The sequence below is a fragment of the Cryptomeria japonica genome, chromosome 9 (assembly GCF_030272615.1).
Source record: "Cryptomeria japonica chromosome 9, Sugi_1.0, whole genome shotgun sequence".
NCBI classification, from domain to species: domain Eukaryota; kingdom Viridiplantae; phylum Streptophyta; class Pinopsida; order Cupressales; family Cupressaceae; genus Cryptomeria; species Cryptomeria japonica.
In genome coordinates this window covers 698,110,813-698,182,901 of record NC_081413.1, presented here as the reverse complement: position 1 = coordinate 698,182,901, position 72,089 = coordinate 698,110,813, and positions in this window count along the sequence as shown.

The window sequence follows — 72,089 nt, the reverse complement described above, 5'->3', positions numbered from 1 at the left end:
CACCCCAAAACAAGGATATTCAAGTAGCCAGAAACACAATGAACCTCTTGGCAATACCACACCAAAAGCTATAATTAACCATCAATGAAAAGCATCATAAATATCATAAAATCCTTTTAATTGAAATCTGATTTAAATCTGAGATAAAACTGATAACAAAACAACAACCAAACTCATATTCATAAAGCCTTATGACAAGGAAACTTGACATAGTCAAAGCTACAACAACATTAAAAAAATGAGCCTCTTGGCCAACAATAAACATAGGCATATCAAGCCATAAAATTTGTTGTCATTAATGAGAGTAAAACCATAGCAAGTCCAACTCACTTGCTGCCCCAAAATAGCAACACTTCCAACTCACCAACCATAGCACATCAATATGGATGAAAGCACAATTCTTTCCCCAATAACATAGGAAGGTAAATATACTTGAAACCAACAAAATGCATCAAATAAAATTAGATATAAAAATAGAATTCATCAACACCCTCAACAATGCCTCTGGTACATGAATTAATCTGGAAAGTACCACACAAGCAAGCAACTAGCAAATTAACCTACAGGAAACCATTTCTCACATTATAACTTGATTTCTCTAAAATAAGAAGAATAAAATAATCCCTTCCAAATCTGATTTCTGAAAATAAGAATCAATTTAAAATTCTTTTCTAAATCCCCAAACAATCTTTTAGATGCCTTGCAGACAATCTTTTAAAAAAAACAATGCGAAGTGCCGATAAAACCACCAACCTGGAAAATGCAAAAATTGGAAGAGAATCTGATGTAGAATCCAAAAATATGATCCAATCCTTTAAACCAATTCTAATCCAACCACCAACAACCTCCAAATCAATCTCATAAATTCATTCACCAAAGATGCCAACCCCTTGTGAATGCACATGAAGGCCTATTTATCAAAAATAAAAAAAATAAAACAAAACCAAGCAAAACCATCCTCCAATCAAAATATTCAAAAAATATTATATTCCATACCTACCTTCCCAAAGTTCAAGAAAATAAAATCTATTTTCTACCTACCATAAACTTCCAGCCAATCAAATTCAAGGGTCGGTAAAATAAATTAAACCATTGACCTGGGGCAAAATACAAATTACCCCCTTTTAATTTCTTAATGGGTAAAATAATATTACTCAATAAATAAACTTCACTTCAACATTAAATAAATAATTTCCCACCATAGGCATTTATAAATAAATATTAATAATAATAGAAAATCAATAAATAAAATTAAATAAATAAAACTGCAATAAATAATAACTCAATTGAACCCAATAAATAAAAGCTAATAAATTAAATATCAATTACTCAACATTAAATTAAATAGATCAAATAATAAATAAATCTTTATTAAATAAATAAATAAAAGATCAAGCCAATTAGATTAAATACATTATTCACTTAAATAAATTCCTTATAAGGAGACATCCAATTACACAATGAGAAATTCATACCTCAAAACTCACACAAAAGAAGTTAGAGGGATTTGATCCCTAGACCTCCAACTCATGACGAAGAGACTTAACCAATACACCACAATACTTACTTGACCAACAAAAAGGAAAATAAAAATAACATAAGACATCAACAAATCAACTAACATCAAGATAACCTGACAAGGTGAACATCTTAGACCTAGAGTACGTGAGGGGAACTTGTGCCAACTCTAAACCACATGCCATTGGGATTTAAAGACATGCTCAGACCTATGGAGCCAGGTGGAGTCGGTGTCTGGTACCTACAAATCCTGCATCCACAAAGAAACGATACAACATATGCATATATATTATAATAGACAAGGGTTAGAGAATCACAACAACACATCCCACTTGCAATGAGTGATGTCGCATTGTCTCTATCTAGAAGACAGTCAAACAACAATGAAACACACCATACGATCAACTCATCATAGATAATAATTAAATATGGCCAGTACATAAAAACATCATCAAGTGCATGATTAGTATAATTCATGATTATATTAAGGCATGTAAAATCCATCAACACTTATGCTCATCAAATCACATGATCAATATAATATTTCGATAATGAATCACATAATAAGTATATATATATTCTAATAAATCACGTGATCAATAATGATAGTATCAACATCATATAAATCATTTGAAATAGCCTATGCCTAATAATGCCTATCATGCATGAATTAAAAGTCAACTCCAATCAAAACAAGTCAAGTCAAGGGTGGACACTACATATAAGCTCCTTACAACCCCAAGTAAAAAGCTAGAAAAACTCCTAAAATATTTCAATCTCTTAGACCAATTAGACATATGTATCATATATGCCTTTGCCAATATGGATGTAATACTCTCGTAATAGAGAAAATTAAATTCATAATAACTGTTCAAAAAATAGGAAACCAACACAATAATCATCTTATAAGATGATCATAATAAATGTCACAATATCGAACCATTTGCATAAGGAGATAACCAATGACAAATATCTCTCAAAATAAATCCTTAAGAACTAACCATATATCCATATCTAAAGATGCATATTATTGAAATATAAAGAATAAATATAATTCACGTAAAAGGAACAATAGGAAATACCTTTCTTGTAACTTAAACCATAAAGTAGACCAAGATTGGTCAATGATAATGTTTATCTAGGATAGTCATGTCTCTATGAATCATACAAGAACAATCTCCTCGTATTTCTATACTAGATGAAATCACCTTGATCTTCTTGTCAGATTATCATCAAGCATCTCAACACATGTTTCTATTTACAAGAAAACTCTAGCCTCACCTATGTCTCCATGTATACAATAGCACCTGTAATCGATCAATGCATACCAAACTTGAAATGCAATATAGAATCATCATGAAGCAATCAAGAAAATAATCATGTAATTAATACAAATAGAACCAACCAAGATAGATTTTAAAGTTTTAACTATCAAATCATAAATCTAAACATGAAATCATGATCTAACCATCTCCTCCTAAGATTTCATATGCTCCAAATAAGCATATCATGGTCTCAAGAACAATGTGTCATGATAAAAATCTAATCTAGAATCAAGAGTGCACCATGAAATAACTATGTATATACTCTAAAGCAAACATCATATGTCAAGATAATGAAGCATAAATATCACCTGAACCAAATACTCCATGAGTCCTCCATAGCTCCAAGATGTCAACATCTACAATCATCGCGAAGATAAATATATCATACCACTAAATTCGCAAATGTGAAAGACCCTTTTACAACAATAAGATTTAAGATCTCCTCCAAACATCTACAACACTAAAGAAGATCACCCACCTTTAAATGGTGAATCCATGTCACCACCAACAACTCCCATTGAGCCATGATACTAGGTTACAGATTTCTCTATGATAACCATCTAATAAATGAAGATAATCTATGTCTACACACACATAACTAAAATATCACTAATCAAGTTAAACCAATATCTCCAAGGCATTAAGATACAACAATAAAAAATCAATCCTACAGTACTAACAAGCAAACAAGAAACAATCCTATAGTATCCAAAAAAAAAATTCAAAAGCTCCCATTGAAATTTGTAGTAAAGATATATTAAAAAATATGGTCAAATCATCGTGATAGAAATCTTAAAATTGACTATCCAATTACTATAATGATCATCCATCTTCTCATCTCAAAGAAAAATACCAAAGTATAAATGACCATAGGAAATGCCAAGTGGCCAACCAACAAAATACATACATCAAGATTGAGTCAGACCTAGTGGATATAGAAAATCTACATCCAAGTAATCTCAATAAAATCAATAGATTATGCACACCTACAAATCACATAAAATGTAGATCGAAACACTGAAACATGCACACTATGATATAAAATAGAATAATCTTGTTGACAAAATGACTCAAACACAAAATCAACCTCTAAAATCATTTTCCAACATGTCACATCCAAGTACCATAGTCAAGGAACCAATCAAGAATCTAGAAAATAAGAAACAACCTCCTAACATCAAACCAAATCACCACCAAACCACATCAAACCTAATTATGTCATGCCAATGCAAACATGTACAAATATAATCATTACAACAAAATCAACACCAATGTTGTACCTACACTCAACTATCACCACACTATACTCCAAGTCTCAAACCATGTCCTATCGGAGTAAAGATTGAGCTCTAATCACTTGTAGGAGTTGATTATAGAGCCACATGAAGCCAAGAGTCATCTGTAGGAAAAATAAATATACCACACAAATGAGATTAGACAAAGATAATATTCTCTATAATAACTTAATTGTTGGAGTAATCTTTTATTAGCTAATTATTATTTATTTAATTATTAGTCTATTATACTCTATGCTTAAGATAAACTAAGGAATCTTATAATTCTTTAGGGTTTTTGTCCTTTACGGTTCTGAGTATCCTCTTATAAGGATTCTCTCTTTGTATTTTCATAACAATTGTAATTATTAAATTGCATTCTTGTTGCACAATCAATATGACTCCTCTTTTTTGGATCTTTGAACTTTGATCTCCATAGCCTTTTTGCTTCTCTCTTTCTGTGAGAGGTTTGCATGTAGGTGATCTTTGGGAGTTGTAGAGTTGATTTTTCCTCAAATCCAATATGGTATCAGATCTCCAGATCTGCATCCCCTTGTTCTCTTTATGAGATATGTTGGGCCTTGTTCTTCAGATATGTGTATTCAGGAGTTTCTGCAGCTGCTTTTTTCCATTTCCGAGGGTAGCTAATTTTTTGGTACATTTTGGTGCCCAAAGGACATCACAGTTGAATTCAGAAGGCTGATTCCATGAATTTTGATATATAGTTTGCCTATTTTCGGTGACAGGGGTATCTAGGGCATGATTTTTTATTGGCACATTTTTTGAGGCATAGAAATCCATACGATTGTACCTACAAATGTGTCAGAAAGTTTTCGTCAAAAAAAAACCCGTAACCTGGTCATACGGAGCTTCTTTTTCAAAAACCTTATATCATCAGAAAGCTCTTTCTAAGCTCTATCCAGATCTAGAGGTTTGAACTTTTGATTTTGCTTTTTTAATGGCATTTTTTTGCTGTCAAAGCTAGAGATTCCTTTTTGCACTTTGGGAGACATCACTTGAGCATCCAAACTCCATTTTTTGAAAAAATTATATTGTTGGAAAACTTGTTCTGTGTACTTTCTATTCATATGAGTGTTCTTTCCAGATTCTACTCTAGTTATATTTTATTTAGTTTTTTATTTTTTCAGCACTCTGGTGAATATCTTAGATGTTTTAGGTCCTGGGATCTCTTTCTTTGAGTAAGATGTCTCATCTTTGGCTTTATGTTTTCAGTCTTTTGTCTCATCTTATCATTGTAGCATTTTATTTATGTAAATTCACTAAGATAAAGTGCCGCCATGCATTGTATACTTGGGATATTGCACATCTTGTGCCCTATTGTACATGAACTACTTATAAAGTGAAATGGGGGGGTTGATGTTTGGCTTTTGTTTGTCATCTACCTTTGTCACGTGAGTGTTCCTTCCATGAAATTAGCCTCATGATGTGTGTCAAGTGAGTGTTCCTTCCAGATCACTATGTACTTTATCTGCACCTTTGATGCTCCTGGTTCTTCATCATGCAGTTCTTGTTGGTTGTTATTTTTAGTCTACCTATCCCTCCCTCTTTTCAGCATTATGGGGAGGTTTGTCCTATTGGTTCTAATGATTCCTTGGTTTGATTGATCAACTCTTTAGGTTTTGGTGTTTCATGCCATCTGTATCTTCGAGTTCAGTTGTTTGCCTTTTTTGCCATCTGATTTGAGTAGTGTCATTTGAGGGCACTCATGCAGATTACAGTCTTCTCTACCTCATCATGTTCTATTTCAATGGAGGTTCTTCAGATCAACAGTTATTCTTCGATAGTGTTTTGAGTTATTTCATGCTTCAGTGGTGTTCTTCATTCTCTTCTTTTTGTTCCTATCTTCTGGAACACTCTTGTTTTGAGGCTTCTTAGTTGTTCACTTAAGCTTTCATCTCTTCTTGGAGAGGATTTTTGTTCCCACATGGTTTTATCCTTTTTCTCCACTTTATAGAGATTTTATTGTACTTGGGTACCTCATCAGGCCTAGTTGTCGGGACCCATTGTTGATTTCCTGCATTTTTTTACATTTTTTTAGTCATTAGTTGTTTTTTAGCTACTCCCTAAGTTAATCTTAAAGGGGGGTGTTAGAGTAATCTTTTATTAGCTAATAATTATTTATTTAATTATTAGTCTATTATACTCTATGCTTAAGCTAAACTTAGGAATCTTATAATTCTTTAGAGTTTTTCTCCTTTAGGGTTTTGAGTGTCCTCTTATAAGGATTCTCTCTTTGTATTTTCATAACAAATTTAATTATTGAATTGCATTCTTCTTGCACAATCAATATGACTCCTCTTTTCTAGATCTCTGAATTCTGGTCTCCATAGCTTTTTTCCTTCTCTCTTTCTATGATAGGTTTGCATGTAGGTAATCTTTGGGAGTTGTAGAGTTGATTTTTCCTCAACTCCAATATAAAGAAACCCTAAAGGGATAAAGAGTATCTAATAATTAGAATAATTATTAAATACCTACAATATTATTAAATGCCTAAGTTTAGCTTAAGCATAGAGTATAATAGGCTAATAATTATTAGCTAATACAAGATAACTCTAACACCCCCCCTTAAGATGAACTTAGGGAGAAGCTAAAAACACTAAATGTAGGAAAGCAAAAATGCAACTACAAGAAGAAGGTAAATTTGGGTCCTGGCAACAAGGCCTGATGAGGTACCCAATCACAAGCAAATCTCTATGAAATGGAGAAATAGAGAAAACCACATGGCAAAAAACTCTACTCCAAAAAGAGATGGGAAAAGCATGCTAAAAGAAACATGAAAGAAGGCCTCAATGAGACCCTCCAAGGACAACTTCCTTCACCCCAAGCAGAGAGTGCAACTGAAGATAGCACGGAGATGCAAAAGTTTTAGTGAAGATGTCAGCAACCTGCTCCTTTGTAGGAATGTACTCCAAGATGAGAAAGCCATCTTGAGTCAACTATCGGATGAAGTGCATGTGAAGCTCAATGTGTTTAGACTGTTGGTGGTCCACTAGGTTGTGGGAAAGGTGAATGACACTCTAATTGTCACACCAAATAATAGTGGGACTATCAGGAGGGAACCCAAACTAAGTCATCAACTATTGAAGCCATAAAACCTCCTAACTGGCTGACACCGTTGCTCGGTACTCAGCCTCTGTAGATGATAATGAAATAGCAAATTGGTTCTTGCAAGACCATGTTATAGGACCAGAACTAAGGGAAAAAACAAAGCCAGAAGTAGACTTCTGATCTTGAGCATCACCAACCCAATCTGAGTCAGTGAAGCCAACAATGTGAGGGGATCCTGAAGTATAGTGAATGCCAAACTCTATAGTGCCTTGAATGTACTGCAAAATATGTTTGGATGCTTATCAATGGCTCTCGTGAGGATCATAGGAGAACCAAGAGACAATACCAATCGTAAAAGAAAGATCTGGGTGTGTATGTGTCTGGTACAACAAACTACCAACCAACTGCTGATATAAGGTAGAATCCATAGAAGGTGTAGAATAAGTGGGAGACAAAAAAACACCTGACTGAAATGGTGTGGGTCCAGGCTTGCAAGTAAGCATGTCAAATCTATGAAGCATATCAAGAGCATACTTTTGCTGAAGTATGGAAATCCCATCAGAAGACTGAATAACATGGAGGCCCAAAAAATAGTGCAGAAGGCCAAGATCTATCATCTCAAACTGCTCCATCAAGGCACACTGAATATCCTGAATCAAGGAGGATGAGCTATGGATAATGATAAGATCATCAACATAGAGCACAAGAATAACTATATCGACCCCTTGACATTGAATGTAAATTGCAGGATTGAAATGACAATGTGTAAAGAGTGTGGAAAGCAAGAAAGAGTCCATCTTCTCATACCATGCCCAAGAATCCTATTTGAGACCATACAAAGAACGTCGAAGTCTAAAAACCAAAGAGGAATCCTACAAAAATCCCTAAGGCTTCTCTATATAGATCTCTTAATGAAGGTCTCCATGAAAGAAAGCACTCTTCACATCCATCTGAAAAACTATCCATCCCCGTGAAGCTTCCAGAGAAAGGACAAAGCAAATAGAATTCATCTTGGCAACAGGAGAAAAAGTATCAGAGTAATCAATACCCTCCACCTGAGAAAACCCCTTTTGCAACAAGACGAGCCTTATACTTATTAATAGAACCATCTAGAGCATACTTGGTATGATACACCCACTTGCACCAAACTAACTTCCTACCCTTCAGAAGAGTACAAAGATCCCTAGTATGATTCTTCATCAAAGAATAATACTCCTCATCCATGGCCCTATCCCACTTTGGGTGACCTGTCACCTCTAAACATTTCTAAGGATCATCTGAAATGGCATGACTCAAAAGACTAGAACCAGATGTTTGTGCACAAGTACGATGAGTGTCATTAGGATCACCTGCCATAGAACCAACAACATCAACTATAAACCAGGCCCACTTGGGCAAAGGCTAAGAAATGGGTGGTGGTGGTGGTGATGGTGGTGGTGAAGGTGGACCTTCATCTACATCATCCTCAAGGAAGAAGGAATATTCAGAAGATGAAGAGGGAGGAGGAGGTAGTGAGGGAGAAGTTGTTGATGGAGAATCCATTTGAGGAAGGTTCTCATCAAACTATACATCCCACCTAAACAAGACCTCTCGGGAATTAGAATCAAACAACCTATATGCCTTAACATCCTCACAATAGCCAAAAAAAATGAGTGGTTAGCTCTTCCTCTCCATGGCTTTCCTCTAAGCATCACTACGAGAAACTCAAAATGAAGAAACATCAGGCTTGACATGGGACCAAGCCTCCTCAGGAGTTAGCTGGTGCAATGCCTTATGAGGCATCTTATTATGAATATAAGTGACATAATTAACTATCTCAGCCAAAAAGAAGGTTGCATAGAATGTGACTGAAGCATATGATTGGCCATCTCCCTTAGTGATCTATTCTTTCTCTCAGCAACACCATTCTACTGAGGAGTGTGAGGAATTGATAACTGATGTTGCAAACCATGCTTTGTGCAGAAATTTGTAAAAGATTGATTCACATATTCTCTCCCATTATCTGTGGGTATCCTCTTTATAGAAAGACTAGACTTCTTCTCTACAAATTTCTTAAAGACTCGAAATGAATCAAAGACATTAGACTTTTATTTAAGAAAGTACACCCATGTGTGTCTGGAGAAGTCATCAATGAAAGCGAGCACATACTTGGACCTTGAAAAAGAGGGAGTTGCAAATGACAAAAGATCACTGTGGATCAAATCCAAGGGTGCCTTAGCATGAGTGGCTCTGCCTATAGGAAAAGGATCATGGTGATGCTTTCCAAGTGCACAACCTCAACATACACCATTAGTATAGGATATCTGAGGGAGCCCAATAACAAGTGCCTATGTGCTCATCTATTGTAAGTATCTGTAGTTGACATGGCCAAAATGCTCATGCCATAGTCTTCTCACTGAATCCGTATGTGCTATAAGACAAACACCTGAACCATTTGGACTCTCAAAGCCATCAAACTGATATAACTGAGAATTAGGATCAAAACTACTAGTAACCACAACCAAATTAGGATCATGGAGCTCTCAAATAACCACATCATGTGGTGAGAACTCAACCATTTTACCAGAGCCAAAATCACAAATCAAATAAATAGAGAGGAGGTTCATAGAAATGTCAGGAACCAAAAGAACATCTTGAAAACAACCACTTGTCAATGGAATAGAACTTGAAACTGAAAGTTGTGCTAAGTCACCAACTGCAATCTGTAAAGTATTACTATGAGCAAGTGAGGTAACAAGATGCGGTGAGTGTGTCATGTGGTGAGAAGCCCAGAATCAATAATCCAAGTGGATGCAGAAGGAATAGCTCATGCAGAAAGAGAATGTCCTTTCCTAGTAGAAGACAAAGATGGAGGCTGAGGAGTAGAAATATGATGTTGTTGCATGGTTTCCTCCAAAGCCTCTAATCATTTCCAACAATGAGAAACTAGATGACCTTCTTTGCCAAAGAAACTGCAAAGTTCATCTGACTTCTACTTAGTCTTGGAGGAAGACTCACCAGACTTAGAAGAGTTTTCTTGTTTGGGATAGGAATTTGGTTTGTAATAAGACTTAGGTGGTGGCTTGGAGGAACGCTCACTACCAATTGAATCCTCCTTAGGCTTCAGTCTTGGATTCTTGTTCTCTCTAGATGTTTGGGCAACCAATGCTTTCAGCTTTGGTCCTATGAGAGTGTCCAACTGAGAGAGGTGAGCCTTCTCACAAGTCAAGCGATCACATAACACATCAAAAGTAGGTATGGTGAAGTGTGTACCCAATGCATCCATAGTAGAATAAAAGGAGGAATCAATTATCTGATAAGGACCTTGAAGCTTAGAGAGAATCAAGTAGATACACTTTGGGTCTGCCTTATTTTTACAACAACTGTGTAGGATAGATCTGGTGGATTTGAACTTGTTTAGAAAGTCCTCAATGTGAGGAAAATACTTAGGTAATAAGGAGGAGATCTTTGCCTCAATCTATAATGCTCTAAACTAATTGATAGTACCAAAGAGAATTTCAAATTTGGACCACATAGGTTGAGGAGTGAGAAAACCATCAAGGTGAAAAAGCAAGCTATTTGAAACATGTAAGGAAATGACACCCATAGCCTCATCCATCTTATTCCAGTGATGAAGAATCTCATATTAGGATGATGCAACAATGACTAATCCACATCCAAATAGGATCACAACCCCCTTGATTTAAGAAGCCTTGTCATACGAGCTTTCCAGAGGTGATAGTTCTAGGATGTAAGAAGCTCAACTGAAGAACCTGCCATGTGTACCTATATCTGAACCTGGACTTGCTTTTTGTTTTTTTAACTTAAGTGATCTTTCAGACTAGATAGAAGATGCAGTAGGGGTTTTTTTTGCCTTTTTTGAGTTTAGGTTTTCTGATTTTCTGAAGTAATATAGAAAATAGCAAAAAAAATAATAACCCCCACAATATGTAAAACAAAAAACCAGTACAATCTGAGAGCCAGAAAAGAAGACAAGAAAACAAAATGCATCAGACACTATCTTGTGTACTTGGTGATCTGGAAAAAATAACTCCAAATCTAAGAATATTTCTCCAAGACCTTTCTAATGCCTATTTGTGCTCCAAAAATGAAGTCCATTTGCCCAAGATATGGCTTCCGAAGTGCATAAAAGAGCACTGACCTAGATGGCAAAAAATAGGTACTAGATGAAACAATCAACATATCTCACCTCTAGATCTAAGTAGAGCTTGAAACAATGTTTCCGACACCTATTCATTTTATAAAATCCAACTCTGTTTGCCCAAGTTATGGAAAAAACACAATATGTTGTAAAAAACTTTCAAGGAAAAAAATAAGGGCACCCCTGCTGGTGGCAGGGAGGTGGTGCACTGGCTGGGTGGCAGTGGAGGTCATGGTTGAGCGGCCGTGGGGTTTGCAAGTGGCCATAGGTTTGTGAGTGGTGGTGGTAGGGTTTCCAGGTGGCGGCTAGTAGCTCGCGGTGGGCGTCGGGAGCTGTGAGTGGCAATAGCGGTGGGTCCCGGGCTGGTGGCTGGCACTGGGTGCCAAGAGCTAGGAGCAGCGGCAGGGTGGTTTAATAAACTGCCTATGGGAACTACCGACTGCAATGCTAGACGTGAAGGTTAAAAACCACCAGCAGCTGGCAAAAGTGGTCACAACTTGGGCACACCATAAAAAGGCCCAAAAAAATGCTCTTTATTTATTTTTTCAATTTTTACCTCAGAAAATGTGCCTATAAAGGGCAAACTCAAAAAAGATTTTCCCAGAGCTAAAGTTGTCCAAACTAGACAAATTTTATATGAAAATAGGTTTTTTTGGGTGTTCTGATCCAAACAAAAAATATACCCTAGATCCAAACTAAAACCTCTAAAAAAGAACTAAAACCCTTGCCTCTAGAGAAAATCTTTTGAAAAGAAATCAGGAACAAGCAGCACTAGATGATGGCTCTGATACCATGAAGAAGTTGAGAAAGTACAACTTTTGAGATCCCAAGAGCATCTACAAGAAAAATACCTATCACAAGAAAGTATTGGAGACAGAACACAAAAAAGTCTCTGAAGAAAAGATTATCATTTAGAGAGGGAATGAAAAAGAAAAGTTACAATACAATCTTTTTGAAAGGAAAATAGAAACCCTAAAGAAACCCTAAAGGGATAAAAAGTATTTAATAATTAGAATAATTATTAAATACCTACAATATTAATAAATGCCTAAGTTTAGCTTAAGCGTAGAGTATAATAGACAAATAATTAAATAAATAATTATTAGCTAATACAAGATAACTCTAACAAATGTGCTTTTTCAAAAACCTTATATCGTCGGAAATCTCTTTCCGAGCTCTATCTAGATCTGGAGGTTTGAATTTTTTATTTTTCCTTTTTGATAGTGTTTTTTGCTGTCAAAGCCAGAGGTTCACTTGAGCATTTGAACTCCATTCTTTGAAAAAATTATATTGTTGGAAAGCTTATTCTGTGTACTTTCTAGTCATATGAGTGTTCTTTTTAGATTATGCTCTAGGTATATTTTATACATTTTTTTACTTTTCAGCACTTTGGTGAATATCTTGGATGTTTCAAGTCTGGGGATCTCTTTCTTTGAGTAGGACGTCTTGTGTTTGGCTTTATGTTTCCATTCTTTTGTCTCTTCTTATCATTGTAGCATTTTATTTATGCAAACACACTAGAATAAAGTGCCACCATGCATTGTATACTTAGGATCTTGCATATCTTATGCCTTATTATACATGCACTACTTATAAAGTGCCATGAGGGGGGTTGATGTTTGCCTTTGTTTTCCATCTACCTTTGTCATGTGAGTGTTCCTTCCATGACACTGTGTACTTTCTCTACACCTTCGATGTTCCTGGTTCTTCGTCATGCAGTTATTATTGGTCATTCTTTTTCAATGTACCTGTTCCTCTCCCTTTTCAACTTATTCTCTACAATAACTTAATAATTACATATTATTGCACCCAATAATATTGGATATTTAATTATAGTAAACAAATAAATCCTTATGAAAGGATGAATGAAACCCGAGATGAAAACCCTGGTGCAATATTAAATTAGTTAGTTCCAAGTGTCACAATTGTAATGGATGAGATAAATTAACCTAGTTAAATAAAGGGAAAAAGAACCTATTTTTAGCTTAAGTTGAAAATCAATTAAAGGACCTAGTTAATACATAATTAAATAGCGCACTTTACTCCAACATGCCCCCATAATATTAGCTTAGGGATAAGATAAAGAGCTAATATGAATGCATGCATCAATGAGTCCTAGCAAGAAAGGCCTAATCAGGTACATATGTATAAATCAATGCAACTCTTGTTACTAGAGAAAATGAGAAAAACCTAAAGGAGAAAATTGCTTTTCAAAAGGGAGAATTAGAAACAAAAAGGAAAAGTACATGTGACAAGCATGAAGGGATCAAGATGTCAGCCCAAGTACTTAGTTAGTCACATTAGTAAAATCAAGATTCCTATCATACTATTTGATGGTTTCATGTTGTGGAGGAGGAAATTTGACACCCTCAAGCTGATGAAAATTCAGAGCAACAAATAGAAGTACTCCACCTCACTAAACTAGCACTATGGTGATCTAGGAGATACATACTACTACCTAATCAAACCTATAAGTGAAGTTTACTAGATAGAATGTCTATCAAAATATTGAATTTGAAAGGGTAGTTCATAGAGATTCTCTAGTAACATCTACATAGTCTCTGCTTGAGAAGGTGTGCACAGGTCAAAGATGACAATATGACACACTAATGTACCATATAGACATAGTACAGAGGCATACACAAAATTTATAGAGTGACATATATGTATCGCAGATGAACTTTAAACTAAGTAAATAAGTGATAGAAAGATAAAATAATTATAATATTGAATAATAAAAGAAGAGAAGAGGTAAGGAATATATCACAATAGGTCCATAAATGAAGCCTCTAGAAAAGAAATCCTTTCTCTAGTGAAACCTACACACATAATAGAAAGAAAACTTGGGGGCAACGTATAGAGATCTGCCACAGTCAAACCCTCACTTTGGTCTTTCCACCTCTACAGAAAACCAAGATAGGTAGATAGATAAATATACAAAAAAATTAGACATGAAAGAAATTTAATAATAGATACGCTATGGAGAATAAAATGATAAAATGCAAGAGGAAAGACACTCCTCTTTCACCCCCATAGTGAAGATATTTTCAAATGGAGAAGAAGAAAAGGGATGTTCTACTCAGAGCACCAAGATAATGCGAGGCCAAAGTGAGTGAGAGAACAAAGATGCATGCAAGAGAGCCAAGAAAGTTGGAGATTATGAATAGAGAATTGATACAACTTTCTTCAAGATAGTAGAGTGCTTAGAGAGATCATTTAGCCAAAAACCGGAGCTCAAAAGTGAAGATAAAGAGCCTAAGCACAAAACTAATATTGATGGGCACAAAAAGAGACATTATGGTTCCTACCAGTCATGGGAATAATATTCAAATGACCACCTTCAATTTTTTGATTCATAGAATACTAGTATGATGTGTGGATGTCTTTGTGGTGTACTAGTGTCCATGAGTCAAATGGTTAATGAGGTCAAGAAAAGGCCAAGGAAAAAGATGACTAGGCAAATCTGTTGGCATTATGTGAACCGGTATGTGGACATAATGATATTGTATGTTGTCATTGATGTCAATATGCTGAAGAAGTGAGAACTGACATATGAGAGAATTGGTAGAACACTATGAACCGACATTAGTGCCAAAGTGAAGAGATTTTCTTGTTCAAGGTGAATCAACATATGGTTATGGGAACCAGCACATGGAAGCATTGTATGACTATTAGTTGGTAGTCTCAACTTTAGGGTTTCCGATTTAAGTTCTTCAAGCCTGTGTGGCTCAACCGGTGACATTGTGTAATGAGTTGGTATTGTAATGAAGAACAGATCATGTTGCCATGTCAGCCTTGTGCGTGTGAAGGATCTTGTATGAAGGAGATTGTTCCTATCTACCTTGGGAATGTGTGAAGTTTGTAAAACGGTGATAACATTTGATGGGTTATTGGCCACCATGAAATCAGTGAAAATGGATGATGGAGGATGTCTTGAGATTGGATCAAAACTGTTGCAATTAATGGAGTGTTCTCAAGGGTCAGGATTGAACCGTTTGAATTCCTTAACCTAACAGGTTTAGGGTTTAGGGTTTATGCTATTGACCTATTTTTTTATCTATAAGGTTGATGTTGTGTCTCTTTCTGAGGTTTTTGGCAAAAGTTGTGTGTGTGTATCCAAGAGAAGGGATACGTGATTCTTGCTAGACCAAAACAAGAGAAGTGATACCTGCAGAGTGTAAGTGCAGAAGGTGAAGAGGATCTTAAGTAGATCTGCATTGCCATTGAGTGTTGTTACCAGATCATTGTAATACTTGTTGATCTCTAACCACCTCAACAGTTGGAAAATCCCTTAACAGGGTAGCCTTAACCGACTTGTTGTAAATCCTTTAACAGGGTAATTCAAAGCTACTGAGTTAAAAATCCTTTAGCTATTGAGTTCTTGAAATCCTCTAACAAGGTAACCTTTAATAGGGTTTAACACTTAACTGGGTATTGTAGCCATCCCTTAATCGGGTGATCTCTAACAGGATTGGTTCCTAGAAAAACCTTTTGTAATGTCTCTAACCAGACAAGGCTCCTAATAGAGTGAACTTTTAAAGAGTTCAAAAATAGCTTGTGGGTATTCATCCCCACCGTGGTTTTTCCCAGTTGGGTTTCCACGTGAAAAATATGTGTTTCATGTGTGATGCTTTTATCTTGTGATGCTTTGCTATTGTCTGTCAAGCATATAATGGTTCTGTGTTTTATGCCTATCAATAAAACATGTTGAACTAGCTGTTATTATGATTTGATGGTAGATTACCTGTTTATGCATAAGGGAGAATTGGTGAGGTAGTCTTGAGTTGAGTGAAAAGCTAAGTAAGTAACCGGTTAATGCTTGTCTCTCAGTCAGTCCTAGCTTTACCGGTTACACTCTATTTCAAACCAGTGTCATTGTTTGCTAGTCATTTGAAGCATCTACTGTCAAACTGGTTTAGGACTGTATTTTTGTCTGTACTGATTTACCCCCCCTCTTAGTACCGGGTTAGTACTATCAGTTCATCATTGAGTTATCAAAATCATGCAGACAAAAGGACAAAAAAGTGAAGAATTTCTCCCATCGGCATAAAGAAAAGTTACTTATGTAGCATAGAATCAAATGGGGTGCAACTTGCAATACTAGATTTTTCCCCCACTTTATTAAGCATATCACTTGTCAGAACATGCTAAGATAAAGTAGAGATAAATCTTAGAAGGGTTTTATTGAGAAACAAAAGGTAAGCAGATTGTTGTTACTGAAGTTGCCCCTATGGAAGTTTCTAAAACCTTCATAATATCTTTCTAGGATATTCCTTGATAAACATGTTAGCCATAGACAAACATGTCAGATGAAAAAGCAAAAAAAAATGGTATGATTAGGCACTAAGATAAAAAGATAGTTATTAAAATATATGCGCTAGTATGAGTAGAAAGTTGTATTATGGTAGATAGTCATATGATATGAAAATTTACATAGATTGATGATTGATTAGATAATGGTTTGGCCTCCACAAAGTTGAAAGATAAAAATATCAATTAGTTTGGCCCCCAAAAAAGGGAAAGACAAAAGATATTAGGTGTTCTGACCTCCACAAATATGAAAGTTAAAAGATCATTAGATAAACAAGATGTAGATATAATCATGATGCAAGATACATAAATTCAAAATACAAAAGTGAAAAAATGCAAAGATACAGAGATACGAGAGCCTCCCCTTAGAATAGTATGTGTGGAATAAATGTCATTCTAAGGGGAAGAGATGTGTCACATAAACATAATGAGATGTTTCCATGGAATGCCACCTTATAATGGATGACACATAACAACCATAACATCAAGAAAAACACAAAGGCATAGGGGGATCCACTAATTCAATGTCAGAACCCATAGAGGTGAAATGAGATGATGTATATAGATACATATGAGTATTTCATAATGGTATTGAACTTTATAAATCATGTGAGGAAGGCACATGAAGACAAAGAGAAAAGAAAAAATAGATCAACATGGAAGAGAACCTAAATGCCCCCAATTCTTTGCACCATTCCTAATATCAAAAGGTATTACAAATAGAAGAAGAGATATGAAGAGAGAGAATAAGATTCACAATAAAAAATCCCTTGTTTCTAAGTATTGACAAAGTAACTCGATTCCTCCAAGAGACCACAACATAAAGACATTAAACCTCCCATTTCTAAGAACGAATAGAGTAACTTGGGTCCTCCAAGAGGGAACAAACATATAAAGAAAGAATGAGGAAACATAAATATAGGCACACCCTAATCTAAAAGATAACGAAAAGGAGGTATTGTTGTATAGGTCATCTGTAAATAGGTCATCATCCTCCTAATCTTGATCATATGGGGAGAGGGAATGATCCTAAACAGGAACAACAACAAGGCCAACAATAGTGGCAAGAGAAAAGGATGATTTAGCTTTCACATTCTCATCCAAGATCTCTTGAGAGGTGAGGATCAATGATCATGTGCAGATCGTAGACAATGTTGAGACATCTTTTATGGAGTTAAACAAATACCCCTCAATAAAAGAGGTAGGTGACTTAGTGTGAGGTGGGAAAATAGGGGTTGTACCACCAACTTTTGGAAGAGGGACAAAGGAAAACTCCAAAAAAGGTGAAACCTCCTCAACAAAATCAATAAAAAAAAAATATAAATAGGAACTAAAGTAGACAATGGAATAGATGAAGTTACGAGAGCTAATTTCCAATGAAAACAATCTAGAATACGACCCTTCTCAAACTTGCACTTAGGCTATACCATAGACACAAGCCTTTGGTGAACTGTAGTAGACTGAAGGACCCTAAGAATGTTGAATATTCCAAATACTAAGAGAGGAGGGCTGAATTATTATTCCCTTGAACTTATTAAAACTTCTAACTAACCAATCACATAGCATAATTTAAATGTGGTAGAGGAAATTAACACAAAATACATAACACCAAATTTGTACGTGGAAAAGCCACTATGGGAAAAACCACAGAAAGAGCGTTCTCTCAAGAATGATGCAATATGTAATTGATTACATAGTACAAAGGGGTGGATCACTGTTGATTTAGGCTAACTTCCAAAATACAAGAAGGATCACTGCCAGATAATAAAGTATACAAAATTTGAATTGTTAGAGTTTTATCTAACATATGCATGGGTTACAATTTCTTTAAAGTGCACAAACTGACTTATACATCCACTGTACATATACCGCATAATAATATTTATATCGACATACTTTTTCGCATATATACACATATAATAATAGTTGTTTTTCAACAACCATACTTGTAACATGCAAAAAAGATGGCTATATATATCCGCATCAATTGTTCTAACAATTCAGCTCAACTGGACTATCCACAAGCTACAACAAACAAAATATCTTTATGTGGTGTCAACTTCCAACTTGAATCATAAGAAACTTTGAAGAATGTGTCTTTAACGTATCCGGATAGGACTAGAATCAAAAGACACCTTGAAGAATCTTCTCTCATCACATGTGGATGGGAAAAACCCAAAATACCTTTTGGTTAGAGTAAATACCAAACCTCAAAGATGCATGAAAAAAATACATATATAGTTTTCAAGATATCTTATACTGAAGAAAACTTCCAAACTAAATTAAATACATACATGCCAGACCAAAATACATCCATGACATCAATGACAATAGGCCAACAATCTCCCCCTTTGTCATTGATGGTAATAAAAGACAATACATTATAAGTTTGCTGAAATAACAACTGTCTAAGAGTTTTCATGAAATAACATAAAGATCTTGCTTGCACTTAACACTACTCCCCCTTTGACAACAATGACGAAGGGCCAAAAAGATTAGAAATAGTGTAGAAATAAAAAATTGAAACTCCTGCTAAGGGATACAACTGTTGTCATTAGGAGAACTTCTTTAGATTTTGAGCATGCACAATCTAGGAGTCCTTGTTCTTATCCCAGTGAGATATGGCTTCTGACAGGAACTTAATATGTACCTGCATAGATGCGTGCATTTTCTTTGCCTCTTGAATAGAGTCAGGTACAGAGTATGTGAATTTGGTGGTTCTAGAGAGGGCTCGGTTTATGATGGAAATGCTTTCATTTCTCAAATACCACAACTTACCTAAGGGAAGAATAATGTTATCCCTCTACTGCAACTAAAAATATTTTTCATGAATTTCTTCAATTTTGGATCTACTAGAACCAGATAAGTCTTTAGACAGTTTGAAGTTTTTATAAGCTTGTCAGATCTTATCCTCAATGATGTTCACCTTCTCCTTGATGCTCTTGGTGACATTTGGCCAATGAAGGATGTAAGAGAAGAGTATGTCACTATTTTACAAATAGGATTGGCCTTGAGAAGTAAGTTTTGTGAGTTGATGATGTGTAGACTCACACTTAAGCTTGAATTCATACAACTTCTCTTGGTCATGTGCTTTGCCTTTTTCATATTTTTCTTTCAGTTTCTTAGTGTGACTACTCAATGAACTGATTAGCCTTTTGTATTTATCCACATTAGGAGTGTTCGGATCTATCTGACACTCAATAATTGGAACATGGAGTTTTGCCAACAAATACTTAATAATTCTATCCTTTTTTCACAAATCTTGTCTTGCAGATGAAAAAAATACTTCTCCAATTTTGAGCTTCTGAACCAGATCAACATTAGAGAAATAAAAATATTGTATAGATGAAGTAATAGGCTGAATGATTAGAGGTGCAATAAATAGTTTCTTCCAAGTATCTTCAACAGTACCAGAACTATTACCAACCACTTGATAACTCAATGATGAACCACTAGTACCAAACCGATACTGAGAGGGGGGGTGAATCAGTACAAACACAAATACAGTCCAAAACCAGTTTGACAACAAATACTCTAAATGACTGGCAAATAGGGATACTGGTTAAAACAGAGTGCCGTGGGTAACGCCCAAAACAGCTCAAACAATCATGAACCGGTCACTCACTGAGCTTTCCTCTTAGCTCAATACTTTAGTACCATTACACTCTCATGCATGAATAGGTAAACTAACATCAAAACTTCATAACAGTGAGTTCAATATGTTTTATAGATAGGCATAAAACATAGAACCATCATATGCTCAACAGGTAAAAACAAAGCATCACAAGATAAAAGCATTACTCATGACACACATATTTTTCATGTGGAAACCCAACTGGGAAAAACCACGGTGGGGATGAATACCCAAAAGTTTCTTTTGAACTCTTTAGAAGTCCACTTTGTTAGGAGCCTTGTCCGGTTAAAGACATTACAATAGGTTTTGCTAGGAACCGATCCTGTTAGGGATCACCTGGTTAAGGGATGGCTATAATACTCGGTTAAGGGTTAAACCTGGTTAGGGTTACCTTGTTAGAGGATTTCAAGAACTCAATAGCTAAAGGATCTCTAGAGCTCTATAGCTTCTCAGAACTCATTAACCTCGAGTTACCCTGTTAAGGGATTTGAATCAGGCCGGTTAAGACTACCCTATTAAGGGTTTTTGCATCAAGCCCAGTTAAGGCTACCATGTTAAGGGATTTTACAACTGTTGAAGTGGTTAAAGATCAATAGGAATTACAATGATCTGGTAATAACACTCAATGCTAATGCAGATCCATTTTGGCTCCTTTTCACCCTCTGCACATTCACTTTGCAGGTATCTCTTCTTTCCTTTGGTCTGGCAAGAATCACGTATCACTTCCCTTGGATACACACAAATAAATTTTTGACCGCATTTTCGACCGCATTTGGGTCTTCACGATGGCGATGCAACACGGAACCTGAATGGAGACCCCGAAACTTGTTCATGACATCAAAAACTGCATTTTTCAGCACCCTGGCCTGATCCTCCTTGCACCCTGTTGTCCCTAGAGGTGGGACCATGGCGCCCAGCGCCCTGGTCCTTCAGGACTAGGATGCCTAGCCCCTTGGTCCCCCAGGACCATGGCGCCCAGCGCCCTGGTCCTTGGCCCTATTTTGGGCCTGGTCTCCTATGGGGCTTCGGGTCTTTATGTTTGCAATTTGGAAAATAGCACTTCTTGGTCGCTCAAGGTCGGAAAAATCAGTCTTTTAACCCTAATTGACAAGTATATAAACTACATTTCCTCTCCCATTTTAAGGGAGGAAGGACATATGGGTACAAGAGGCGGAAGCGATACTCAAACATTCAAGCATTCAAGCATTCAAGCATTCCTTCAAGCAATTGATAATTCTAAGTCTCCATTCAAGGCTAAGTGTTGCATTCAAGACAAGGATTCAACCATTGAAGAGGAGATCACATATCACATACAACATACAATATACAACAACATCTACACCTTCGCATGTAAGAATACAAACATTCTTACAACAAGGTACTAGTACTTGTTTTACATTACAATCATTTACATTTACAACAATTTCTCATTTCTTGGTTAATTCCAAAACTGGGGTTTGACCTAAAGGCAAACCCCTCATCCCTAACCCCCCAATCATCCTCTCTTTTCTGTGTGTAGGTTGCAGGTACGCGGCTGTAATTGAAGATCTGGAATCCTTGTGTAGAGACGAACAGATCCCCCTTCGTTTCGCGGATTTTTCGGAGGACCGTGTGCACGTCGGGTGCCATCGTCCCGTCAACTTTCGCTCAAATTTGCAGAATAGCACCGTCTCGACATTTTACTACTAATTCCAGGTTCACGGCTGCATATCATAATCCTATCTCTATTTATAAGTGAATCTTTCCTACTTTCTATGCATTCCTAGTTCAATCTTTCTATCTACATTTCTTTACAAAAGAGGGTATCCTTGCTATCACAACCCTTGAAACTCATATAGAATCCAATCTTGCATTGTGTGGGATTGGATCTTGTGGGTTTCAACCCCTCTTTTGAATGTAAAGTCTCCCCTAAGTGAAAACCATCAACCCTAGTGACTCTCCTTTCTCTCTCCTTGGAGTTGGGGAGGGGAGAACAACTAGGGTTCAATTTTTCCGCTTTACATTTTGGTGAACCCAACGTGAACATCCTTTCTGATTATTCATGGTTAGATTTGAAAATTGGATTCCTTGATTACATTTCCATGTTTGATCTTTTGCAAAATTTTAGAGGTTAATTGCATAAAAACCCTAAATTTTATTGTTAGTAATTGAGCTTGTGAAATGTTTAATTGTTAATGCTTGTTTTAGATCTGCCCTTCTACTGCAAATTGTCAATTCATACCTGTGCTTTAATTTTGAAAATTAAGTGGTTAAGTGTCAAAACCCTAATTTTTAAAACCCTCTTGATTCAACCTTTGTCCGACAATTTCACTGATCAAAACATCTCCAAATCGGCTGTAACTTTGGATTCCGCAATAAAATCACAATATCTTTCATCCCTGAAAATTTGGAAAAAAGTTGCGAGGACGGTGTGCACCCCGAGCGCCATCGTCCCCGACATTTTTTCTAAAATTTCGGGAGCTAGATCTTATTGTATTTTTCTGCTAAAATCCAAAATTTTGGCTGATTTTATCAATTTTAACACTTTCAAAATTAAAGTCAAAGTTGGTCTAGTGATTGCTTGGATTGAGGCTTTTAATCATCAAAAATCATTGAAATTAAAATTCATGTCAAAATTGTGTTTCTTACAGTCCTAAATCTGAAAAGTGTGTTGGCATTCATTCGAAATTTCAGTGCTTTATTCAAATTCTTGCAATTTGTGACTTTTGAAATTAAGTGCTTAATTACAACAACTTTGATTTCCGCTTTCAAAATTGAATTTTGTGTGAAATTGAGTCAACTTCTAAATTTCAGAACTTGCATTGCTCTTAACATTCCCTCTAAAATCATAAAATTCAAAATTTTAGTTTCCCTCTCTTTTTCAAAATTCAAATTTTGCATTTTTTCGACAATCTGGGTAGGGTTCAATTTTGAGATTGCAACTTTAATTTGGCCTATCTACAGATCGTAAAATCACTCAATTTTTTCAAGTTAGCTGTAAAATCATCATAACTTTCATCCCTGCAAATTTCGAAAAAAGTTGCGAGGACCGTGTGCACCCCGAGCGCCACGGTCCCGGACATTTTTTCTGAAATTTCGGGAGATTGTCCTGATTGTATTTAACAACTTAAATCTAGAAGATTGGCTGATTTTACTGAAATTTGCTACCTCTAAAATTCAAAATCTTCTCTCTTTCTTTAGTGCATGAGTTTTACAACAATAAGCCCTACTTACACTATTCCCATTAGACGAAGCCTTAGAATTAAGTCCTTCCAAGGTTTAATTACTGAGGAGATGGAACCTAATTTGAATGGCCTTTTTAACGAGGACATGGGTAATTCCTCTAATCCTCTTAATGATGAAGAAGATCTCCATGAGGTTTTTGTAGAACAACTTTAAAAATTGGATAACCAATTTGATGATTTTCGATAATGGATGTCTCAAGAATACCCTGATAGTCAAGCTCTTCCTTTAATTGAGGGTCTAAAACGTATGCTTCAAAGTGATAAGAATGGAATTGATATTTTGCATGGTATTGCACACATTGTGGATTCAAATGTGATGCCTATGAAGAGTTGTGCTGAAACTTTGGGTTATACACAACCTCCTACTCAAGACAATCATTCTATTCCTTTGATGACTTCTATTGCTAGTATACCTACTTTTACATCAAACATAATGACTACTTCAATACAAGACATTCCTCCTATGATCACTAGTCATGGGGGCAATCCCTCTTCCTTCATTCAATCCGACTTCTTCATTCATTCCTTCAATAAGTGTTCCTATTATATCACCACAAATGAACATGACACAAGGGGGCAATTCGTTTTCCATTCCTCCTTGTAGTGTTCCTCCTATCCAATCATCTCCTATGACTAACTATCATAGTGTCCCACCACCTTACTCTCTACCTTCTTTCAATAACATAACACCTCCATCACAATCTAACACATCTAATATGAACTCTTCAACTGAAGCGACCATTAACAATCTTGCACAAACTGTCTCTTCTTTACAGTAACAAATTGCCTCTATGAATCAATCTAAGTTTAGTGTGCCCACTTTCTCTTGACATTGTCCGAGCTATTCCCCCTAAACATGTTGAAATTCCACATTTGAAGCTTTATAATGGTAAGGGTGATCCTCTAACACATGTTAAGACTTTTCAAACAATATGTACTGATTTTGCTTATGACCAAAGGTTGCTTGCAAAACTGTTTACTAGAACATTAAGAGATAAAGCTCTACAATGGTATTGCTCATTGCCTTCCTATTCTATTACTTCTTTCGAACAACTTGCAAATGCTTTCATTCAACAATTTCAAAACAATATAAGTCCTAAAGTTACTTTGATCGATTTAATGCATTGTAAACAAGGTGTTAAAGAAAAAGTGACTGATTTCATTGGTAGATATAAGCATTTGTATGCTCAAATTTCTTTTCCAGTGCCTGACAATGATATTCAAAGAATCTTCATTTCTAATTTACAAAAAGATATTAGAGATAAACTTTTGTTTTCTGAGTTTACTTCTTTCCAACAGTTGTGCACAACTCTTCACATTTATCAACTGACTGTGAGTCAAATGGAACAATCACATCCTATGACTCCGAGTGATAAGAGTGATAGTAGTCAACAACCATTTGGGAAGTTTAAACTGAATAGAGAGTCCATTGAATTCAATGAAAACATCATCAACAACAATGTGAATGTAGCATCAGGTGTGCCTCCTATTTCTAAGTTTTTCAAGAAAGAAAGAAAGTTTACTCCTTTGAATGAATCATTGCATAGTATTATGAATAAGTTATTGGAACAAAATGTGCTTACTCTTCCTCCTATAAAGCAAATAGATCCTGCAAAGATTAACTCACCCTATTTTGACAACAAATCTTTTTGTCAATTTCATCGTCATCCTGGGCATGATACTGAAAAATGTTTTGCTTTAAAGGGAAAAATTCAAGATTTGATTGATAATAATACTATCTCTATTTCTGGTGTGAATGATAAAGGCAACACATCTGTAGCTCCTCCTAACCAAAATCTTCAGATTTTTACTAATCCATTGCCTTCTCATACCTCTAATGCGATTGATACTACTGATTCCTCTGTCTCACCTGATGATCTTGTGTCTATGACTCCAAATGTAATTAACTTTGTGGAGCAGCAGAAAATCCCTAAAGAACTTTCCATCACCTTTGATTCTAGTGAAACTATCAGGGCACCTGATGGTCCTTTATATATAGTTGCAAAAGTCAAAAATACACCTTGCCGTGGAGTGCTTATTGATCCTTCTTGCATGGTTAATGTCATTACTGAAGAATTCCTTTTTACTTTGCAATTGAATCAAGTGATCTATGATGAAACAAATGTGGTTGTGAAACTATTTGATGCATTTTCTTCTCCTGCAATTGGTTCTATTACATTACCTATTGAGGTCCATAACAAATCCCTTGATGTGGACTTTTCTATTATTCCATCATCCGAACAATTTCGTGTGAAGCTAGGCTATCCTTAGCTATCTTCCATGAAAGCTATTGCTTCTCCTATTCACAAGTGTTTGAAATTTCCCCATAATGGTGAAGTTGTTACTGTTAATCATAGTCTCTTTAAACCAGCTGAAAGAACTTCTAGCGTTCCTCTTGATTATTTTTGGCCTAAACAATTCCAATCCCTTCCTCCACGAAGTGATCATCTTTTCAAATCTTATCAAAGGTGGAAAAAAGATATGATCCTATCTCTAAGTGAACCTAGAACACCCAAACTTGACATTCCTATCGTTCTTGAGAAGGAAGTTCTTCCTTTGAAAGATAAAACTAATGTCATTCCTCAAGAAGATTCCCAACCCATCCCTATGGATGAGACTATGCCTATGATTAATAAACTTCCCAAAAGTAGACCTATACCTCCTCGTCATGATGGACTTGGTCTCCTTCCTAAACCAAATATTCCTCCCTTATATGGAGCAGTTCCTCCTCCTTCCTCTTATGGAGAGAAGATACCTTCCTCTTCTCCTATTGTTCAACCTAAGAGACCACAACCTAAACACCCAAGTGATAAGGATGAGAACATTCCTCCTCCTCAATCTTCTCAACTTCCTACTAAGACTAGACGAAATCGTTCTGCACGTGAACGCCGACGAAAGCATCGTCTTAGAGCTCAAACTTTGCAATCCCCAAAAACACCTTCAACTAATATTATTCCATTTTCTCCTCAGCCGACGATTGAGCCGAAATCTCCTAAACATAAGATGCATGATGGTCTTGATCCTGTGTGAGTTAAAGACCCTATTTTTATAAATCTTGATGATGATATAGATGAAAATGTTACTTCTCTTGCTTCTGATAGTGAATATGAACTTGTTGATGTTGATAACCATTTATCTAATGAATTTTCTAAAGCACTTATCCTAGCTCCTAGACAAGAACAACGTGGTTTGGAACATGAACATAGCCCTTGTTTGGATCTTGTGATAGCTCCATCTGCTGTGTTGGATGTTCCTCCTCTAGCGTGTTCCCTACCTTCCCAAAACATTGATCAGCAAGATTGGGGGTTAGATGACGTGCTAGACTAGTTTCATTAGCATAGCAGATTCTCTCCTCCTTTCTTTCTTTTGTTACTTCTTCTATGTGTTATTCTCATTCTTCTATTTGTTGTCCTTAGTGTTGTCTACTTGAGGATGATGCAAAACATTGAGATCTCTTTTGGTCTCTCTCATGTTGACTCAAAAGACACATGTGTTCCCTTCTTCTAGGTGACCTTCCTTGATTGGGGAATGAAGAACAATTATACATACATATGATATACATGAATTATTATACAGCATACTGACCCCGAGGAAAGCGAAGTCACCTTGTGCTTTGTGTTTTGTGTCTATTATCCTTGGGCTTATCTCACACTTGGGGGCTAAATCCTTGCGATAACGTGCTCCTTTCTCATTTCTTATATGTATCACTACCTTAAAGCAATCACCCCCGATGAGGCATGTGCGATCGCTTTAACGTAGGGGGGCATACATCCCGTTCATATCTTTTCAAGATACTTGAAAATTTCTTGACAAATTTAGCTTTGCCTTGAAATTTTTTGATATCTTTCTTACATGACTCATAGTGAGGGAACCTTACTACTGACAGTCATGGTTCTCCCTCATGATCTTCCCTTTTACTTTTTCAATCGAAGTTGTAAGATCCTTAGTCCACTGGGGGCTTGGTGTATCTTGCCTCCTTGACATGGTGAAAGTTTTTCAATGTTGTTTCCTTGTACTTTACCAGAAGTATGAGCGTACGCTTATACTCCCGCTAAAGTGGGCGCTAAATGTAGCATCCTAAAATTGTGACACTTTCAATTTTGACCGCATTTGGGTCTTCATGATGGCGATGCAACACAGAACCTGAATGGAGACCCCGAAACTTGTTCATCACATCAAAAAATGCATTTTTCAGCACCCTGGCCTGATCCTCCTTGCACCCTGCTGTCCCTGGAGGTGGGACCATGGCACCCAGTGCCCTGGTACTTCAAGACTAGGGTGCCCAGTGCCTTGGTCCCCCAGGACCATGGCGCCCAACACCCTGGTCCCTGGCCCTATTTTGGGCCCGGTCTCCTATGGGGCTTCGGGTCTTTATGTTTGCAATTTGGAAAATAGCACTTCCTGGTCGGCTCAAGGTCAGAAAAATTAGTCTTTTAACCCTAATTGACAAGTATATAAACTACATTTCCTCTCCCATTTTAAGGGAGGAAGGACATATGGGTACAAGAGGCGGAAGCGATACTCAAACATTCAAGCATTCAAGCATTCCTTCAAGCAATTGATAATTCTAAGTCTCCATTCAAGGCTAAGTGTTTCATTCAAGACAAGGATTCAACCATTGAAGAGGAGATCACTTATCACATACAACATACAACATACAACAACATCTACACCTTCGCATGTAAGAATACAAACATTCTTACAACAAGGTACTAGTACTTGTTTTACATTACAATCATTTACATTTGTAGCAATTTCTTATTTCTTGGTTAATTCCAAAACCGGGGTTTGACCTAAAGGCAAACCCCTCATCCCTAATCCCCCAATCATCCTCTCTTTTCTGTGTGTAGGTTGCAGGTACGTGGCTGTAATTGAAGATCTGGAATCCTTGTGCAGAGACGAACAGATCCCCCTTCGTTTCGCGGATTTTTCGGAGGACCGTGTGCATGCCGAGCACCATCGTCCCCTCAACTTCCGCTCAAATTTGCAGAACAGCACCGTCTCGACATTTTACTACTAATTCCAGGTCCGCAGCTGCATATCATATTCCTATCTCTGTTTATAAGTGAATCTTTCCTACTTTCTATGCATTCCTAGTTCAATCTTTCTATCTACATTTCTTTACAAAAGAGGGTATCCTTGCTATCACAACCCTTGAAACTCATATAGAATCCAATCTTGCATTGCGTGGGATTGGATCTTGTGGGTTTCAACCCCTCTTTTGAATGTAAAGTTTCCCCTAAGTGAAAACCATCAACCCTAGTGACTCTCCCTTCTCTCTCCTTGGAGTTGGGGAGGGGAGAACAACTAGGGTTCAATTTTTTCGCTTTACACTTAGAAAGAATCACAACATAGACCTTATAGAAAATAGATAGGTTGGTAGCAAAAACCCTAAACCCTAAACCTATTAGGTTAAGCAATTCAAGCGGTTCAATCCTGACCGTTGAATCATACTGCATTAAATGCAACAATCTTGAATCGATCTCAAGACATTCTCCATCATCCATTATCCACTGATTTCATGGCGATTGATAACCCATCACATGTTATCACCATTTGACAGACTTCGTACATTCCCGAGGTAGATAGGAATAGTCTTCTTCATGCAAGATCCTTCACGCGCACAGAGCTTATGTGGCAACATGATCTATTCTCCATTATACTGCTAACTCATCACACAAAGATCACTGATTAAGTCACACAAGGTTGAGGTACTCCAACCAGAAATCCTAAAGTGAAAACTACCTACCAACCAATAGTCACACAATGCTTCCATGTGCCAGTTCCCATAACTACATGCCGGTTCATCTTGAACAAATATGCAGCTTCACTTTGGCATATAATTCAGTTCATACATATGTCGGTTCTCTCTTCTCACCTATCACTCTTATATCACATGTGTCAGTTCACATCATGTAACATATTGACATCAATGACAACATACAATATCATTATGTCTTCATGCCGGTTCACATAATGCCAACACCACTGTCACTAACCCAAATACATTCATACTAGATTACTTTACCAAATTAGTAGCCTTATCTTCTGATAGAACCTTGAGCTCAATTTCATTTCTTTTAGGATTAGAAGACACCTATTCATAGTCACTTTTATCAACAAAACCTTCAATTTCCTTGCCTTTACTAGATTCAGAATTAACCGAAGGAACATTAGTGTAAGGAAAGTAGAGTGCAGAAAATGCCTTCCAAATGTTAATTTCTTAGAGGAGAAAAGTAGATATGTGTTTCAATTAAAATTAAAGCAACTTAAGATACACAACACAAGATAAACATAGAAACATAAACCACAATCACAAAGTAGTACACCATAATTCATGTGTGAAAACCCTTACGGGTGAAAAACCAACACACCAAAGAAATCTCTTGTATTATAGTAAAAATAATTTACATAATTTTTTACAGATTTTCAAGCTTTGATCTAGTCTATGTTCAAGAAGCAGGAGTTCAGAAGATTATGTTCAAAATCAACTTTTCAATTCAACATTACAGAATTACCAATCATCCAACATGACTAACCAGGCTACTCTTCAACCCATTTCTAGACATTTATATGTCTCTACCAAAATATGGTTCGATTCAGTTACCACATCTCCAACTCTTGAACTTCCTCAGATTGTCAATAACACGTTGTGTTATCTCTACCACTTCATTTTCCTCTAATTCATTCTAGTTTCCACCAATCATCTATACACAACTCAACAAGTTGCTTGACATTCATCTATGGTCCCCACCTCTATCATGTTTGGCTCAACTTGTCACCAAAATCACTTTTGTCATCATTGCAAGATGGAGAGAAGAGCATGTCTCATGCTTCCCTACTTGGTACACATTGCTTCATGGGAACCCTCATACTATCTATGGGGTGGCAGGGAAATCAAATCTCCTTAGTTTCATGTTAGCCTGCAACATCTTCATCCCACCATTGTTCATTATGCCGGGTGGCGGGGAGAACATTCCCTATGCATTTTTCTTTACCTTGCATTCCATCTTTGTTAGACAACCCTCACAGGGTAATGAGAAAGAGGCACATCATCTTTCTCCTGCTATCCCATAAGCTTCCTTGTCTGGTTTTTAACACCATGCAGGGTGGCAGAAAAACACTAAAGTTGTCCACTGTTTGCTACCCTACAATCCCTCTTGCTTTATCAATAGAGTCATGCAAGGTGGCAGGGGGAGACTAAGTCTCCTTCCTTCCCGTTATCTCACTCCCTTATTCAATGTGCCTTATTGATTTGCGGGGTTAAATAGAGAGGAATTAGTTACCTTTCCTCACTATCCCACAACACTCTACACACTACTTCACATGTGGGTATATATAACATGAAGGTTATTCAACAACTTTATCAATAACACAAAGGTTATTTAGTTCCATTCAAAGATGATCAATAACACAAAAGTTAACCACATTGAACTGCTCATTTCAGAGACCAAGTGACATGTGTTTGAGATTTCAACCAGTAAGTTTGAGACACCCATTCTCAACAATTAGAATTCCTAATAATATCCATAATATTTTCAATAGAAAATGTATCATCAACTAGTTTATTATCAGGATCATTAACAAGAGTGTTAACAAGATTATTTTACATATTTTTCAGGTATAGCAGTAGATGTACCTGAGTGAACAAGAGGGAATAGATCAAGATTCTTATAAATAATCATTATAGTCATTATAGTCTCTATGATTTAATTTTTAAGCTTCTCTTTTGGCATTAACCTCTCCTAACATGAGACTACCTGGACTCTTCTTGGTTCTCAATTCAATTTTGCAAGCTTCAACTAGAATAGCTTTATTATCTTTGGGAAGTGTTGAACCAACCAATTCAACAACTTGATCCTTAATAAACCGTTCCTCTTCTCTAGCTATTTGTCTAATTCTAATTAATTCATCATACAACTCTTTTGGAATGTAATTTCTAAATTTATCATCCATAGCTTTAAACTTGACATAATTTAGCAAAAAAACTTTAATTATACTATTTTGATCCTCAACATTAGCCTCAGTATAAAGACCACCTATCTCTGTTGGGATTTTACCCTAAGAAAAAGACTCATACAGTCTCATAGAATCAAGTGGCTTCTTGATTTTATTTTCTTTAGACTTCTATACATGTATCCATTATTTCTCTACATCTTCCTCTTCTTTGAACTCTAGAATTATAGTCTTCCTCCTGGCTTACACTGGCTTCTTTAGGGAACTAGAATACATAAGCTCCTTTTGAATGACTTTAAATTCTTTGGATGCACTGGCAAGCCTTCTGGAATTTCTAATCTTAGTAATATCTTCCTTAATGAGTTTAGCCTTTTCCATGAATTCTTAAATTACTTTCTTCATAGTCTTTTCATGATCCATCTTAGTAAGATCAGTGTGGACTTTAGAGACTTCTCATCTGTAGTTCCAATATGTTCTTGTGATTCATCTACTAGATGCTATAATGGAACTTGAGTCATACCTTTAAGCATCTCCTAGGTAGCTTCATATCTGAATGGAAGGATCCAAACCTTCCTTGGCACAAGTACCTCCAAGTAGCATTTATCATTTGTAAGTACAAAAGTGATGTCATTCTTGTACTTGACAACTACCTTGTTAGGGATTCTATCTCTTCTCTGCATCTTCAACTGGAAAATGGAGAAGAAGCTCTAAACACATCTTCTCTTGCATTGTCATTCATGAATTTTTTTTACCTATCTATGATCTGATGCACTATAGGGGTATCTAGAGAGCAGGAAACCCTACCTCAACTAGGTAACTCTTGTAAGAAGTAAAATAGAATACATAGGGCTAGGGTTTTGAATTTGAAAGAGTGCTTCTTCTTCCTACATTATGCAGGATTCTCTAGGAACAACTGGCACAAGATCTCATAGAGATCGAAATCCTTGTTCAACTCTACCATTTCATATGCCATATTCACTGCCATGGCCAAAATGGAGTTTTCCCTATTGATGAAATATATCTTGTTTCTGACCATTATTGATAAATACTTAACTGCTAGATTCCAGACAGAGTCAACTGCTAGAGAATGTTTGTCAAATGTTGCACTAATTAAATCCATGAGATCCTTGTTCTTGGTGGATTTCAGACCTGAAATCTCTTTGGAATCGCTCAAACCAATGATAACTTTCATTACATCTTTGGTAATGTGGCAAGTTTCATCTAAACAAATAAGTTCATCATGGACCCTACTCATAGCTATTCTAATCCACCTTTCATCATAATAGAAATTGGGAAAATCATTCCATGTGTCTAGTTTCTTCTAGGATAGGTTTCCAAATTCAGGTCTTACTTGACCATGCTCACTAATCATTTTATTTTTCCACAACTCCAACATTTGATAAAGGACTGGGTGTCCTTTGCCAAAACCACACCAATGGGTATATTTGAAAAATCCCTAGTCGTATCAACTTTCATTGCCTTGTACGGAGTCTTCTCAAATACAGGGCAAGGCTTGGATTCAACATTGACTATAATCATGCTAGCCATGATTTCTCATTCAATCAAATTTTAACCGTGATCAATTTTGTCGGAGAAACCCTAAACACTCTGATAAGCTTGATTATGTTGGTATTATGTTATCATCGATGTCAACCAGTATGGAATGGTCACCGATAAGTAGGTAGTGGTAACTGGTATGAAGGGTGAAGTGTGTAAGTAGATAGAAAATTTATGTTATCGGTACATATGAAGTGCAACATCTACCAGTAAAACTAGACCACCAAAAAGCAAGCAAAGAAAAAAAGAAGACCAGAGGGATGTGATCACTGATAGATAAAGAGAATTATAATGCAATTGGTAAATGGATTTAGTGGATGGACAAGCATGTTTGATGGAAGGCCAAGTTGATCCACTAACAGAGAAATGGTCAACAGGTATGTAGGGCCACTAGTGAAGTTAGGTTATATCGGTAAGGCATGTTGAACCAATAGTGAGCCTTGGTCAGTGAAGGATGTGAAACCGACTTTGCAGACTAATCAGAGGTGGATGTCAACAAGGATGATAGGTGGACACCAAGTGGAGAGCATGCAAAGGTCAGTGAAGTATTCATTGGTGTAGTAGTTTGACATGTAGGATGACATTAATATAGAACCCGCATATCATGGGACGATGGTAGAATATTGTGGCTCGAGGGAGACAAGGTGGAAAGGTGATTCATCCTTATCTTCAACTTTTTCTTCTAGGGGCCTTTTCTTCAGTCATGATAGCCGGTTCCAGTTCATCTTCCTTTAAAGCATAAAACACCCATTCCTTTCCATTTTCAGATCCACTAGCATAGTCTACTATTGGTTCATCCTTAGAGTCATCAATTACTCCTTCCTCATCCACTATGTAGCATTGTTTACTTTTGTTGAATCTATATTTGTTCTAGTTAGGCTTAAATGATTTCTTAACTCTTTCTTCAAATCTTTCATTCCTTTCAGGACATCTAGATGCAAAATGACCAATCTTATTATATGCAAAACATTTAAAATGTATTTTTCTTTCATACTTACTTCATGCTGGTCCTTTAGGTACTCTTCTAGAAAATAAGGTTTCAAGTTACTCAAATTCTTCATCCTCTTTCCTCATATCTTCCAATTCTTTCGCATATAAGGCTTTCTAATCAATTTTGCCAGTAGATAATGATGCATGAAAAGTAGGTTCAGACTTTTATAGCTCCAGAAGATCCAAATTCTTCAAGCTCAAAAGCAGATAATTTCCCAATCAGAATGTCTCTGTTAACTAAAGTATTTGCCATTGTTCTCAGCTCATTAATTGCAATTGTCGTCATCTTGTAAGCCGATGGAAGGGCTCTCAAGACTTTGGAAACTATTTAATCTTCACTCAAATATCCTCCACAACATTGAATGTCCATAACAATATCATTTACTCTTTCCATAAATACAACAATTCTTTCATTATCTTCCATCTTCAAGTTTTCTTATCTTACTCGGTAACCATCAAGTTTAGTAATTTTGATAGTAGGATTACCATATTCATATCTCACATAACCTTTGCCGATGATTTATTAGTCAATCCCATGATTTGCTGATCAGTAAGTGCACACAAGAGGGATTCTCTAGCTCTGCAATCATTTTCAATATTCTTGTCGAGGTCTGTAGGAGCAGTATTCCTAGATATCAAATCATAATGTGTGTATCCTTTCTTAGTGATCTCCCAAATATCCTTGCCAAGACATCTAAGATGAGTCTCCATTCGGATTTTCCATATCACATAATTTGTTCCATCAAGCTTAGGGATTTCTCTTATGAAAATAGGTGCCGGTCGATTTGAAGTGTAAGCTGCCATAGGATCTACCTCAAGCGGTTAAACTTCTTCAAAAGAGGACCAAATCTCTTATACCAATTTTTAGGATAGCCGGTGAACAATTGAGAGGGGGGGGGTGAATCAATTGTTAACAGATTATATCAATTAATCCACTTAATAACCTTTGACTGGATCACATAAGAATTAAGTACCGGAATAGTAGAAATAGATACCGGCAAATAATACTATATACACATAAAAATGGCTATGAGCAATTAAATAAATATTTAATATTTATTTAATGATTATTCTTCTATTAAATAGTTATTTTGAAAAGTTTAATTTATTTAATTCATTTTTTGTGTCTTTTTATTAATTAATAGTTTATTAATTAATTCATCTATCATATTCTTCTAATTAATTAAATATCTAATATTTAATTATTTCTCTAACCAAGTTAATTAAATATCTAATGTTTAATTATCTCCTCCAATCAATTAAATATCTAATATTTAATAGTTATTCTTCTATCCTATAGTCTCAAATATAAAATAATTTCTTAAATTATTTAATCTTTCTTATCCAACTCACCTTCCATCTCCACTTCATCTTACCTTTGCCAACTCATCACACGTGGCTAAGGAAATTAATATTTCTTAAATATTAATTCATCATTTATCTTCAACCTCCAAATTCAATGAATATTGTGTACATGCACATATTTCATAACCATCTTCTATATTCTTTCCAACACCCCCTACATCTTAGGAAGGACTTGAGTCCACTTGTCCTCTCATGCCTAAATTTTCTCCAACTATCGCTAGATTCCCTATGTCAGGAACCCACTTGTCCTCTCATGCCTAAATTTTCTCCAACTATCGCTAGATTCCCTGAGTCAAGAACCCAATCAAGGTGAGATGAGTGACACTTGTCTTCTCCTTCCCCCTTTCTCTCAACCTTCACCCTTTCTCATAGCCATCCAAATCTATAGATCTAGCCATGACCGTTGATCTAAGCCACATAATCTTATCCTCTGAAAGTCTATAAAATCAAGAGCTTCAGTTGAGAGAGAGTTAGTCTTCAAGTGCATTTTTGAGCAAATCATTTGTAAAACTTATGCATCCATGAGTTTTAATCTTGAAGCAAAATAGCATTATCATTTTAGCATAATCATATAGTATTGCATATCATAGTATCAGTTAACTATCAATTATCAGTTCATTCTTCATATGCCATCTTGGAAGCCATCAATGCCTTGTCTGAGAGCACACCATCTGCAACCAGGAATAGTGGAGTTAGGACACAATGAGACATAAACCATGAAAGTAATATTAGTATTTTTATTTCATATGTATTTCATGTCGTTTCATTGGTTGAGTTTGGATTTCCTGTAGCATTTCCATTTGTATTTTGTGAAACTAACTTGTTGCAGGTAGCATTCTGAGGATGAAATTAAAGTCGACACAAATATAACTTAACAATAAAGAAGTTAATCAACACAATGCAACCATACCACATAACACCATTATTCATACGTGGAAAACTTGGAAGGGAAAAACCACAGTGGGAAGCCTACCGACAGTCAGATGATACTTCTACAGAAAGTATGTGATAAAATGAGGGGCCTGCACATGTAGGAAGGCACACTACCTAGAGCGTACTTCTCATTAAAAAAGGGTCTCACTGACTACAAAGAGGTTATAACCAGCTCAAGATAAATGGACTAAAATCTAAAATAATGTGATGAATACTAAGAGGGGGTGGGTGAATTTGTATACCCAAAAACTTAAACAAACTCTTAAGTAGTTTAACTGCAGACCGATGTAGTAGATTAAACAATAAACTGGTTAAAGTACAAACAAGCCAAATAGAAAATAAAGCATTCACCCACAGAAGCACAATCACCATAACACAAGATGTTTTGATGTGGACACCCAAATGGAAAAAACCACGGTGAGTAAAACTCACAATTCAACTATTAGCAGAATAGTAACTAGACCGGTTAAGGTCAGACCAGTTAAGACCTTACAACGTTCTTCATCATAATAGATCCTATTAAGAATCCAAATCTCTATTAGGAGATAAGTCCTGCTAAAGACTACCCTATTAGAGGATTTTAGATCCACAACTGTGAACCACCTTGTTAGAGGTTTTTCAATAGGCTTGCCTGGGCCTACCCGATTAAGAGTTTCAGACTTGTCGAAGATATTAGTAATCAACAATTGAATGATCTAGATAGTAGCACAGAAAGCTTGATTAGATCCTTCACATCTCCTTGTTAATGCATTCCAAGATTCCTTCAGTCTTCTATACTTTTTAGTCTCTATCTTTGTTGTGAGATACCTTTTCTCGCACAGACCTAATCTTCTATCCAGCATTTGTGCACAACAACTACAATATAACTCTATATGGGAAAAATGGATAACAATAATAATGATATTGAAAGGCTAAATGAATTCAACCACAAAACCCTAGCCTAACAACAACAAAGATCCATCATAACATATGAAGATTACCTAAGACAATGCAAATCAAACGAAATCACAAAGATTATAACATCACATGTCCAATAGGGTTTTGATCTCCATTCTTCCTATCTCCATTGATCTTGCTTCATATATTGGCTCTCAGATTTTATGTGCACAAGAGCTCAACAAAGAACGGAATGTGGTTGCAAGTAGGATCGTAGTGTAATCAATTGCATAAAAGATGATTCATTAGGATGCATAGAATTATTAGGGTTTGATAATGAAGGAAGCATCTCCTTATAGAGAAGACACTATATGAAATGGAGGGATAAGATTGAGAGGTGTAAAAGGAGGTCAGCTATGATTAGAGGGTAGGTAAAAGAAATAATAAAATAATGAAAGGGGTAGGTAGTGTAGGAATTAAGAGATGAATGACATGTGTCATGGGTAGAAAAGGTTAATGAATTAATTAAATAAATAAAGATTTATTTAATTAATAGAAGAAGTGGGATCAATTAAATAAATAAGATATTTATTTAATTTAGGAAAAGGATAATTTAAATAAATAAATGTATTTATTTAAATGAGAAATAAGGATAGAAGAGGATAAATGAATTAATTAAATAAATAAAGATTTATTTAATTAATAGAAGAATTAGGATTAGATAATTAAATAAATAAAATATTTATTTAATTAATCATGACAATTTTGGGTGTCTACATTTTGCCCCTCTTTGAGACAATGCGGCTTGTCGCGTTGTTTCAAAGAAAATAATATGAACTGATACAAAGTTGCCCCAAGATGGGAATGATATGCCCCCTCAAGAGATTGGATGAAAATGTTTAAAAAAAATCGCAGACAATCTCTCGATAAGAAAGAAAGGCTAGAATGGACTAACCGGATAAAGTGACAGAGTCATGGGATTATGAAGACTGACACAGGAGACTGGGGCTAGGGTAGTCTATAAGATAGACCACAAGGGGAAAACATCCTCATTGTCATCCACACATCCAAGAGATCAAAGTGCGGAGCGAGATAGAGCAGCAGCAGTCAGCAGTGATAGCTTTCGTTCACAGATTCAACCGCATTTGCTGATTTCAGAGGCCAATAGAGGCAGGAGAGCTGGTAAGTACCACCAAACCTCCTCATGCTTTGACGCATTTATTATTGTCACTAATGCATGGTAGATAGGGCAATAAATGTGCTTAGAATAGGGTCCAAAAAATGTCCAAAAAACATTCAGGCGCGTCTGCGTTGGTGCCAGGCATGTCTATGCTCGCGAGGCGTGTCTGTGTTTGTGCCAGAAACGTCTATGAGGGAAACCGCATCTGTACCAAATGTGGCCGTGTTTGTGATGTGCAGGCACGTCTGTGCCAAGAAGGCACGTCTATGTCGCCCAAGCATGTCTGTGTAGAGCATAGGCATGTCTTTGTTTGTTAGGCACATCTATGCAGAGCATAGGCACGTCTGTGTTTGTTAGGCGCATCTATGTTTTTTAGGCGCGTCTATGTAGTCTTTAAGCGCATTTATGTCAAGAAAGCACATTTGTGTCCAAAAAAATGTGAATTTGTGTCTTCTAGGTCAAATCGGCAGTTCTGTGATGAACATACGCTGTCGATTGGATAAGTTGCTGAGAGGATACACTCAAGCAAGTCCTCTAGGGAAGACTAGGATAGATCAAGGCACTTTGTGATGAACAGTGAGTACCAAGATATAGTACTTTGTGATGAACAGTGAGTACTAAAATATGAGCAGCACTTTGTGATGAATAGGGAGTGCAAATGTAAGCAACACTTTGTGATGAACAAGGAGTGCCACACACGTAGTACTTTGTGATGAACAGGGAGTACCACTAGGATAGAAGCAACACTTTGTGATGAACAGTGAGTGTCACTAGGATAGATAGCCATATGCATTTAGATAAAAAGTAGCATTTGTGATGAACAGTGAATGCCACTATGACTGACATGATTGATTTGCTTGACTGTAGGAGTATTTGCCTATGCTGGAGTCCCGGGAGAGATTCCCATCGACTCAGAGATTGCGACCTGAGCTGACAGCTAAGGAGCAAGTTGCTATCGAGGCTATGGGATTGAGACATGTGTTGTATGTGCCTAAGTTTTGGGTGAACATGGGACTGTTGACTGCACTGGCGGAGAGATGGCACTCCGATACATGTAATTTTCATTTGTCGATGGGGGAGATGACAGTCACCCTAGAGGATACCAATCGATGGGGAGCTGATCCCATATGATCGAGATGGAGACAGGGAGGCCCTGAGATGAGTGTTCTAGGACCCAGGACTAGAGATGAGGGTAGGACATGTGGCTTGGGATACAATGACAGCTACAGGGCTAGCACTGCCAGCAATGATAGGAGGAGCGATCAGTGGGTTCCTGTGTTTGGATAGAGCGACATGGGGGTTGGCTGTGGGCTAGGGAGGTGCACTGGAGACACTGGTGACACAGCACACCAGATATGCTTGGGGACCGTGTGTGCTAGCACACCTGTACTATGAGCTACATCAGTTTGTATACCACAGATTAGTGGGATTGGGCTGCGGGGTGACATTACTGCAGGTGTGGGCTTATGAGCATCTGCCAGTGACGAGGCCGATACACTTTAGAGGCAGAGGTCACAGATGCAGTTTTGTACATTTGTATGACATGACCACGTCATAGCCACGGATTGGCAGGTTAGAGTATTGGTGGTGGGTGATAGATGACATCGATATGGTCATATGGAGGCCATACCTGGGATGCAAGTAGTGGGAGGATGATGCATTTGAGCTCCCCTACACCTTCCGGAGTAGGTACCTGATTGGGCAGATGCCCTATGTGCTGGAGAGGCAGCTAGTGGACAGGGTTGGCAGGTAGTTTGGCAGGATTTAGTAGATGCCACGGGGCTCAGGTATGTATGCACGGACAGTGAGAGATTAGGCACAGTTTGGACCCCTGTTATCATATAATCAGGTTGTTACATAGCTGGTAGAGATGATGCCCCTACCCTAGGACATGTGACCAGAGATTGAGGATGTTGGTGTGGATACCGAGTACACAGCATACTAGGCGGAGCATCCATTCCCATGCTTGACGGATCCGAGAGAGCCATTAGATGGAGATGGTGGTGGGGATGATGATGATGGTGGAGCTGATGGGGGTAGAGGTCGACGGAGGAGGAGGGGAGTAGTTGGAGAGAGGAGAGTTGCACCACGGAGGGAGGGTGGAGAGGAGAGGTAGGCTTAGGTGGTGAGGGGTCACGGTGGATTGTCGCTATAGGTGCCAGTAGCACAGGGTCCCAAATAGGTGCAGGTACAGGGACAAGGATAGATATAGGGATAGGTACAAGTATAGGCATAGTACAGGTACCAGTATAGGCATAGGCACAGGGGCAGGCACCCGTACAGGGGGAGCCACAGGCAGAGCCATAGGGGGCTGATGTAGAGGAGGATGAGCTGATGGAGCCGAGGGAGATCTGCCAGGGACAGGCAGATGAGATCCAGGAGTTGGAGAGGGAGAGGGATAGGCTCAGGAGGTGGCTCTGAGATACTAAGGAGGAGTGAGACCAGGCCATTCTGCGCTACACAGAGGCTGAGACAGCACTAAGGTCTGGGAGACAGGCAACAAAGAACACAGGGGCCAGTTATGCCTATGTTCTACGGGTAGGGGAGGAGATTGCCTACTGGCGGGATCTCTATTATGGTGCAGTGCTAGTGGATCAGTAAGCGAGGAGCTTCCATAGAACATCACGGACAGCGACAGCTACGGGAGGGAGTTGGAGGAGACAAGCGTCAAGTGGTGGGGTTATGGGTCCTCCACCACCACCAGATAGAGGGGATAGGAGGGATGATCCTAGGGCGGGTCCTTCAGGGGCTCAGATTCCATCAAGGCCAGGTGGCTCTAAGGGAGGGAGTTCATCATAGCCATAGAGGGCTCCCTATGTATCAGTATTGTACCATTTTTGTATGATGATGTAGACACCTGTGGGTGCTTTGTAGCCATATGATTTTGACATCATTGTATCATGACACTTTATGATTATATCTATGAGATGATTCATCTTTGCGGTAGCTATATGCATGTGTACCTATGTGATGTATGTTTCGATGTTATGGATGCAAATATGTATATGATGCAATGCAATATTTTTGTTCTTTTATGTTTTTATATGTGTATGCATGATGCAAATGTGAATGTATGAAATGCAGATGAATATGATACTGCAAATGTAAATTGTGCTAACAGGTGTTGTGTGCAGGATGTGATGCAGTTGTGATATCTATATGTATGTATGAAATGCTTATATGTGGTAATCCAGGTGCAACTACATGAAATGCAAATATTTTTTTGGTGTGTCATTATACTCAGTGATGTGATAGCAGGCTACGCGGACTCGAGAAGGATGATGGAAGTCAATCAAGAAAGGGGGATGAAAGATAGAAGATATGAAAGTGAAAGAGCTTCTTGTGTCTTATCATCATTAAGCTTTATTATGGCAAGTAGGTTATGACAATCGAGGCATATGTTTGACCCAGAAAGTCATTGTACCTATTTGCATGGAGATAAGACAGTCACAAACAAAGAATGCCCCAGTTCACACTAGATTCACAGTGTCCTCATATCCTTGGACAAGTCATAGCATTACTAAAAGACAATCCATAGATAGTAAATAAAAATAGGTGACAATACCCCATCCTCGCCTTTCTAGTCAAAGACATCCTGGAGATAGAATCTCTAGTCAGAGACATCCTGGAAAAGCTAAAAGACATGTCCCCAATAGATAAAATCAAAAGAAAACCAAGACTTGACACCAACATCCACTGTAGTCCTCAAGTTTAGTGTCTCTTGTCACTTGTATAAGTCTTATTTGATTGTGATCACAATGTTTACTTTCATAGAAAGGATAGATAGCACTAAACCATATGTTGTCTGAGTCTGTTGAAAGATTTGATTTGTTGAAGCCCATTGTTGCTGCTGTCTCATCTGAAACTGACTGAATCCATGAAACTGATACTTTATTAAGGAGAAGATGAAACTTTATTATGGATTGGTGATGTAGATGTTGCTTTATTTTGGATTGTGCGCGGATAGACTAAAGGAAGCTAGAAGAAACTGTACTCCTCAAAACATGTGATGTTCTCAGTTCCACACCCATCACTAGACGTAGGATTTGCCTTAGCCACAGATAGGAGCTGATTTATTATGGATGGAAAGGGAGGTTTATTATGAATGGCTAACCAATCTTGGGTAGATCAATAACAAGCCATGATGGGAATGGGTAAGTTTATTATGAATGAATAGGTTGTGAGTGTGTGCAAAGTGAAAGGATGAAAGTGAATCCTGAAGGAGGGAGGAGCAATGTCTCTATGCATGGCGTTGGTGACCCAGTTTTCACCATGGTACTTGTCCAAGGCACCACCGAAGTGGTTTTCACCATTGGATGAAATTATTTCTCTTTACTTTTTTTTATTTTTCAATGTTTTTTGTGTCACAAGGTGCCTGTTTGCCAGGTTTTCACCAAGTAATGCTTTTTTTTTGTTTTATGAATTTTTTTGTATTTTTGAATTTTTTGATTTTTTTTGTATTTTTTGAATTAGGATACTCTGAAGAGCTATGTGTAGAACCTGCGAAGGTGCATGTTGTTGATAGGATCCTCCAAAGGTTCACCTTCTGTAGTTGAGAGCTGATATGCCCCAGATCCATATGGTGTTGTAATGATGTAAGGAGCAAGCCAATTTGGTTCAAACTTGCCCTTCTTCTCTCTGTCTTGCTGATTTTTGGGATTTTCTTTGAGAACCAAATCACCTACCTCAAATGTGCGAGGCTTGACCTTGTGATTGTAGTTGTGACTCATTCATTATTGGTAAGCCTTGAGATGATTAAAAGTAGTTTTTCTTTGTTCATCCAATAGTTCTAGTTCTTGTAAGCTAGAGACCCTATAGTCTTCATCACTGATGATGTTTTGCAAAGAGACCCGTAAGGAGGGTAGCTCGACCTCAATAGGCAAGATGGCTTAAGTGCCATTGACAAGTGAATAGGGTGTAGCTCCTATAAGTGTGCGGACACTTGTGCAATAAGCCCAAAGTGCAGGATTAAGTTGGATATGCCAATTATGGCCAGCATCGTCGACTGTCTTCTTTAGGATTTTAAGGATTGTTTTATTAGATGCCTCAACTTGTCCATTACCTTGGGGGTAATATGGTGTAGAGAAATGATGGGAAATATGGAAGCGGTCACAGAGTTCACAAACACCTTGATTTTTGAAGGGACGCCCGTTATTAGTGATAATGGAAACAGGAATACTGTATCGACAAATGATATAGTTGAGGATGAATGTAGCAATCTGTTTTCCTATGACTTGCATGAGAGGCACGACTTCAATCCATTTTGTAAAATACTCTGTGGTAGTGATAATGAATTTATGACCATTGGAAGGAGGGTGAATCTTGCCTATGAGATCGAGTCCCCATTGACAAAAGGGCCAAGGAGACGCAATTGGTTGAAGTTCTTGTGCTGGTGCATGTATGAGGTCTCCATGAATCTGACATTACTTACATTTCTTGACAAACTAGTACGAGTCTTTTTCCATATTGGGCCAGTAATATGTAGTCCTGATGAGTTTCTTGGCCAAGGTAGGACCACTAGCATGCGGACCACATATCCCTTCATGCACTTCACATAACGCAATCTGAGCTTCGTCACTTTCTAAACGTCTAAGAAGAGTGCCATCTAGATCTCACCGGTATAGGATATTAGCTAAAATGACATATCAAGAGGATTGGTGAATGAAAGTGCGACGTTGGTTATTTGATAGATCAGGAGGCAGGATATTGTCACGAAGGTATGTGCAAATGGAACCATATAACTGAGACTCGGGACCGACAACACATATCATCTCAATAGACATGATCTCATATGAAGGAACCAAAAGGTTATCCACCAAGAACTCAAAGCGAGTCTCATTTGGAGGTAGATCAATCAGTGAAGCAATTGTAGCCATAGCATTTGCGGTGCGATTCTGCTCTCTTGGTATCTGCTCAAAGTCTATCTGTGTGAAGTGTTGTTTCAGGTCATCCACCATTTGTTTATAAGGCATTAATTTTTCATCTTTCATTTGGTAATCATCAGTTGCTTGATGGATGACAAGTTGAGAGTCCCCAACAACACGAAGTTCCTAGATCTTCCACTGAACTGCAATTCATAATCCTATTGTTAATGCCTCATATTCCGCTATATTGTTAATGCAAGGAAATGATAAGCGGTATGATTTTGGTATAGAATCCCCTTGAGGAGTTATAAAGAGGATGCCAGCTCCTGCCCCATGTTGTGTGTATGAGCTATCAAAGTACAGTTGCCATGGCTTTGCATGTGACATTGTTAAAATAGATTCATCTGAAAATTCTAAACTTAGAGGAACATCATCAATCATGGGAGCATCTGCTAATTGATCTGTGATGGCTTGTCCTTTTATTGTTTTTCTATCCACATACTCGATGTCAAATTCACTCAAGATCAATACCCATTTGGCCAGTCGCCCAGTAAGTGTTGCTTTATTGAGAAGATATTTCAATGGGTCGATCCTTGCAACTAACTTAGTCTTATGAGTGAGCATGTAATGTTGTAATTTCTGCGAAGCAAAGACCACAGTGAGAGATGCACGCTCAATTGGGGCGTACTTTAGCTCATATCCCACCAATGTGCGACTGATATAGTATACTGCTTTTTCTTTGCCCTCAGCAATTTGTTGTGCTAAGAGTGTGCCCAGTGTTGTTGAAGTAGCTGGTATGTATAGTAATAGAGGTTGATCTGGAACTGGTGGCATTAGAACTAGCGGATTTAGAAGATAATCTTTGAGCGTTTGGAAAGCCTATTGATAGTTATCATCCCATTTGAATTTGATGTTTTTATGTAGCAGGTGCTAAAAAGGATTACACTTATCTACAAGTTGTGCTATGAATCTTCGTATGGACTGGAGTCTGCCTTGTAAGGATCGAAGTTGATTGATATTTCTTGGTGGTTGCATCTCCAAGATAGCTTTGACTTTTGTTGGATCAGCTTTGATTCCTCTTTTGGATACAATGAATCCTAGGAGCTTCCTGGAGGTTACTCTAAAGACACATTTCTTGGGGTTTAATCTTACTTTGTATTTTTCCAACCGATCAAAGATGACTGAAAGTATGTCCAAATGTGTATTTCTATCAATTGATTTGCCCAAGAGGTCGTCGACATAATCTTCCACGGTGACGTGCATGAGATCATGAAAGATAGTAGTCATGGCTCTTTGATATGTAGCACCTGCATTCTTTAGCTTGAAGGGCATGACATTCCAACAGAAAGCTCCCCAAGGACAAGTGAATGATGTTTTGTGTTGATCCTTGGGCACGATCCTTATTTGATTATAACCAGAGAATCCATCCATTAATGATAACATTTCATGACCTGCTGTGAGATCAACAATCAAGTCGATATTCGGTAATGGGAAGTCATCCTTTGGACAACCTTTGTTAATGTCTCTGAAATCTATACATATTCTGATGCTGTGACCTAGTTTACTGACAGGAACCAAGTTAGAGATCCATTCGAGATAATCAATTGGGCATATGAATCCGACATCCAATAATTTCTCAAGTTCTGCTTTGACTAGTAATGCCACTTGTGGATGCATTTTTCTTAATTTCTATTTCACTAGTTTTGCCCCTGGTTTGACTGTCAAATGATGCATTACCAAATCCGAATCCAATCCAGGCATATCAGCGTATGACCAAGCAAATTTGATTTGTCATTCTTTGAAGAAACTTATGAATTTTGACATTTCTGACTCTGTCAACGATTGAGCCAGGAATATGTTGTGTGGAACCTCTTCTATACCAATGTTTGTTTTGATAGTCTCCTCTACCAACATGGATGACTTTTCCTCAGATGATGCTAGGAGAATGTCAAGCCTTCCATCTTCGGGTGCCTCAGAGAGGTTTTCGCCCTCAGATACATCCTTTCTTTTTACTTTTTTGGGGTCAGACAGCGCCATAGTGTAGTTTTCGCCATAAGACCCTTGGTTTGTTCTTATTTTCACATTTTTGCGACTAGAAGGTCCAACACCCTCACCAAAATATGCCACGTGTTGAGTTCTATAGTGTATCCTGCCTTATGGTCCCTGGGAGGAAGATCATCTCGTATGCCAAGATAGTCAAGAAAAGCTTCATCATTTTGGAATGTGTCAAACTGTGCAGGTCCTTCATGATCCCAGTCAATGAGTTGGTGGTGAACAAGGGGAAGGCCTTTAATGTCTTTGAAGTTAGCGGGGCTAAGAGTGAAGATGTAGTTATATTCAGGTATGTCAAGGTAATTATCGAGGTCATCAATGGCACTCTCCTCATCAGTCTCGATCGTGAACGAATCCAAATTATCATCACTAGTAGCACATTCTGGGATAGGGTTTCTCATCCTATGTGATTTCAACCTAGAACCTTGAGACAAGGACTGTGTGGAATCCTCATGGGTTGTTTCTTGACCAACTCTGAACTTGTTATAAAATTCCTCTTCTTCTATGGGTTCATCTGGCTCTCTAAATATCTCAGTGAGCTCGTAGTCACTGGAGGATTTGTCTGAACCCCATTCCCATTCGTTGGAATCTATGGAATAGCGATCCTCTTGTTGAATTTTGGTAGCTTTGATTTGTAAGGCTTCTTCTGTCCTTTGGGTGTGGACCTTGGAAGTTAAGAAACCAAGTCCTTTCAAGCGTTCCTTTTTGAAAGTCAATTCAGGTTGTAAAGGTTCAATGATGCCTTCCTTTCATAACCTAAGAGGGCTTTTTCCATCATACCCGAATTTTTGTAGAATTTTGAAGCCTTTGCCATATTTCTCACATGGTAGACTGATGTGATCTTGTGTGTTATCTTTAATGTCTTTGTAAAGCATTTTGTATAAATCTTCCTCTTCCAGTTCACCCCATCTTTGAAAGGTACTAGGGTCCCATTTGAGTATCATGATGGATACTTGCTTGTTAGGATGTGGTCTTCCATATTCTTTTGGGGAACTCATGACTTGTCATAAGTACATGGTCTGATTTAAAGTGTATTCCCCCATGCCCTTGTCTTGAAACTTGCCTTTAAGTTCACCTTGTTTTGATGTTGAAGGTTTTAATGACTCAGGATCAATGTATGCTGAGGAAGGAACAGCTTCACGATTACTGGGAATGATGGTCTCAGTTTTTGATCTCATGTTATTGTAGTATATGAACGGATTAGGATCATCGTTAACGGTTACCTCCACTCCATTGTGAGGAAACTTAATGCATTGATGATATGTAGATGGGACTGCCCTCATTTCATGAATCCAAGGATGTCCTAGCAATATGTTATAAGTGAGATCTAGATCTAGGACTTGACAAACCACATCCTTTGTAATTGGCCCAACTCTGAGAGGTAAGGTGACTGTGCCCTTGGACAAACGTTCTTCATCATCATATGCCTTGATGGTGATTTGATTTGTAGAATTCATAGCTTTATCAAAATATCCCAATTGTTTAATAGTGCTCAATGTACAAATGTTTAGACCAGCTCCTCCATCTATCAGGACTCGTTTTATTTGATGTTTGTGTATGAAGGCTTCAACATGTAGCGGTGCATTATGTGGCTGACTTACGGAGGCATCATTGGCTTCTGTGAATGTAAGTGAATGTGGAACGGAAAGGTATCCTACTATGGCTTGAAATTGGTCCACGTTCAGATCAGTAGGAACGATAGTATCTCTCAAGATTTTGTCAAGAATGGCTTTATGAGCAGGGGATATGTGTAATAGCTCAAGGATGGAGATGAGCGCAGGTGTCTTCCCTAACTGTTCGATAAGGTCATACTCAGGCTTGGTTGATGAGGAAGCGGTGTTCTTGGCTGGAGCACCCTGCAAAGTGATTTTACCTTGGCAGGTTGTGACATTACATTTAGAGGTAGGTTCAGAAGAAGATCCAACACCTTTTAGGACAATCCTGGGTCTCCGGGTAGAATTCTCAAATGTTTTGTCCTTGATGATAATGGTAGAAACATAGTTATCCATCAAGATGTGATTGATAGTTGAATCATAGTTATAGGTTGCTCTGGTATAGTTGGTTTGGTCATCTGTGGCTTTAGCTTTTCCCTTGTCATGCTTTCGGAATGGTTCCTTAAACATCTCATGTTCTTGATTGGATGAGTGTCCCTCAATCTCAATATCACCCCTATCAATGAGATCTTGTATGATGTTCTTCAGTCGATGACAATTTCCTATTTTATGACCCTTGCTCTTATGAAATTCACAATACTCATCATCATTCCACCAATTTGGTTTAACCTTTGGTTCATATGGAGGAAAATCCGGAATAGCGATTACCTTGTTTGCCACTAGCTTCATGAAAACTGACTCAAGTGGTTCTCCCAATGGAGTGTATTTCCTTCATGATCTGGAAGTTGTTTGAGTATTCACTTGATTGTTTGTAGAACTTGATCCCGAAAAGATGAATTTAGGTCGCACTGTGTTGGCATCAACAACACCATCATTGACTGTGTTCTTGTTTTTATTCCAAAATCTTGGTTTGTCTTTTCCTTTATAGTCATCTTTGTTTTCCTTGAATATCTTAATGACTCCTTGTTCAATTAGGACCTTTTTTATCGCTAAGCCTTTTTCAATGACGTCCTTGAAGGTGGACAAACAAGCTTTCCTTAGATCATAGCCAATGTCTTTGTTAACATTTTGGGTGAACATTTCCACCATTTGTTTTTGTGGAATTTCACAAGAGCATCTACTAGCTAGATTTCTCCATCTTTGTAAAAATGATGAAAAAGACTCTCCATCCTTTTTCTTGGTGTTATACAAAGTAGTGACTGATATGTCTATCTCTATGTTGTAGGAGAAATGTTGAATAAATGCCTCTTCTAAGTCACCCCATGACTTAATTCCAGGTGGAAGTTGGGAGAACCATTCCATAGCTTGATCACCTAGGCTTTGTGGTAATAATCTCATCAAATATGTCTCTTCTAAAGCTACCTCAATGCAAGCTATGAAAAACTATCTTATGTGTGCCTTAGGATCCCCTTTTCCTCTATACATATCAAATTTAGGCATCACAAAGTGTGTAGGAAATGGAGACATTGGAATTCTTTTGTCAAATGGATAGCGACATATGTCTCTAATTGTGTATGTTGGCTTCGGTGTATTTATGTCCTCCATTTTCTTTTGTAAGTCCCTGATTTGTTCCTCCAAATTGCTCTTAGGTGGAGATCGACTTCTTGGACCATACCCCATGCTTGAGGCACCAATTGGAGGAGGAGCATGTTGCATATATGGATGATATTGATCATACACATGTTCATATGGAGGAGGTCTATAATGATGTTGCGTATATGAACCACTTGGTATGGATTCATGTTGAGGAATGCCATATCTATTTTGTCCATGTATACCATACTCTACAGGTATGTCATGTTCTAATGTGTTGCCCCCAAATTTGACACGGGGTTTCCTTTTGTCCAAATTTTGAGCATGCCTTTGAATATCCAATTGCTTTGGTGGTTGATCCTTAGCATTGGTATGTGATTGGGCATATCTGTCTGCATAAGACTTCAATAATGGTCTGCAAAGGTGAGTATCATATGCTTGACCATGTGTGTCTGGGATCTCTGGTTTTTGAAACAAAGATGATGGTGATTCAGGCACCATATGTGGTCCTCTATTGCCTCCACTATTAGGTCTCCTTTGATCCATGTTGGAGTGAGTTTGTTGCAAAGGTCTATGTTCCATTATTTGAGACATGTCAAAATCATGAGGTATCTTGGCTCCACTTTGTGCCATCATTTGTAAGAAGAATTGTCTATCCCTTCTCATTATTTCCTCAACCAATCGATTGAAATGGGGATTCATAATGGATTCTTCCACATCTACTGAATGTACGGAAAATTTGTCCATATTGTCATTATGTGCAGCATTGTTGTTTGTAGTGTCCATGTTCTCAACATTTGGAATGTTTCTATAGGCATCCATGTCAGGTAATGTAGTATGATCAGAATTGAAAAAGATATCATTGTCATACTCATAAGAACTCATGTTTCTGGAATCTTGAGCCTCTTTAGTTTCTCTCCTAGATTTTTGGGAATGGGTTTCAACCATGAACTAGGTATTGACCAAGATGTGTGAGACTAGATGAAAATGGAAAAAGTATGGAAGACCAAGAGTTGGATGGAATGTAAATGAATCTGAGGTGTACTTGCAATGTCCAAAGTGTAAGACCAAGTATGTATGTAGTAGAGTAGGTGTGACTTCCAAAGAGAGGATAGTTTCTCTTGATGAGGTAAGTTGACCTTGACTCTAAGTGAGACCAAATGAGACCCAAAGGTAAGAAACCTTGATGAGGGACCACTTAGCAAAGTGTTGTTGTATGTAGTGTGTTGACAAAGTATGATGAGGACAAGCAAGTGACCTTTTGACTCAAGTTTAGACAATTGTGAATGTAATGTAAGGTGTGAAGCAATGATGGACTTTGTGAGACCCAAGGACAGGTTGACTGCTAAATGAAACCCTAGAGAAATGACCTAGGAAGCTCAAGAATTCCAAAACTGATTGTGTTTGTATGCTGGATTGTAACAGTTTTTCAATTCTGAATACAGATGGGCCTGTATACTTCACAAACACGGTTTCCTGACACAGATGTGGTTCTGTTCAACACAGACGCACCTCTGAGATTTTTTTGCAAAGTGTAATGTTGATTCTGGGAACACAGACGCATTTCTGTCCTTGACAGACACGGTTATACAACACAAACACTATTATGTCCAACACAAACGCGTTTCTGCAAAATTTGTGCAATTTTTTCCAATCTGTTAAGTCATTTTGTTGTGACCAAATCTGACTATTTGACTATTTTTTGTGACAAGAGGACACTGTGTTGATGAGGACTCAATGTTTGCAAGTGTCTAGACTCAAAATGACTCCAAGAAAAGTGTGTTGTTTGATGTAAAAAAATATTTTGCATACACTTGAAGACACAAAAGACACAATGTTTTGTTGTTTGGTCTTGAATGTTTTGAATGTTTAAAATAAGTTAAGCACAATTATTATGGCTGGCCAAGACAATAGTTGTTGATCCCACATGGGGTTTTACCCCCGAGGTTACACTATTCAGAGTGGATACTTAGATACTTGACCTCACTGGATCCACCCTCAGCACTCACTTCTCGGGTCAGCCAAGCATCACTCCCCATGAAAACTCCCCATGGTGAACTTTGTATCTCTACTAAGAACCGTATGTGTGTTGGCCACTACCAGAGGTCCGACCTCCTACCCCAACAACTAGAAGGATTTGGGCTTCTAAAACAAAAAGGTTCTAGTAAGGGCATCCGCTCGTGTGTCCATACATGCAACACTTTTAGCTCTATAAATACAGAAGGCTCCCAGCCGGTAGGGGTTACGCCCTACAACTAATCAAATAAATTTGATCAAACGGGTTTATGGGGAGACATAGTGTCGGTATGAACTAATCAGCACACGTTATCCATAGTTTTCACCATGAATACAGTTGCTTATAGTGGTTCAGAAGAGGTGGGTTTTCCTCGCTACCACTTGGGTCGTTCTCTTCTCACTAGTAGTCCTAATGACCACATGGGAAGAGAGGCCCTCTAAAGATTAAACAAAAAAAGCCTATTGCTCAAGACACAAAAGACAATGATTCAATTTTAGTGCACCAATTGAAGTGTTTGCTAGTCTATGAAAACAAGGCACACAATAAAAATCCAAAAACCGTTGCCAAGGACCTGCAACAAAGATTTATTAGTAGTTTGGATTGTTTCAAATGATCACCCCTTCCTGCAAGCACACAAGTTAGGTAAATTTTAAATCCAAAAGACTTTTTAAAAATAGGGGCCTTCAACCAAATGATTTTTCTTTCAAGACAAGCTACACTAATTTCGTTAGCTAGATCTGAAAATGTTAGTGCAAAACAAACTAGATCTGAAACCCTAAATGCAAAATCCAAAACTAAATCAATAAACCCAAAATTTGAAACTGGTGAACACAGATGCGTTTACCCTCGACACAGACGCGACTTTGCAACACAAACATGGTTCTGTGAGACACAGACGCATCTCCAGAATGCAGACGTGACTTCTGGACACAGACGTGACTAAAAACACCGCAGACACGACTTAATAACACAAACGCACTTTCCTGGAACCTGCAAAATAAAATATTGCCAATAACACAGACGCGATTCCAGATGTTGCAGATGTGCCAGAAAATCAAAAACGCGATCTGAAAGTGCATAGATGCAAACATATCAAAATGCTGCCGAAAATGTCAGATCTGCAACTTCAAAACACAAAATCTGCAACAAGGATGTTAAATGCAAAAGGGATAAGAGTCCCACTGGGTGTGCCAAAATGTATATGGTGAAAATGGATAACAATAATAATGATATTGAAAGGCTAAATGAATTCAACCACAAAACCCTAGCCTAACAACAACAAAGGTCCACCATAACATATGAAGATTACCTAAGACAATGCAAATCAAATGAAATCACAAAGATTATACCATCACATGTCCAATAGGGTTTTGATCTCCATTCTTCCTATCTCCATTGATCTTACTTGATATATTTGCTCTTAGATTTGATGTGCACAAGAGCTCAACAAAGAACATAATGTGGTTGCAAGTAGGATCATAGTGTAATCAATTGTATAAAAGATGATTCATTAGGATGCATAGAATGATTAGGGTTTGATAATGAAGGAAGCATCTCCGTATATAGAAGACACTATATGAAATGGAGGGATAAGATTGAGAGGTGTAAAAGGAGGTCGGCTATGATTAGAGGGTAGGTAAAAGAAATAATAAAATAATGAAAGGGGTAGGTAGTGTAGGAATTAAGAGATGAATGACATGTGTCATGGGTAGAAAAGGTTAATGAATTAATTAAATAAATAAAGATTTATTTAATTAATAGAAGAAGTGGGATCAATTAAATAAATAAGATATTTATTTAATTTAGGAAAAGGATAATTTAAATAAATAAATGTATTTATTTAAATGAGAAATAAGGCTAGAAGAGGATAAATGAATTAATTAAATAAATAAAGATTTATTTAATTAATAGAAGAATTAGGCTTAGATAATTAAATAAATAAAATGTTTATTTAATTAGTCATGACAATTTTGGGTGTCTACAATAACCCTAGACATGATGTCCTCATATAGGAACCCGATTTCATGTCGGTCCAATAAGATTAGACTACAATTTCCTAAGTACAGTGCATCTAGACACATTTGGTAACATGACACAGAAACACCGCCAAAGTGTTGGTGGATGATAACTCATCACAATTTACAATTATACCGGTTGACAAATGAAGATTGGAAAACTGGAACATAGTGTTCCGATCAAAATATTAACTACTGCTTGGAGGTCTTCATTCCGCTTGAGATCTTCATACTGCTTGGGGTCATCGGTAATTATTTGACCGGTAAGCATCTTCTACAAAACACCGATAGTCTTCAACAAATAAAGACTATAAATTTAATGGCATACAATACCAGTTGGAACAACTCCCAGTAGAGAATAACTCATACATCAAATAAGTGTGTGTTCATCAATTACAATCACAACTAATCATCATCAAAATGCCAACAATCTACCCATTTGGCATTGATGGCAACACTTTGGAAAATTTTGACATCTAAGTGCTTAAAAAACAAAAATAGATGCCATAATCAAAATTACTCTCCGTAATGATATAAACTACTCCTTTTGCAAAAATTACATGTATGTGCATGAAATTCTAATACTCGCCAAAATTTTAATATACACTACTCCCCCTTTCTCAACAATGACAAAGTAATGCAAAATATTCCCTTTTTTTTGCATAATATAAAAAATAGAGTATATGTTCATAACAATAAAGAGTAAAACTTCTCAAAAAGAGATTTAAAGTTTTGCATAAAATTATTCATGTCTAAACACCATCACTCAAGAAGTGAGGCAGCAATTTTACTCTCGATCTTCATCTAGAATGATAATTCTTCCATTCCATCAATGGTGCTCATCTCCTGTGTCATAGTTGTATGCGGGAAAAGTGGGTCAATAAAACTTAATATGTGAAAATATGACAAATGACTTATCCACACATACACACAGGACTTCTTGATGCAAGCTATGGAGTAATAACGTATTACTCAGCTTCCCAAGGAGGGTCCCATGGTTCTCCATCTCACAATGTCCCTCAAACCAATGTTTTTGCTCTCAGATCACTGAGCAAAATGGTTTAGGGATGGCAAATGCAAGAACGAGGGATGCTTTGATAGTTTTTAGTATGAAAGGTATGCTAAGCTATGCCTGATCTTAGAAATGCAATAAACTAAATGATAAGAAGATAAGATTAGTATGAATACTATCCTAACATGATATATTAGTATATGATTGAGCTAAATGATAAAGAAAGTATTCTAAACATTCATATTTAGACTAGTTCCTGATTTTAAAGAGAGGCTAAATGATGAGCATAAAATGATATGAAAGCTTGAATGTATTTGAGCATAAGTGTGATACTACAAATTTGAAGGATGATTGTTAAAAATGGAGGAATGAGAGCTCTATTTATAGCACAAATAGGGCAATGGATGGTCAGGATTGAATGGTTTAATCAAGGGTTGAGCTTGAAAGTTGGGAATCCATGTGCATAATTGGCACGAATGAAATGGTGACAAGTGTCAACATAGGGTTGGGTTGAAAGAAGAGGTTGGAGGCATTAAAGGCCTGAGAATACCTCATGGTTATCTAAAGGCTAAGGGTCAAGTCTAAGTTAGGCTCACCCACTGGATTAATAGTTAATCCAAGGATAAACCTTTGTGCAAATGATTAAGAGATAATCATTGTCAAAGCATTAATGGCCTGATGAGACCCTTGGGTTGGATGAAGGTTGAGTCAAAACAAATGTTTTAACCATGTAGGAGGGTTTGAGTTAACCATTAATGGTTATTGGAGACTTTGGGGATTAAGTAGTTGAAGGTTGAAAGCCTTCAATGGTTTTCAAAAACTTTGAGCCATTTAGTGGTTGAAGGTTGAAAGCCTTTAATGGTTATCAAAGACTTTGAGGGTTTGAGAAGTGACTTCCCTTTGCTTAAGGATGTGACAAAGTTTAGAAGAGGGGTTAGGTTAATTAGAAGTGATTAGAAGATTCTAGAAGGGATTAGAAAGGGGTTTGGGATTTTGCAAGTGGATGGAGGGATAATAGGATTTAATTGAAATAAAGTATTTCATTCAATTTGGTTGCAATTAAATAAATTTGATTTATTCAATTTAGGATAACTATTTAATTAAATTTGAATTTAATTAAAAGTGGATAGGGGATTTAATTGAATAAAATGATTTATTCATTAAATGGGTATAGTGAATTTAATTTAAATAAATTGAGTAATTTACTTAATTAAATAGAGGAATGTGGATAATTTAATTAAATTGGATTTAATCAAATAGAGAAATGAACATAAAATATTCATTTAGGAATATGGTCATTTTTATACGTCTACATTTTGCCCCTCTTTGAAGTGACGTGTGTGCACATGTTATTTCAAAGAAAATGATGCCTTATCATGATTTATGATCAATGCAATTTTTGTGTCGCTCTTCTGATTTCCAAGTCGTGCCCCGACTTTGATTTGATGTGTGATGCCCCAGATTCGATATTTGATGGTGATGCCCCCTCAGGAGATGAATCAATATTTTGAAAAAAAATTTGATTTAATTTGATGAGTTGCGTATGATGTGTATGATTTCGTGTATGTAAAAAGTGTGCAAATTGATTCATCTCCCAATAAGTTACAAATGTTTTGGTATAGGGGAGACCGCGACCATATTACAGGTCCAGTCGGCTAACCCTAATTTTATTTTCCTCCTATAAAAGGGGAAAAGGGCTTGATTTAGATTCATTTGTGCTTTGTGGACTTTGGAGAAAGAGAATTTTCTCTGGAGAGAAAATGCCTATTCCGTATCATAGACACTATTTCGAGTGCGTTCGGAGGTATCGGAGACCTGCAGCGTGGGGACCACCAGTAAGTCAACGTTTTTGACCTTTTTTTGACTTTTTATTTCATCATTTTTAGTCATTTTTTGATTTTCAAAGTTCGGGTTTAACGTTTTAGCGCGTCTAGGGTCTAGAGTAGTGCATACGAAGTTTGAAGTAGCGCATCAAGTTCAATTTTAGGGGTCGCATCCGAAAAAGTTAGCATAGCGCATAAAACTAATAGGTTAGCGTGTGCAGTCAGCAGGTCAGTGCGTAGGGGTGACCTAGCGCATAGGGGTCGCAAAGGTTCACATAGGTAAGGGGGTTTAGTGCGTAGGACTAACCTAGCGCATAGGGCTAAACGAGTAGTGCCTAGGAGGTGTAGATTAGCGCGTAGGCAGAGTATAGCTCATGGGGTGGGTTAGGCAATGCATGGGGTGAAAATTTTAGCATGTAGACAGAGTCTAGTGCATAGAGTAAATAGATTAGTGCATAGGAGAGATAGCCTAGTGCGTGGGAGTTTTTTAGCGCATTGAATAATTGTTTTAGCGCATCTAAAAAAAATTTGCAGGATGGGCCGATTTGAAAATTTGTTGTGCTTTGCTTGTCGTAATGTGAGGGATTTATCCAATATGAATGTTTGTATAACTTGTTTTGATTTGTGATTTACCAAGTTATGTATAGATATCAAATGTGTTGTGTTGATTGGAATATGATTTATTTGCGTGTTCTGTGTCAAGTTCAATGTGTGTGAAGCCTGAGTTGTGTTACAAGCCAATATGGGTTGGAAACTTGAGTTGTTTTACAAGCTGATATGGGTGGGAAACTTGAGTTGTTTTACAAGTTTATGTGATTGTGGAGACTTGAGTTGTGTTACAAGTTTTGATATGGTTTTTGAGAACTTGAGTTGTTTTACAAGTTGATATGAAATGATAGGATTTTGAACTTTGATGTAGATGAGAAAATTGTTTCATGTTGTTGATGTAAGTTTGATTTTGATATCTTGGTTTTGATGTGGAAACTGATATTTGATTTGTTTTGTTTGTTGACAGTAGCGTTTGGGCGTGGTACAGTCAAGGGAGAGATTTCCTAGACCATGGACATTGATACTGCAGTTGTTGCAGGCAGATTTGGATATTATTGAGAGATGTGGATTGACCTCTCTCTTGGATATGCCTCGGTTCACTGTGAACGGGGGGCTTTTGATAGCTTTGGCAGAGAGGTGGCATAGCGACACCAACACCTTCCATTTTACCGCGAGAGAGATGACAGTCACACCTGAGGACTGTTACCGGATCCTGCGCATTCCTGTGGTAGGGGCACTATTACCGTACGAGCAGTCGGAGGAGGGTGGCATAGAGGCACTGCGCCAGATTTTCCAGGATGATACAGTCTGTGGCTATGAGATCCCATGGCAGGAGTTTCTAGACCTGGACTACGCACCGCTACCATCCGTTCTAGCAGGGTTCATTGGGGGATTCCTTTGTCCTGATCGCAGGTCAAAGGGATTCTCGGTGGGATGGAGACTGGTTTTGGAGGAGATGGTTACTCAAGGCAAGAGGTTTGCATGGGGGTCAGTGATGCTGGCTCATTTATACAGGAGTTTGCATGAGGTAGTATACCTCCGTTACGGTAGTTTGTCAGCTGGCGTGACTTTATTACAGGTATGGTGTTGGGAGCATATTCCAGCAGTGAGGCCATCAGCAGATAGGGACAGGCCCGTAGGTGCAGCATATATCTACGGATACAGAGGTCTAGTTGTCCAGTGTAAGCTGGGCAAACTAGAGCATTGGAGAAGGGTTTTTGATGACATAGATACGGTCACCTGGCAACTATATAAGGCTATGAGGTGTGAGCTGAGGATGGGCTGGAGATGCCCTTTGTTTTCATGACCAGGTACCTGATTGGGAGGACCCCATTCGTGATTGAGCGATTTGTGGTGACCCAAGTTTTGAGACAGTTCGGGCACCAGCAGGTTGTTCCTCAGGGAGCATGCCTTTATGCACGACGGCAGCAGGATGTGGCCGATTGGGGGCTGACTATTGATAGTGCCATGGCAGTGGAGGAGTTTGTGGGGTTGGCCGGGCAGATCTGGGATTATGCCCCAGAGATTCAAGATGTGGGAATGACTGATGAGTTTGCCCATTTGTTTGCTACATGGGCGGTGGCCAGGATATCTGATCCTATGGAGATGAGGCTAGCATTTGACTCAGATGAGGAGGAGGGAGATGGGGGAGATGATGGAGATGATGGGGAGGATGGAGGAGGAGGATGAGGGAGAGAAGGTAGAGGGAGGCAGGGAGAGAGAGGTGTGGAGAGAGCAGTGAGACAGGGGAGGATAGACAGGGGGAGAGGTGGATTGGCTATCGGAGCCGGTAGAGAGGGGAGAGTGGGGGAGGTGCTAGCTGCAGTGGGTGGTGAGGAGGAGCCTAGTCGACTAGCATAGAGGAGGAGGACAGATGTACTCCCACCTCCAGTACCAAGGACAGGCCAAGTGGGAGGGGTTCCTCCAGCACAGGTACCATTACAAGTTCGAGTGCCAGGTCATATGGAGGATGCTCAGATACAAACTTTGCAGATTACTGTGCAGCAGCTGCAGGCACAGATTTTGACCTATCAGCGGCCGATTTCTCAGTTGACTACTGAGCAAGATACCGAGATAGAGCGGAGGGGACGAGTAGAGGAGGTGGTGGTGAGTATGCAGAGAGCAGCAGCAGGTGGTCCGATGAGAGACACCCTTAGAGAGTTGGTGTTGAGAGCACAGGAGGCAGAGTATTATAGGTGACATTATGAGGCTGTAGTACCCAGGGATCGGCGAGTAGAGAGCTTCATGCAGTTGAGATCCAGCCGATCTCGAGCTACTGGGTCACGATCTAAGAGCCGAGGTGTTACGGGGCCACCGAGACAGGACCCTCCTGGAGATCCAGGGGCGGGTGCATCTGGAGCGAGACCATCTCCGTCAGGGGATAGTTATACTTGAGAGACATGGTCTCCGTTGTATTTTTGAGCATTTGTTATTCTTTGTGCTGGACACAGTGTTTGGACACATTTTGTAGATTTTGATCATTTTTGAGATATATATATATATATATATATATATATATATACAACACCATTTTTGATCATGTGATGTGTTGATATGGATGCATTTATGTGGGTTATTTTATGTGATGATGGAATGCTTAAATATATGATGTATGATGCAGGATGTATGCTATTTATATGCTGTGAGATGTATCTTGGAAATGAGATGTATGTTTTAATATGCTGCTAAATGTATCTTGATATGTAAATGATGTTAAAATGATATGCAAACATGCTTAAATGATATGCAATGATGTTAAATGATATGCAATGATGTGAAATGATATGTAACTAATTGTAAAATGATATGCAACTAATTGTTTTTGGAGCATCCCTCATTCTGTATTTGCCATCCGATAGAACCATATGTTTGCTTTCTTTGTAGATATCATCATTGAGCATTGATTTGTTTAGGATATGTTGAAAATTTATACAAGCATAATGGTATAATTGAACCATTATGACCTAAGAAAAATTTACATGATTTTTGATGTTGCAAGATAGCACAAGCGTCGAGGTATAATTGAACCAGGACGACTAGAGTGCATATTGCGTAAATAGACAAGATTAGATCATTTGTATGCATGAAGTGGAACCAGGCCTTCAGTGATATGTGATGTATCATGTCTCGAGGCAAGTATTCACATAGTACAAGTGATCGCCTCCCAGACAGAAGACTAACAAAATATTGGAGTTTCCCCACGATCTCTAGCTGTGAAGCATTTAGTGAGACAAGGAAGAGAATCCAAACATTCAAAAAGTTCAAAATGCAAAAATAGCTAAAATTTAATGCTATAGTACAACATTCAGTACTTCAGAAAATCATCCATCCTTGGTATTTTTGTGATTTGTTTTTGTTTGGTTTAGCAATGAAGCATAGTTTTTTGGTTTTTTGTGGTTTGTTGGATGTCCTGTTTTTGAGTTTTGCATCTAGTCTTGATGTTTTGAATGTTTGCAATATTGATACAATTTATATGCCCCTAGCTGAGTGTGCCTCCTAATATGATCATGTACAGTGATTCCAAGCCATGGTGGATTAGTGGTAAGAGGATATATATAGACAAATCAGGATAGTGACTACGCTAAGTATGTTCTGAATGGATATTTGCTAAGTGTCGAGCGACGACCGATAGTGTTTGTATGGATAAAATGGCATAGAAATAGATAGAGGAGTCATTCTTTCATAAGAGTGCCTGTTTACCAGGTTTTCACCATTTGTTTTTATTTGTACTCTCTATTTTTTGCTTTTTCTGGATTTTTTTGATTTTTTTGCTTATTTTGGCTTTTTCCGTGCACTAGGCCAGTTAAGTATAGTACCTTTTCAGATGGATGCTATTAGTTGGTTCGTCGAGCATATCTCCTTCAAAATTTGTTAGGTGATAGGCACCTGATCCATAAACTAATATGATAACATAGGGACCCAACCAGTTAGTCTCAAATTTCCCTTTCTTTTCTCGATTTTGCTGATTTCTTGGATTTTCTTTAAGGACTAGGTCACCAACCTTGAAGTTGTGGGGGATGACTTTATGATTGTAGCTCCTACACATGAGCTGCTGATATGCTTTGAGATGAGTATAAGCATGCTGACATTTTTCATCTAAGAGTTCAAGTTCTTGCAGTCGGTTAACTCGATACTCTTCATCTGGGATTAAGCCTTTCAAAGAGACTCTGAGAGATGGAATTTCTACCTCCAGGGGTAAAATAGCCTCTGATCCATATACTAATGAGTATGGTGTTGCTCCTGTAGGTGTGTGGATGCTGGTTCTGTATGCCCAAAGTGTTGGATTGAGTTGTACGTGCCAATCTTTGCCTACATCATTCACTATTTTCTTGAGGATTTTCAGTGTTGTTTTGTTAGATGCTTCCGCTTGACCATTGCCCTATGGGTAATATGGTGTAGAGAACCTATGTTGGATTTTGAACTGTTCACATAGTTCCTATACATCTTGGTTTTTGAAAGGTCATCCATTATCTGTGATGATTGAACTTGGAATACCATATCTGCAAATCAAATAGTTTAAGATAAAAGAGGCAATTTGTTTCCCAGTTATTATGGTCATGGGAACTTCTTCTATCCATTTGGTAAAGTACTCTGTTGCAGTTATAATGAACTTGTGTCCATTTGAAGATGAAGGATGAATTTTGCCAACTAAGTCTAGTCCCCACTGACAAAAGGGCCAGGAAGTGGTAAATGGTTGTAGTTCTTGTGCTGGTGCATGTATCAGATTACCATGGATTTGGCATTTAGGACATTTCTTGGCGAAGTGATAGGAATCTTTCTCCATTGTAGGCCAGTAGTATCCCATCCTTAGAAGCTTTTTAGCAAGAGTAGTGCCACTTGAATGTGTGCTGCAAATACCTTTGTGAAGTTTGTGTAAAGTAGAATCGGAATCATTACGATCAAGGCAACGAAGAAGAGTACCATCGAGACCTCAACGATACAAAGTATCAGCGGTAAGGGTGTAACGGGCAGCTTGTCAGATAAAGTTATGTTTTTGGTTACGAGATTGGTCAATGGGTAAGATATTGTGTTTGAGGTAGTCGTAGATTGGTCCATATAACGGAGAATCTGAACCAGTCAAGGCATAGATAACCTGGGATTCAGAATGGTCATAGGCAGGGGAGAACAGTTGCTCTACCAGGAACTCATAACGACTCTGTTGCTCTGGAATTTGTAGTAATGAAGCGATAGTAGCTATTGCATCGGCTGATTTGTTGTTCAACCTTGGTATTTGTTTGAAGGTGATGTGTACAAAATACTGTTTGAAGTCATCCACAATTCGCTTGTAGGGTAGTAGCTTGTCAACCTTTGTCTGATAGTCATTGTTAATTTTATGGACGACCAGTTGCGAGTCCCCATAGACTTTTAACTCTGTGATTTTCCATTCTAAGACCATTTTGATGCCTATAACCAATGCCTCATATTCAGCCACATTATTGGTGCAAGGAAACATAAGCCTATATGATCTTGGTATAGTGTGTCCTTCAGGAGTGATGAATAGAATGCCAGCACCTAAACCATGTTGTGTATAAGATCCGTCAAAGTATAGGGTCCATTGTTTAGTAGAAAGAGTAAGAACGTCCCTATCTGGAAATTTGATCTCCATGGTGTGTTTTCCTGGTAGTGGTGCTTCAGCCAACTGATCTGCAATTGCTTGTCCCTTGATGGCTCATCTTTCTGTGTATTGGATGTCAAACTCACTGAGAATCATGACCCATTTAGCCAATCGACCTGTAAGAGCTGCCTTGCTGAGTAGATATTTGAGAGGATCAATTTTTGCAACCAGCTTGATGGTGTGTGCTAACATATAGTGTTGGAACTTCTGAGATGCGAAGACCACTGTTAGGCAAGCCTTTTCAATGAATGTATAGTTGAGTTCATAGCCATTCAATGTTCTACTGATGTAATATATGGCGCGTTCCTTTCCTTGTTGATCTTCTTGTGCCAATAGTGCCCCTAGTGATATATCTGTTGTTGAGATATATAAAATAAGAGGCTTTCCTACGACTGGTGCTACCAAAACCGGTGGATTCATTAGGTACTGTTTGATTTGGTAAAAAGATTCTGCACACTTGGCCTCCCATTTGAAGGGTACATTTTTGTGTAGTAAATGGTTAAACAGTAGACTTTTATCTACTAGCTGAGTGATGAATTGCCTGATTGATTGAATTCATCCTTGGAGAGATCTGAGTTGACTGATATTCTTTGGTGGTGGCATGTCCATGATGGCTTGTACCTTTGTTGGATCTACTTCAATACCTTTAGCTAAGACTATGTAGCCTAGTAACTTGCTTGATGTAACCCCAAAGACACACTTCTTAGGGTTGAGCCTGACTCAGAATTTTGCCAATCTATCAAAAATCTTTGTTAGGATGCCAAGATGTTCAGCTCGAGTGAAGGATTTAGCTAATAAATCATCCACATAGTCTTCCATAAATGTGTGCATCATGTCATGGAATATTGTGGTCATTGCTCTTTGATAAGTGGCCCCTGCATTCTTTAAGCCAAAAGGCATAACATTCCAACAATACGTTCCCTAAGGATAGGTGAATGCGATTTTATCTTGATCTTCAGGAGCTATTTTGATTTGATTATAGCCTGAGAAACCATCCATTAGTGAGAGCATTGCGTGGCCTGCTGTAAGATCTACAATTATGTCAATACTTGGTAGAGGAAAGTCATCCTTTGGACAAGCTTTGTTGACATCCCTGAAGTCAGTGCAAATTATGATACTACCATCTAGTTTTGATACTGGAATGATGTTGGAAATCCATTCCGCATAGTCAATGGGTCAAATGAATCTGACGTCTAATAATTTCTTTAGTTCAGTTTTGACCATGAGTGCCACCTGTGGATTCATCTTGCGTAGCTTTTGCTTGACTGGCTTAACTCCTGTAGAAATGGACAAGTGATGCATGATTAAGTGTGGATCCACTCCAGGCATATCAGCATATGACCAAGCAAAGTTAATTTGCTGTTCTTTAAAGAAAATGATGAATGCTGATCTTTCTTCTTCTGTCAGAGATTCTGCAAGGTGTATGTTTCTGGTTGCTTCTATGGTACCAATGTTGATTGATTGAGTGGGCTCAATCAAAATGGGTGATCGCTCATGAAAGTGCTCAGGAAGAGTGTCAAGTCTCCCATCATTAGGTGCCTTAAAAAGGTTTTCACCCTCAGATGCATCCTTTATTTTTACTTTTTTGTGATCTAGAGCTGCCATTGACTGATTTTCAGCATCAGATTCTTTATTTGTTGTATTTTTGTGACTAAGAGACTTGGCACTCCCTGATTGATAGATATCGTTATTTTGTTCACTGGTAGAGCCTGTTTTTGGATTTACGGTACATAGGTAATGGATAATAGATTCATCATTTGGGAAAATTGGTATATCATGGATTTTAGGTTCGTCCCAGTCGATGAGGTCAGGAAAGACAAGTGGTAAGGAATCATTAGGTGGATTAAGTTCGGCTACTGTGAGTGTTAGGATAGAGTTTTCATCGTGATTGTTCTTGGTTTTAAAGAAGTTCAGGATTTTGTTGAGATCTTCGATGGTATTATCCTCTACATATACTAGCTCATAATGTTCTTGTTTGCTTTCCTCAGCGTCATAGATATTCTGCAGTTCAAATTCAAGAGGTTTATCTTTCATGTTATGTTCTTCTTGAGAAAGAGATACAGAATTAGTATCATCAGAGATATCTATAGTAGCATTTTAGCAGGTACCCCATTCATATTCATTAGAATCAGTTTCATAGGCATCATCCCAGATTCTATCTATGCTGTAAACAGGTATGTTGTATGGTGAAAACAAATCTTTGATGATGGATACCATTTTGATGGTCTTTGTTGATTATGTGTCAGATCCGTCTTCTACTTGCTGGATTTGTTCATAAACTATACTTCCTCGGGAAGGAATAATAGTATCGGGAGATGACATGATATGTTTTTGAGACCTTGGTGTCTGAATATGAGCTACTGCTACAGATAGGGCCCTCTTATGACTTAGAAGCTTTTCCTGATGTAACTTCTGATCTTGACATTCCCATGCCTTGCAGATTGTTTCTGCTAATTCAAAGAGTGCTTCCTGCCAGGATTCTTCTTTGTACTTCATCTTTACTTTCCATTGAGGTTTGGTAGGTAGGTGTGGCCATTTCAATAGGAACGTGAGTTTAGAACCTAATCCTGCTTTGTTTCTGCTAGGTTGTGAAGGAAGATCTATAGGTTCAGTGACTCCTTCTTTGCATTTTCCAATAGGTCCTTTACCGCCATATCCCATTTGCTTCATGATTAAGTAGCCTTTTCCATACAGGTGGGTTGGTAAAACAATGTCCAGAGCGGCTGCTCTATGATCCTCTTCCTCATCTTTGTATAACCAGCTAAGAACATCTTTATCTTCTAATTCATGTGCTAGAGTGCCTAGTTGGATGAAAGTACCATCAAATTTGGTGATGGGCTGAGTAATCAGATGTGTTGATGTAGTAGGCAATCCATGAGATATAGGTGATGTTGACAATTTAGCCAAACATAAAGGCTCCAAAGAGTATTCTCCCATACCTTGGTCTGTAATTTGCATTTTCTGTTTGAAGTCTCCCCACAAGGAGTTGGATCTTACTGTGTGTGGATCTGGTGTTGAAGATTGCTTCTTTTCTCTATTATGAGGAACCAAACTGTCCTGGGCTGCCCCCATTGTGTTGCAATGTTGAAATGGATTGTGATCAGCTGATATGGAGATTTCTTGTCCATCATAAGAGAACTTGACACACTGGTGATATGTAGAAGGTACTGCTTGCATTTCATGTATCCAGGGTCATCCTAACAAAATATTGTAGGTTAGATCAATATCTAAGACCTGACATATAGTATCCTTTTGTACTGGTCCTACTTGAATAGGTAATATCACTGTTCCTTTAAAGGACCTTTCCTCATCATCATATGCCTTTATGGTAATTTTCTTGCAAGGATCAATAGATTCTTCTGAGAAGCCTAATGCACGGATAAACTTTAAAGTACATATATTAAGTCCGGCTCCTCCATCTATTAAGACTCTTTTCACTTGGTGTTTGCAAACAATGACTTCAATATGGAGAGGAGTATTATGTGGATGGATTAAGGAAGCATCGTCATGTTTTGAGAAAGTGAGGTTATGAGGTCCAGTCATATGGGCAACCATGGCTTGAAATCTGTCTGTATCCAGATTTTGAGGTACATTGGTTTCCAATAGCGCTTGCTCTAATATGTCTTTGTGCTTTGGCGATAGTTTCAGCAATTCTAGTATAGATATTTGCGCTGGAGTTTTACGTAGTTGGCTAACCAAGTCATATTGGATTTTTGGTGTGGTAGTTGTAGGTGTAGTATGTCCTTTTAAGACATATTTCTGAGTTCGGGTTGTTACATTGACAGATTCATGATCATGTCGATCTCGAATGGTGATGACATTGACTTGATGATCTTCAGCTAATATGTGGTTGATGGTGTTGTTGTAGATGTGATTAATACGAGCTTCGCGTGTATCATCTGAAGTTGATGCTCCATCTTTGTTGTAATTTGGGAGAGGATTTTTTAAGGCTCCGTGATCACCATTCGTTTTGAGACCATCGACTGTTAAGTCACCTTGATCAATCATGTCCTACACTATGTGTTTCAATCTCATGCACTCATTTGTTCTATGACCCTTATTGCGATGGAAATCACAATAGTGTGAATCATTCCACCAAGGTGGTTTGACTGGGGGCTCATAATTGTTGATTGGAGGCAAAGAAAGAATCTTGTTTGCCAAAAGTTCTCTGAATGCGGATCATGTGATTGTCCTAGTGGTGTGAAGATACACTTTTGGAAATTGTTCGTGTTGTTGCGTGGATTGTTGTTAGGTCTTGGATTTGTGTTTTTGCTTTGATTATCGTTGGTGTTGTTCGTGTTGAATTGTCCTTGATCAGTGTTTTGCGCATATGTGTTAGCACTGGGAGTAGCATTTTTAGGATTTTTCGTGTTTTGAGGATTTCCAGATAGTGCAAGTACTGGTTGTTTAGATTTGGGATCATGTGTTTCATTGTTGCCTTCATTTTTGTTTCGAGTCCAAAATCGAGATTTGTCAAGGTTGGTGTTGTTCTAGTTATTGTAGTTTGATAAGTTTGTTCCTTTCTTGTAGAATTTGAGTGTTCCCTTTTTGACACATGCTTCTTCTACTTGAATGCCATTTTCAATCAATTTAGCGAAAGATGGTATGCATTGAAGTTTTAGTCTGTAACTCATCTCGCCATTCAAGTTATCGATGAAGATTTCCATTTTCTCCTTTTCGGGAATATCTCAAGGATATCGTGATACCATGCATCGCCAACGTTGAAGGAACACCATGAATATTTTGTTATTCTTTTGTTTGGTGTTGCAAACATCTAGCATGGTTATGGCATGTTGGATGTTGTAGGAATAGTGGGTTATGAATTTGTTAACCAACTCATCAAATGATCTGACAGGTGGCAAAATTTTGGATAACCATTCCATGGTTTGCCCTCCCAAACTTCTGGAGAATAACCTCATCAAATAGGTGTCATCATGAGCGAATTCAAGGCTCAGTGTGCAAAATTCCCGAACATGATCTCGGGGACCACTTTTCCCGTCATATTTATCAAATTTGGGAACGTCTGAGTTTGGAGGAAAAGGCACCATGTTCAAGCTTCTGTCAAATGGGTAAGGATAGATTTCATTTAAAGAGTACTGCACTATTGTCCCTTGTTGCATACCCTGTATTTGCCTTTGCAACATTTGCATTTGTTGAGTAAGAGCAACCAAAGGTGCATTATCTGGCCGAGGAAAGAGTTCTTGCCTTGTATTGGTTCTCAGTTGAAAAGGTGTGGTAAATGGTATATTTTGCTCTGGTGTTTCTAGCTCAAGTATATGCATTTCTGGTATGCGTTGTTCTGGAATGTGCTGCTCTGGAATATGTTGCTCAGGTATGTGAGTTTCTTCTTCTCTGTGTTGTTCTTGATATGTATATTGTCGAGACCCAGTTTGAAAAATATTTGCGTCGAAATCTTCAGGAAGTTTAACACCTTTGCTTGTGAGCATGAGCAGATATTTTTCTTTGTCATTTTCCATGAGTTTTTCTACAAGTTTTTGGAAGGAAGGGTTTTCTTGACATTCCTGAAGAAGGGCTTCAGTAATTTCAGGTTCTTCTATGGGTGGAATTTCAAAAGGATTTGATAATCTTCGATTCATACTGGACTCAGCATGTGCCTCGCTTTGTTTGTCTCTTTGAGAGCGAGTAAAAGGCATTTTAATAGAAACTCTCATTGATGAAAGGGACAAAAGTCTCTTCGATGTGTTGCTTGGGGGTTGGTGGTTCTGGTCGAGATGTGTTATATGTGATGCACTCGTCAGGCAAGAATGCTGGATTGATTTTTCCGCCACGGTTTATGGTTTGATTAAAAGCAAACTTTTGACAATATGCTCTTGTCTTCAAGGGTTCTTTGTCAAATTCGCTAGATTTGTTTTGGATATACTTTTTGACGTGATGAAGGAATACCCAATGAGATTTGAAGAGTTGATGATTGATGTATAAAAACTTATTTCTCTTGATGAATTTGGAAAAACTAGGTTGTTGTTCCTTCAACATGATGTTACGATAGAGGTTCTTTCTTCTCAGAATAAGGGGATTAGTCATGCATGAGTGATCAATGGTTTCCTTTGATTTGTTTGGATTCAGTTGATTCTTGTTTGAAAATTTTCAAATCTTACTTTATCAGAGTGAAGGTTTAGATGCCCCTTCATGACAAAGCGTGTCAAATGATATGGATAAAAGCTTCCCGATTTGGAAACTGGATTTGACAATTTGAAAATATTAAACAAGTGTTTTTGAGATAAAAATCCGTAAGATGGTAAAGGATTTTGTTGATACTGATGATGAAATCCTCCGGATTATGATAAGAGAGACATCCTCTATTGTGTGATTCATTTAGGATTCTGACAACTTTGTTTTGAAACAAATTGAGCTCAAGAAATAGGTTTAGTGGTTTGTTTTTGTCACTCTGGTTTGATGAAAGATGAATTTTGATGAAAAGGGTTTCTAAAATGTTTTTGCAATTTTCAAAATTTTCTCGGTTTTTTCTCTTTGTTATTCTGTTTGTGGATCACGCGCTAGAATAGAGTCTATATGCACTACCGAAATAACTCGATGCGCTAAAAGAATAAGCACACACACTAGGCTACCCCGAGACATGCGCTAAAGTTTGGACCTATGGAAAATTTCTGTCTAAATGTTTGAAAAATCTATGCGCTATCCTGGGTTTTCTATGCACTAACTATTTGACTTCATGCGCTAATGTTTGGTTTCCACGCGCTAAGCTGTTTCTTCCTTGCACTAAAGTTCGGACTATTTAAAAATTGTTGTCTAACTGTTGAAAAAGTTATGCGCTACCCTGGGTCTGTGACGCGCTAACTATTTGACTTTATGCGCTAATGTTTGGTTTCTACGCGCTAAGCGGTAGCTCCCACGCGCTAGACTGTTTGTCGGATGCGCTAAAGGACTTGACACTATTTTGCCTTTAGATGAAAATACTACTGTTTTGAATCAATGCGCTAACTTGGGGTTTGGATGTGCTAACAGAAGTATTCCACGCACTAAAAGATTGCTCTTATGTGCTAAACTACCTTGATGATTTTTCGTGGGTTCAGTTTTTGTCGATTTTGAAGTTTTTTGTGAATTTTTCAAGCTTGATGGATGATTTTCTGAGGTAATAAATGCAAGAACGGCACAAAAAGTACAACCATTTTTGCTTAATCTAACAAAAGTGTATGTTTTGTGAGGACGTGTTCAAATCTCCAATGTTTTAACAGGTTTAGATACAAGTAATACACTTCAGAAAGACTCTTTAGTCAAGGGTCATAAATAACATCATAGCCCACTAGTCTCAAACAACTACTCCGTCAGCTCAAACAACCGTGTCACCCCCTAGAGGGCGCCCATTTTTTTGCCTTTTACCAGAAATTAACTCAAAGTGAATTGCTTCACAGTTGAGTAGTTATCTTGGGAGATATATGGTGAGTAATCTTGGGGGTGGATTCTTCCCCACCCTTGCACTATGATGTTATAAATGTCTGCTTAACGACTCAGCTCAAAGTTGCTATTTCAATGGTTCGTAATCAGGCTTTCCGTTCGGCCGTCAGTGATAAACTCCCTCAGGAGGCTTCCCAACCTTTAGAACAAAGACTTTATGTATCTCAAGGATACTGGGGGAAGGCTAATCACTGCGCGCAACCGTTGAAAAGGACTTTCGTCACTTTCCACATTTGATTATAGTGGGTTGGAATTCTTGGCGTTAAAGCCATTCCCCACTTAGGTCATTCCCTGCACACCAGCCATAAATGGCTTTAAGAGTTGATTGCAACTCCTCGGGAAGGCAGGCCTGCTAAAGGTTTTATTGCTTGAATTTAAAGAAAGCTGTAAGAGTGGTCTAGATTTTTTATCACCCAGTTAAGGGGAGAGCATATTCCTTCCACTTTCGAGACAAAGAAATCAATTTGGTTTATTTTATCTTTTTAAATCAGTGATTTGCTAAAATCTATGTGGAGATGTTTCTCTACAAACACATGGTGTTCATTTTATCCTTTCTAAAGCAATGATTTTCTGATCTAGGAAAAGAAATTTTGGTCAACAAAGCAAAATTTCTGATTTGGCAGTCAACAAAAGAAATCATTTTTAAAATAAAATCTCCTACTCCACCTGCAAGAAACTGTTAGAATCCTGCAAAATTGTCACTCCACTAGTTAGGAAAAATGGAGGATTTTGTGAACCTCAACAAGTCTAAAATTTTAGTTCCGGTTACAATGTTGTTTTTGTCTTCGATGCACTAAATAATAAACTGCATGCGCTACAATATATTTTTGATGCACTAAACTTAAGGATCAACGCGCTACTCTATTTTCTGTATGCGCTATTCTGTGTGTTGGAAGCGCTGTTCTATCTTTTTCTCTTTCCCGTGCCAAGTCCTGGAAGAAAATTAGAAATATGATGTGCTAACGTTTTAATTGCACACGTTGGATGATGGTCTACACGTGCTGAACTGTGGGATGGATGCACTATTATGCTTATTGCATGCGCTACTCTATGTTTTGCCCGCGTCGAGACCTACAGGAAAATATTAGTGGAAGTTATGCGCTAAAGAAAGGTCTTCATGCGCTAAAGTATAGAGGCGATGCACTAAACAAGGAGAAGGATGCGCTAGACTGTTAACCGGATGCACTAGGGAATGTTTCCGACATGCCAATTCTTGTTTCCCACGGACCTATAAAAGACATTAGTTTGAAAAACCGATTTGTTATTTGAAGTCGGGCCCCACGGTGGGTGCCAGAAATGTATGCGGGAAAAGTGGGTCAATAAAACTTAATATGTGAAAATATGACAAATGACTTATCCACACACACACATAGGACTTCTTGATGCAAGCTATGGAGTAATAACGTATTACTCAGCTTCCCAAGGAGGGTCCCATGGTTCTCTATCTCACAATGTCCCTCAAACCAATGTTTTTGCTCTCAGATCACTAAGCAAAATGGTTTAGGGATGGCAAATGCAAGAACGAGGGATGCTTTGATAGTTTTTAGTATGAAAGGTATGCTAAGCTATGCTTGATCTTAGAAATGCAATAAACTAAATGATAAGAAGACAAGATTAGTATGAATACTATCCTAACATGATATATTAGTATATGATTGAGCTAAATGATAAAGAAAGTATTCTAAACATGCATATTTAGACTAGTTCCTGATTTCAAAGAGAGGCTAAATGATGAGCATAAAAAGATATGAAAGCTTGAATGTATTTGAGCATAAGTGTGATACTACAAATTTGAAGGATGACTGTTAAAAATGGAGGAATGAGAGCTCTATTTATAGCACAAACAGGGCAATGGATGGTCAGGATTGAATGGTTTAATCAAGGGTTGAGTTTGAAAGTTGGGAATCCATGTGCATAATTGGCACCAATGAAATGGTGACAATTGTCAACATAGGGTTGGGTTGAGAGAAGAGGTTGGAGGCATTAAAGGCCTGAGAAGACCTCATGGTTATCTAAAGGCTAAGGGTCGAGTCTAAGTTAGGCTTACCCATTGGATTAATAGTTAATCCAAGGATAAACCTTTGTGCAAATGATTAAGAGATAATCATGGTCAAAGCATTAATGGCCTGATGAGACCCTTGGGTTGGATGAAGGTTGAGTCAAAACAAATGTTTTAACCATGTAGGAGGGTTTGAGTTAACCATTAATGGT